The sequence below is a fragment of the Nelumbo lutea genome, chromosome 1, assembly GCF_056320005.1.
Source record: "Nelumbo lutea isolate HS-2025 chromosome 1, American lotus-T2T, whole genome shotgun sequence".
In the NCBI taxonomy this organism is placed as follows: Eukaryota; Viridiplantae; Streptophyta; class Magnoliopsida; order Proteales; family Nelumbonaceae; genus Nelumbo; species Nelumbo lutea.
Genome location: NC_142684.1, coordinates 183937153 through 184009241, shown reverse-complemented (window position 1 = coordinate 184009241; position 72089 = coordinate 183937153). Strand labels below are relative to the sequence as shown.

Here is a 72089-nt window from a genome sequence, read left to right as displayed (position 1 = left end):
TGCAACTGTAGCTGGTCAAATGCCGACTTGAAGAGGATGTCTGCCGAACTGCCTGAATCCACAAGTACGCGCCTGACTTCGAAGTCGCTGATCCTTAGTTTTCTTACAAGCGCATCATCGTGGGGGTAGTGGACATCTCGCGCATCGTCTTCCATGAAGAAGATCGGTTCTTCTATCTTCTGCCTCTTTGAAGGGGTCTGTTCTTCTCGGGCTGCCTCGCGAACTGACGTCTGGGCTGCTGCCGAAGTACACCCTGCTACTACCGAACCTCCCACTATCACATGGATGGTTCCCCAAACTGGCATCTCTTCTAGAGGCTATCGTTGCAACGCTTTGACTAGTCTGCTGCTAGACTCAGGGGCATCCTTTCTGTGCTCCCTTTGCCGGCCTGCCTTATTATTATTATTATTATGCTGTACAAAATTTCTCAAGTATCCGCGATGGATGAGTCCCTCTATCTCATCCCGGAGATTATTACACTATTAGGTACTATGACTGTGATATCTATGAAAACTACAGTACATATTTTTATTTCTCTCGTTTGGATTCCCCTTTAGGTGAGGTGGCCACTTTACATATGGGGTGTCTTTGATCGTCATCAAGATATCGGTCCGCCTCGTGTTTAACGGTGTGTAATCTGTCTGAACTGCTAAGGGAGCTTGGGATGGCTGGCTTGGCTTTGCCTCCTGGGCCGAGTTTCTTCTGTCGCCTGGGTTGGAGGGCTCACCTTTTCTTTTCCTTTTCTTGACCCCGCCTTCGGTCCTTTGGTTGATCTCTTCCTCTGTTCTCATGAAATTGTCCACAAGCTTGAGGAATTCGGCCATGTGCCATTTGAACTCGCTAGCACGGTTGCGGGCTGGCTGGCTACCATGTGCCATTTGAACTCCTTGTGCGTTACTCCTCTCTTGGCTGCCGCGAGCTGTACCGCGGGGTCTAATCATGGTATCTGCATGCACGCTTCATTGAACCGCTTGATGTAGCCCCGAATGGAATCTCCTTCTCTCTGGACTACTCTGAAGATGCTTTCCTTGGTTCTAGGGCACCGCTTGCTGGTAACGAAGTGTGCAGTGAAGACCTGCACGAACTGGGTCCAACTTCTTATTGATCTGGAGGCTAGGTTCTTGTACCAAGTGCCGGCCACCCCCTTAAAGGTGGTGGTGAAGGCCATGCACATGCATGATTCACTAGCCCTAACAAGGTGCATTTGGGACTAGAAAGCATCGATGTGATCGTTAGGGTCAAAGGACCCATCATACTTGTCCAAAGGTGGGAGCTTGAAGTCTCTGGGCATGGGGACTGCCAGGAGTTCTAATGCGAAGGGGGAGGGAACTGAGAGAATTGGGGTAGCTTTTACCTCGTCCGAGCTCGTCTCTTCCTCACCTCTAAGCTCAGGCAGGACATGGGTGGCAGTTCGGCGACTTCGTCGGCGCCTTCGTTGTTGAGTGGGCCTGGTACTGGTGCTGCTGGCTTCTGTGTTGCCGAACTCGATGGGCCCATAATGTTGGTAGTTTGCTGCTAGGGCATTGAATCGGTTCTCTGTGAGAGGGAACTCAGGCTTGAAACGCCGAGGTGCTGACTTTGCGGACGAGGTTCCCGACCCGCCTGCAAGCTATGAGGCGGGGGCGATTTTTCTTTCCCTTCGGCCTGGGGATGAGGCCTAGCTATTAGGGGGGTTCAGGAGTTAGGAGGCTTCTCCTTGGCGAGGGCGTCCACCCTGAGGGGAGGCCTTAACCGGCTTCAGAGCAGGGTGCCAAGGTGGAAGCAGTGACTGGTTCAGGGGTAGTTGGGGGAACTGCTGCTGATAGTGATGTTGAGAGAGATGGTGTAGTACTTGGTGCTGCTAGAGTTGATGATGCTGGAATTGTTGCAATTGGGTTTGCATTTCCTGCATGCATTACATCAAATCGTCAAACTGGTTCTGGTGGGTCACCAAGGGGACAGTAGTTGGTTCAGCAAAAGTTATTTCGATAGGCAGTGGAAGAGAGACGTTCATGGCAGGAAGGTTTACGGGCGCCACTGTTTGTGGCACATTCAAGCTGGGGATCCCATCCACCGGAAGGGGGATGGTGAACTATCCAATGCACACCACGGGGACTTGGAGTTGTTCCCCGGTGGTGTTCATCTCTATGCCACGTCCGGCATTGCTAGAAGCCATGAGTGTTGGAGTTTTTGAAAGAAGAGGAGGTTATGAGAGTTTTAGAGGGAGGCTTTTAGAAGTGTTTCCCACAGGCGGTGCCAATTAATGGTGCGTAATCTGGCTGGTCTTAGCTATCAACGACCTTGCCTTCGATTGGAGTGACAGGGAGCCTAAAACGGAGAAGATGAGGAATCTCTGGGGAGGAACCCAGTGAGATTGCTCCGAAGCTCAAGTTAGTATTCTCTTGAAGGCAAGATAAAACCAGATGGCACAAAGTTCGCATACCTTGTTCTTGGGGGGTTGGGAGCCTTTTATAACCACTTTGCGCACTCACTCCGAGGCTTCTATCAGATCGGATATGATTACTTCTGTGCTTATGCCAGTTCGGGTGTCATCCCCTCTGCTGGGACAAAACCGCCACTACTCCTTATCGGAGCCGTCTCTATAACTGGAGACGGCGGGGTCAGGTGGCGGTGGCAGGTGGCCATTGGAATGCGGCTGTCAAGCATCAGATCCCAAGTCAGTCAGGTGCACTGCCCCTAGATACGGACTCCTTCGGTGTCAGGTACAGTTTGTTCACTTCAGTGTCTTGGGCGAAATGCTGGAGTGGTGTGTGAGGTGAAGTCTTGAGTTCTGAGAGAGGTGTGGCCCGAACTGCCATGGGGCAGGCCAATTCGGGTTGTTGCCCTTTGTGTTCATAAGGCTCGGGGCCTAAGGGAGAGCTCGGGCTCCGTACTGGGAGTTCGGGCTCCTTGTGGAGAGTTCGGACTACTGGTTCCTCCCTTCGGAGCTCGCACCTTTGCGAGCTGTTCTACCAAGCTGTTGCTTTTTCCACGTGTTGAGTGATTACAAGGTCGGGCCAAATCTTCCTTCATCAGGGTGCATGGAGCCAACTGTTTCAGCTGCATAACCCCACTACCTTTCTATGAAGGATCATATCCACTCATCATATGAGCTTTCCCTTTGGCCTCTGCTAGACAAAGTTCATTGCCATTTTAGGTTAAACCTTTCTGTCCAGTGAGTGCTCACCCATCATATTCATGAACGACAAGGTACCATGAGAGAGTCTTCCATTTTAGAATAGGCCCCTCCCACATCAGTCTATGACGCACCTATCATCTTATGAAACATTCCAACAGATCTAGCAGCAAATGGATAGTCCAATTTTATGGTGCGTTTGCTTGTTACTGAAGGACCCATCTTCATGCTAATGATGGAAGGCCTTTAAAGAGTTCATCATATGAATCTCCCTATCACATGCACTCATATTTCAGGAGGGGACAAAGTTATTACGCCCTAGTTTCATTTAGGTCAAACCAAAGTGGCTCCCACTGACTTTCATAAAGTCATATTTTGGTGGGCCCTAAATGGCTAGGGTTACGCATGGATCCTCTTTAGGAGAGGTGTGGGGCCCACCATGAAGGGAGGATCATCCAATGATCTTAAGGACACCATGGCAATGATGTGCATTCAGCCATGGTGTGCATAAGATCCACTATCGTATCAGCATGTGCCAAGTGCTTATGGTGCATGAACGTTGCACATCACACATCCATACATCACATGTAGGGATAGAATTGATCTAATCAATTAATATCTGTAATGCCCATCATTAAATCCCAATTTAATCCATAATATTACTGATTAATATTATCTAAGTATATGGGCTGAATAGAATTAAGCAGTTCAACCCATATAGCTTTTCTGTAGTTAGTGGGCTTAAGCAATTTTAACATTTAAAACTGGGCCTTACAGGTGTGGACTGAATTAAGTCTTACAATTAAATATCAATCCCTTGACCCAAGATTGGGAAATTATGGCTGAGATCATCCCCCATCGAACCACAGATTCGGCCCAACCAGTTTGGTCCAATCTGGTTCGAATGGGTCTAGGGTTTGATTTTGAATTCAAGAAATAATTCAAGAATTGATCTGAAAAATTAAATTTCTGATTCAGGACAATCAAAAATCAGAACTACCGTTGTCCGTACATCTGTAACCTGCAAAACATATGTTAGATCATAGTTCGCAATTTCACAAACTGCAAATCGTAGATAGCGATTTCTCTATCTGCGAAATCTCCTTCTCCTGCGCATCCAGCTTTGATCTTGAAATAAAATAGAAAAAACCCTAATTTTCTATTAATATTACATCATATCGAATTCCTATACATTCAGTCTAGAAATTAAAAAAAATAATTACAGACCAAAATTTAAAGAACTGCAAATTGTAGTTTTTCTACATCATTAAAGAATCCGATCTCCACCATACGAACAACCCATAAATCAAGATAATTATAAAGAAGAATTCCAAATAAATATCAGATTTAAAAAGATTTAATTTTAGATCATTCGTCCTTAATTTGGGAACCAATTTCCTAGAAAAACAATTATTTGTGCAAATCGAGTAGAATGCCTTCTGCCCATTTCCGCAGGTTCAAATCTGATCTATTTTAGTTCAAGATTTGAACCTGGCTCTGATACCACTGAAGAGATGAGAGATCCATCATATGGATGACCGAACCCTGCAGGTAGGTTGGGCAAAATTTCAAAAAATTTCTCTCTCCCATGTGGGAATCACATTCCCTGTTTTAGAAAATCTGCATTTTCAATGATCAATCTTGAACCTAAATTGAACCAGATCTGAAACCAAAAGGTATGAGAGCGATATACCTGATACGGAGTAGCAGTAACTCCCAACGAAAGTGTTCACACCCAAGGAAAGCTCCAAAGACTGCTCCCACTAAAGATGACATAGCGTAGGGTGGAGTAGAATCAGCAGGTGGTTCTTCACAAAATCTGAATCCTTCAACAAGAATTCGATGGAGGGTATGTGATCATGATTTCATATCAGTTTTTCTCCAAAAATTGATATTTAGAACCCTTCTTGATCTCTCCTACAATGGAGAACGAACTGGCAATGGCGGTAGTAGGAGGAGGGCACAAGAGCAGAAGATGGCACAGTCTTACTATTGTTGTCTTCTCTCTTTCTATGATCTGAGATCTGATTGAGTTGTTGTGTCTGGAGGTTCGCCCTCCTCCTCTCTTTATAGCCTTAAAGAGATCAGCTCCTAATCCCATTAGGAGTTTCCTAATTCAAATCCTTATTTGAATTTGGACTCTCTTTAAGAGATAATGATAAGCCCTTATCTTATCTGTAGATTAGATCAACCCTCCTAATCTCATTAGGAGTTTCCTGATCCAAATTCTTATTTGGATCTGGACTCTCTAAGTGGATAGGGATAACTCCCTATTCTATCTGTTGATCCAAAACCCAGATCCACCATTCTTTATTTAATCTAATTAACCAGTTCAAATTGGGATTTAGGCCCATTAAGTCCATCTGCTCACTAACCTTCCAAACTGCTGCCCAGTTGGGTTTCCTTGTATGATGTGGAACCGAAACGTTGATCTACACATCAGCCACATGGGTTCAACCTAACCTCTATTACAAGGCCTGGCCGAATTCACTATTAAGGACAGTGAACCCCTCAACCCATCACCATGGGCTCTTAATGGGCCCAACACTTACACTAAGTGGTCCCTGGGCCAAGCCACCTTAGAAAAACTCAGGGACTGTGGGCAGATGCAAGATTAACCCATCAGGTATTACCCTCAATGGTCTTACACTTAACCTCTCAGCCCATAATGATCAAACAATGCCCGACAAGAGAGGATCTCTCCCTCGGCTTCAAGAAACAGTGCTGCACTCTCTACTCACATGGATCCTGAGAATTAAAACATTTTGAAACCATAATATATATATATATATATATATATCTATATAAATATATTTTGCAAAAAAAAATTCAACGATTGAAATCAACTATCGGCAGTTTAGGTTTCCATCAGAGAGAGTGCATCCCCAATCATTACCTTTGTCTAACAAAGGGGCTAATCCTGTCACTATGATCACCCACTCGGATGAATTCTCGGACTGTCCCAACATACCCAAGTTTTGACCCCCTCTGAGGATCTCACTGATTGACATATCAAAGACAATTCAATCTGACACCTAGTGCAGTATCATAATCAAGTCTAGGGGCCAGGTGTAACATTACAGTTTTGCCCACCAATCACCAAGGTCCAGGGCAATACTGAAATTCTGGTATGGTTCAAGGTTTCAAGTAAACCTACACTGCATGTACATCGGGTCTCACCCTAGCAGCTAAGACAAGCCACCCCAACCAACTTGGTGGCAGATCAGTGTCAGCCTTGGTAGGATAAATCTCCCTAGACTTACCCAACGGCTGTGAACATTTTAAACTAACACGAGTCTCATATTTGTCCAGTTTAAGGGTATTACATAGAAACACACCACAATAACATGAATCAAATATGTACTTTATTCATTTACAATAAATGTCATATTGTACATCATTCTGATTGGAGCTAAGGGCATACACTATCTAATAGATACAACAGATACTTGGGTGAGAATCTGCAACTAGCAAAGTTGAAGAATCTCCGAAGAAACCTTCTGTGAGACTGTAGTAGACCGGATTGAGAGAGAAAGGGAGAAAAAGTGGATTTCGAAAATGTGTGTTTTTGAAGTCTGATTCATGCTCCTTAAATAGTTTATGAAGAGGTATGAAGAAAAGGTAGGTGCTGGTTCAGAGAAGGCACATTGAACAGTCACAATTTCAAACATTGTGACTGTTTAAAAAGTAGTTAACAGTTAATGACTATTAACTTGGAATTGTGCCTCTTGATCACACCCGATCGAATCGTTACCGCTGATCTCATCAGCGGTGATCAACGGTCAACATCGCACTAAAACCAAAGCCACCTTTCGCGAGTCACGCGAGTGCAAGCAAAATGCGTCTCTAAAGCTTCTCATTGCACACACGCGTGCACGCGCGTTGCGCGGTATTAAACCTCCATACTCTCCTCTATTATTTATAAGGAGTGTAAATCAGCTCCTATTAAAATACTGAAAACAAAGCTTATAATTTTCTAATGTGGGACAAGTTCAAAACTGGGTTTTGTAAGAGAAAAAAACTAATTTTTCAAACAAGTGTGCAGATGCAACTTCTCATGTAATTGACTAATCAAACCCATTGGATTTAATCTCTTATGAGATTAAAATCCCACAATCCCCACATTGATTGATCAATTACATTGTTCTTTCTCAATCCAAACTACTACGACACAATTATGTATACAAAAGGTGTTTATCAACTTAAACTTTTTGTTAGTATAGATATCTCAGAGCCTTGTTAAAGTTATTGGTGATAAGACCTTAAACCAATTACTCTCAAAACAAACCAGAGACACCCATACACACAAAAATGTCTAATCTCTACAAGAGTTTCAAATTTTGCTCAACACTGTTATGGCCATGTGCTTCTTTCCTGATTTCATTAACAATCCCGAGAGCAAGGCCAAACTCTCATGAGAAGCGGCACCACTTCTATGTTCACATAGGTGAAGTTTCACTATTTGTTTCGTTATTTGACACATTTCAGAACTTCATTAAGAGTTTAGCTCAACCTCTCATCATAACAGACAACACTATTTATGTTGTGATGGGAAATTTCTCAATATCAGTGCTAACAATCACATTGTTGTAACTTGTTGTTACCCATTAAACCCAATACTTATGGTTTTTCAGTTCAGGTCGGGTCATCATTACAGGTGGCTAAGTAAAGGGTTTTAAGCCCATCTCTTTGGTTGCATTCTTACCAATTCTCTGGCCAAATCCTTGGTAAGAGGATCAACCAAGTTTTTACTTGACCTCACATAGGTTATAGTGATGACTCCTTCTTGAATCAGTTGCCTTACAAATTCATGTCTCAGACTTATATGTCCGAACTTACCATTATAGGTACCACTATACGCTCTTGACAGAATTGTCTCACTATCATAGTAAATGAAAAATGGAGGCATAGGACTAGTCTAAAGTTTTATATCCAATAATAAATTCCTAATCTATTCAGCCTCTTTTCCAGTGGCCGCCAAGGCTATGAATTCAGATTCCATGGTCAAGTGAGATATACAAGTTTGTCTCTTTGATGCCCAAGAAATTGCACTCCCACCAAGGACGAAAATCCATCAAGAGGTGGAGTTGTTATCTTCATTACCGGTAATCCAACTTGCATTAGTGTACCCTTCTAGTACATCTGGATAATCAAAGTAAAACAAGTCAAGTTCCAAGGTTCTCTTGAAATACCCAAGAACTCTCCCAATTGCCTTCCAGTGCTCTGCACCGGGACTACTTGTAAATCGATTGAGTTTACTTACTACAAATGCAATATCATGTCTAGTACAAAGCATAGCATACATCAAGTTTCCTATTGCGCTAGGATACTCAAGTTGTGCAATTGCTCAATCAGTATTTTTTATTAGCTTTATACTAGAATCATATGGCGTGTTATATTCTTTAAACCCTAAATGCCTAAATTTCTCAAGTACTTTCTCAATATAATGTAATTGGTTTAATGCATAACCCCTACTATGTTTTTTAACTTTTATTCCCAATATGGCATCAACTTCTCCTAAATCTTTCATCTTGAAGACAGAGGATAAATAGTTTTTAGTTTCATTTATGTCAATCATATTTGTACCCACAATAAGCATATCATCAACATAAAGACATACAATTACTCCATAATTTTCAGTGAATTTTGAATAGATGCATCTATCAGCACTATTATGTTTAAAACCAAAAGCTAGAATGCAAGAATCAAATTTCGCATGCCACTGTTTAGGTGTTTGTTTTAATCCATATATTGATTTAACCAATTTACAAACTTTCTCCTCATTTCCAAGAAAAACAAACCCTTCTAGTTGTTCCATATAAACCTTTTCATTTAAATCACCATTTAAGAAAGTAGATTTTACATCCATTTGGTGAACAGATAAGTGATAAATGGATGCTAATGCTATGAGTGTTCTAATAGAAGTGTTCTAGCCATTGGTGCATAGGTGTCAAAGTAATCAATCCCTTCCTTTTGATTAAATCCTTTGACTACCAATCTAGCCTTAAAAGTTTGTACAGTTCAATCAGTGTTGTATTTTCTTCTAAACACCTATTTACATTTTATTGGTTTTGATCCTGGAGGCAGGTTTACTAGTACTCATGTGTTATTTGACATTATTGAATCAATTTCATCATTTATAGCTTCCTTCCAAAATGTAGCATCTCTAGAGGTTATGGCCTCATTAAAGGTTTTTGGATCATTTTCAATGTTCAGGACAATGGGTATTTTATTTAAAATCTTCCCTCTATCAGCCTCAACCAAAAATACAATTGACTGAGTAGAGATAAAATCTGAACCTAAGTGTTTATCTTTTCTTTGTCTTTGACCTCTTCTAGGTTCTATTGTAGGTGTTACAGTTGTGTCATTTCTTCTTTCAGCCTCATTATTATCAACAGGTATTGAGATATGAGTTTCTCTTTTAGGTTCTCTGTCATTTTCTGTAGATTCAGAACACAATTTATTTTCAAAGAATTCAACATTTCTAGTTTCACTTATTAAGTTGGACTCCTTTAAGTCTAGAAGCCTATAGGCCTTGTTATGTTCTGCATATCCAACAAACATACTTCTCTTAGCTTTGAGTCCTAACTTGGTTCTTTTAGGATCTGAAACTCTATAATATGCTAAGCACCACCACACTTTTAGATATGCTAAATTAAGCTTTCTTCCTGTCCATAATTCATATGGGCATTTGTTATTAAGTCTAGAAACAATTCTGTTATGTAAATGGTAGGCTGTTAGGAGTGCTTCACCCATAGGTTTGAGGGTGCATTAGCTTTTAACAATATGGGGTTTATCATTTTTGTAAGTGTTATATTTTTCCTTTCAGCCAAGCCAATTTGTTGAGGGGTATAGGGAGAAGAACGCTGATGTATTATTCCAAATTCTTCACAAAAAGAATTAAACTCATTTTTAAAGTATTCAGCACCCCTATCACTTCTAAAGATTTTAATTTTTTTTTCTAATTGATTTTCAACTTTAGTCTTATACAGTTTAAACATATCAAACGCTTCATCATTAGTTCTCATAAGGTAGACATAGGTATACCTAGAAAAGTCGTCTATAAATGTTATGAAGTATCTCTTACCTCCTCTAGTTAATACACCATTGAGTTCACAGATATCAAAATGAATTAGTTGTAGAAGTTGAGAATTTCTCTCAACACTAGGGAAAGGTTTCTTAGCCATTTTAGATTTTACACATATCTTACATGTTTTAGTTGATTCATTACTGTAAGCAATTATACTAAGTTTCCTAATGTTCTTTATGGATTTAAAATTAAAGTGTGTCAATCTATAATGCCATAAAGAGAAAGAATCAACAATATAAGCAGAAACTTTTCCTTCATTAATACTTAATTTGAACATACCATTACAACCATATCCCTTTCCAACAAACATCCAATTCTTGGATAGGATTAGTTTTTCAGATTCAAAAACAACTTTGAATCCCCTTTTACGGACAAGATTTATTGAGACCAAGTTCTTTCTAATGTCAGGAACATGGAGAACATTCAAGAGAGTCAGTGTCTTTCCGGAGGTGAAATTCAACTCTACGCTGCCTCTTCCAACAACTTTGACACATGTTTGGTTTCTCATCTGTACCTCATGGCCATCAGTCACTTGTTCATATATCTTGAACAATGACTTGTCCTTGCAAACATGGACTATGGCACCTGAATCAAACAACCATGCAGAAGACGATTCTGCCATGTTGGCTTTAGTAATCATGGCCAATAGATTGCCTTCTACCATGTTTATAGACTTAGTTTTGCCTTTCCAATATCGGCAGACTCGGGCATAATGCCCCTTCTTTCCACAAATATAGTAGGATCCTTTTTTAGTGTTGCTCTTCTTGAATTTCCCATCCTTTTTCTTTATTTGTGATGTAGGATTAGTCTTCTTCAATCCGTTTTTTACAAAATTGACCTTAGAGTTCAACATACCGGCTAGGGTCTTATCCCTATTGTCTCTAATCCGAGACTCTTCTTCAATATGAAGGTGTTGCTGAATTTGCTCCAAGGTAAGTTCTTCAACCTTATGCAAAAGCTTCTTCTTATAATTCTTCCAAGAGGGTGGAAATTTGGCAATGATTGCTCTCATTTGGAAAGATTAATAAAGGATAATGTCAAGGGATCGAATTTTGTTGACTATCACCTGTAGTTCATGAACTTGCTCCAATATGGGTTTATGGCCGTTCATGGTGAAGTCAAAGTACTCTGCAATAAGATACTTATTCGTATCTGCTTCTTGCACCTTGTATTTGAATTACAGGGCCAAATTTCTTTTGGAGATGTAATTTCTTTGTAGAAGTTGTAGAGTCAGTCAGATAAGGCATTTAGTATGTGTCATCGGCACAGAAGTGAGTCATCTTCTCATTTTACTCTTTCCTTCTTTAGGTTTTTTGAGTCTTTGTTAGTGGGTTCAGGAAGTGATTGTAGATTCAGGTCTAGCAAATAGTATAGTTTTAGTGTGGGTAGAAAGAAGATCATCTTGTCTTGCCATCGGCTGAAGTTTGCTCCATCAAACTGGTCCAGTCGAACAAGATCTTGGTTCATCATCTTGATCGAAGTCATGCTTGCTTCCGCCTCCATTGCAGAATAACGTTTTAAAATTGCTGGGAAATGGGGTCATTGTATCTTTGGAGAAGAAGTTCTGAGGCGCGTCTGAAGACACTGTATTTAGAACATTATTTTCCCCCACTCAGTTTCACTGAGTTTGTTGTTGGGTTACAAGCAAATCTGTTCCCAGGATACAACAGAGCCTTGGGCGAGAATCTGCAACCAGCAAAGTTGAAGAATCTTCGAAGAAACCTTCTGTGAAACTGTAGCAGACCGAACTGAGAGAGAGAGAGAGAAAGTGGATTTCGAAAATGTGTGTTTTTGAAGTCTGATTCATGCTCCTTAAATAGTTTATGAAGAGGTATGAAGAAAAGGTAGGTGCTGGTTCAGAGAAGACACCTTGAACAGTCACAATTTCAAACATTGTGACTGTTTAAAAAGTAGTTGACAGTTAATGACTGTTAACTTTGAATTGTGCCTATTTATCACACCCGATCAAATCGTAACCGTTTATCTCATCAACGGTGATCAACGGTCAGCATTGCACCAAAACCAAAGCCACCCTTTGCGAGCCACGTAGGTGTGAGCAAAGTGCACCTCTAAAGCTTCTCATTACACACACCCGTGCGCTCGCATTGTGCAGTATCAAACCTCCATACTCTCCTCTACTATTTCTAAGGATTGTAAATCAACTCCTATTAAAATACTAAAAACAAAACTTATAAATTTTCAATGTGGGACAAGTTCAAAACTGGGTTTTATAAGAAAAAAATCTAATTTTCCAAACAAGTGTACAGGTACAGTCTCTCATACGATCTCTCATGTAATTGACCAATCAAACCCATTGGATTTAATCTCTTATGAAATTAAAATCCAACACCACCTAACCTCCATTCTTCATTCTCCCTCATCTCTCATTCTCTTGGCACCCTCAGAGAAAATTTCTCGCTTCGCCACCGGCTGAAGTGGCATTAATCAGCAATGCTGTTCTCACCATTGTAAATGTAGTAAAAGTCTAAAACCAGCTCTTTCCATGATTTGTGTTGATTCATCTTCTTATCAACCACTGTCGGTCACAAGAGAGACAAAATACATACAAAAAGAAAAGTAGGATAACAGGGAGAGTGAATTTTCTTGTTCCCATTTTTCTTATTTTTCTCTTGTTTCTTTTAAACAACTTTCGTTCCCACATTTTTTAATAGAAGCCAATTTTATAGCAGGGCTTGTAGTTTCCCCGGCCCTTGTATTTCACCCGAAATACTGAAAAGACTGTTTCAATTAATTGCAGTTCAGAATTCTAATACTGTGTTTGGTTTGATAGACAATAAAGTTGTGTTTGATATCATTATTGTTTCTATCTAAAATTTGTTGGGTTGATTAATATAAATTTGACATATATATAGATTGTTATTTGAGATTATTTATAGTTAAAATAGGGTACCTTAAAAATGCATGTTGGAATTCTAGATAAAAACAAGTATCAAACACACAGCCTAAAATCCAGGCTTTGTGCTTTTGGGATTCCAAAGCACAAATTGTAAAAATATGGGTTATGGTTTTGGGTGAAAGAACAAATTGTGAAGCTTTTAATTTAACTCAATTTTGTGAAATTCTTTAAGATCTCTCTCTCTCTCTCATTTTCTGTCAAACAAAACATAGAAAGAGCTGCTGACCAAGGTCACTATTCTACTGCCACTCATGGGAAATTAATGGGAAGCATGTAACACAATTGAATAAAAGGCTGATAAATTAAGAATTCATTTGGTTTGCAGTCAGAATCAGAATCAGAAACAGAATCAAAATTGTCCATAAATGGGATTAGAAAGGCCTATTCCCATAGTTTGTTTGGTTCAGATAAGAATGAGAATGAGAATTAAAATCAGTAGAAATGAGATTTCATTTCCAAGTGAAGGACAAGAAATGATCATTCCTTCAAATGGGGAAATGCCATTTCAACATGAATAAGAATAAAATTCCAATTCTACCCAACTAAACAATTAGAATCGGAATAGCTCATTTAAATTTCTATTCCTGCAAACCAAACATGGCTTAAATACTTTTAGCACCAGGAACTGATTTATACTACTAGCTTTCCTTTCAAGTATTTGTTAAAATCTTTCTCAAATTATTATGGGATCCGAATCTTGAGACTACATATGTGACATATGCGCTTGTATGTGTTGTGGGGTTATGTTGTTGGTACCAAATTGTGATATTATTGTTGGTAGCATTGTTTCTTAGTTGCAGATCCAGCTATGAGATTCTAATTCATTGAATTGACAAGAATCCTTGCATTGAATTGACAGGGAATCCTTTGGATTAAACAGATAATGTTATGATATTCTCAAGTAGTTAAGAAACTGTATTTTTAAATTTGAATGAAAGGTACAAGTATAACTAATGCTATTTGTTTATAGCATCGAGCTTCCTTTCGTTTTCTTGAAGGAAAGCTGCAGGAAGAATATTGATAGGCCGTAGGTGTTGAATATTCTGATTATATAAAATAAAGGGAAAATTAGGGAGACACACGATGCAGAATTCTGAATTCCAGCACTCTCTACAAGTAGCCCTGTCCCCCTATAAATCACATCCTGCCCGTGAATTTGGCATCAATTCAATTCATGCATTCCCCCTTTGGGCCTAGTAAATTCTGAATTGGGCTGATTTGTACTTCTCCCTAAAATAAATCGTTTCACCTGTTTTTGTTCAGTGGTATATCTTGGGGATGAGTGACGTCCAATTCACAAATGAAGAAAGAATATAGAATTTAAAATGGTGAAACATGGAATCTGAACATTTTCCACCACATGGTATTATGGCTCTCTATTTGAATTATAAAAAAGGTAGTAATTGTTGGGAATGGGGGTTATGGAAATTTGGAGAGAAGAGTTTTGATATGTCGTCGGAAGTGTGTTGTTAATCACTTCGAAATATCAGTTTAGAGATTTATAATTTTTCCAATCCTTACGTAATCTTAAACAACATAGTACGTGGTGAGGAAAGGGCTGAACCTACAGAGAAGCGAGAGAAAAATTATTATTTTTCTTTATTCCGGACAAATAAAAAGAAAATGGAAATGCGAATTGTAGAAAATCAAAAAATAAAATTTATTAATGCTCAAATTGAAGGAATTAAACTAGACAATAATTAAGATTCATAAAATAAAAGAGTATTGAAATTAACAAAAGAAATAAACAAAAGTGATCTAAAATTCGGATCCTGTGGCTGTAGCTGTAGATTGGCTGGACAACTTGCAAGAGCCCCTCCTGACAAGAATTGGGCGTCCTTCGCCTCTTCAACCCTCGAACCCCTCGAGACAACTTAGCCTTAAACCGGACGAATTCAAATTTGCAAAACAGAGGAATGAACAGGAATTAAATCTAAAAGAGTGCTGAAATAAAAATAACGAAAAAGAACATGAAGAAAAGAAAAGAATGGTTTATTAGATCCAGTGGTGGTAGTTGTAGATTGGTTGAATAACTAGCAGGAACCCTTCCTGACAAGAACTAGGCATCCTCCCCTTCTATAACCCTTGAACTCCTCAAGAAACCTCAGCCTTGTGAACTGGGTGAATTGACCAACCCCTTCTCCAGGGCCCTTGGGGTCCTTTTTATAGTGAATGGTGGATAAAACTGAGATTAGAGAGAAAGGGGGGGCGGCAATTGGGTTTTTGCATAAATATGGGCATCCTAGGGTTTAGAATGGAGGGTTAGGATTGTTCTAAGGTGATCCTAAGGCTGAAAATAAAAGGAGAGGGAACCCAATATTATGTAGGGCTTAGATTTAATGGCTAAAGGCTAAATGGTGAAAATTAGAAGTTAGGTGGCTCCCTTGGGTTAGAATGCTAAAAAGAGAGTGTCTTAGAATGGATGGTAGAGATTAGAAGGGATGGAAGGTGGGGATTTAGTAGTTAGGGGCGGGTAGGGTTTGTTAAGGATGAAAAGAATGAGTGGAGAGGCGCCCTAGGGTTTTCTAAGGAGAATGGAGTATGCTAATATACATTATGGGTTTAGCAGATAGGAGGCACCCTCCTATGCTCAATTTTTCACAAAAACACCCTCTCTCAGTTGGAATTTACACCAACTTCCCAAAAATTGTATTTTCAGCCTTGAAACTCCTCAGTTTTTCCCAAGATTTGCACAGAGACCTTCAGAGGTCACAATATTGAATTAAACTAGGAAAATGGGACATTTTGACTATTCTAAAGCCAAAAATACCCCTGAAATGATGCCCTTAAGGCATCAAACTATAGAGTTATCAGGTTATAGGAAAATTTGTTTACAGGATACGACAAAGCCTTGGGTGAGAATCTGCAACCAATAAAGTTGAAAGTCTCCGAAGAAACCTCCTGTGAAACAATAACAAATCGAAGTGAGAGAGACAAGAGTGTTTTTCAAAAACTTGTATTCAATTGTTTGATTCACATTCCTTAAATAGTTTTTGAAGAGTCATGGAGAAGAGGAATTTGCTGGTTCAGTAAAGGCTCTTTGAATAGTCACAATTTCAAATATTGTGACTATTAAAAGATAGTTAACAATTAATGATTGTTAACTTTGAATAGTGTCTCTTAATCACACCTGATCGAATCATGACCATTGAAATCATCAACGGTCAGCCTCATACCAAAAGTCAAATTCACCTTATGCAAACCATGCAGGTGCCCTCAAAGTGTGAGCAAAGTGCCCCTCTAAAACATCTCACACACGTGCACATGTGTGCATGCATTGCACAGTAGAAAGCCTCCATACTCTACTCTTTATATTTCTAAGGAGTGTAAATAAGCTCCTATTTAAAAATTTAAAATAAGTTTAGTAATTTTCCAATGTGAGACAAGTTGAAAATTGGTTTTAATAAGAGAAAACACTATTTTCCAAGATATGTGTATTGGTGTGTTTCTTCATGTAATTGATCAATTAAAATAAATTGGATTTAATCTCTAATGAGATTAAAATCCAACATGAACATTTGCCAAATTTATGTGAGTTGATAATCTATCTCTTATCAAGTAAAATTGTTGATTATTGTCTAATGATTCCCAACGAGACACACCTTCTCCAATATTTTTCGCTTGTATGTTGTATAATGTATTTGTCTATAAAATTAATGCTATTTTAAGTATTTATTTTTCATCTGCCCAGTTATACTAGAGAATGTTTGGAATAAAACATTTAAGTCACGTAGTGACAGAGTCAGGAATTTTTATAGTGTATCCATTACGGGTGAGCAAATGGGTATGTTCTACCTAAAACCGACTAGAGTCGACCCTACTCAATCTATTACAAGGTAGGGTCTGATTCCAAATTCTTGGAGCCAATCCCCACCTAGGCTGGTTCCAAGGTTTAGGGGTTGACCCTACCTAAACTAACCCGATGAATCAACTTTAGTTAGCCTTGGTAAAACTGACCTTGGTGGAACCTGCTTTGAAACTAAACTTGCCTTAAAATTAACCCCAAAATACTCTTGGGGATGTGAAGATCTGAACCCAAACACTCATGGTTACAAAGGCCATGGTCTCATTGACAATAACCAACCTTCAGAAGGTAGGTTCAGGTTCCAAAAACCTGGAACCAACCCCTATAAGGTAGGTTCTAGGTTCTACCATGGAACTAAACTAAACCAAACTGACCCATGCTCACCCCTAGTACATATGGGATGTATTCTCCATTTCAAATCCAACCAAAAAGTATGGTTTGAAGTTTTGGTCAATGTTATCATCAAAAAATAGAAAGTCTATTTAACTTTGGAATGGTTACTCTACAAAATAAAAATAAAGTAAAATAATTCACTCCAATTCAAGCCCAATATAAAAACCCATGGACTGGAATAAGATAAAATAATGAATTATGTTAACGTTAGAATTAGACATTCAATGAATCAAATTGGGTCAGAATTAATTGAGATCAAGAAGTATTAATGTAACTCCACTCCAACCCAATAACATTTTCTTTGAAAAGTTTGAACGGGCAAAGTATTTGTCCTGATTGTGGGTGGAGGGGATGTGGAAAAGTGGAATCTAAGGTTGGATTATAGTGGAAAACAGAAAAAAAAAAAAAAAAAAAAAAGATATATAAGTTGAATGTGGAACAAGCAACTTTGCTTCCTTACAAGCAGAAGACCGTAGATCTTCGAGACAACAAAGGTTTCAACATTCAATATAATTGGTATATTTGGCTTTGTTTTAAGCTTGTTTGCTCTATGTATCCTTCGAGGGGTCAGGTCATATCCCCACCCACCACTCATTTGGACTGAATTATGGTGAGGAAGAAGAATTAGTTATATCCAGTAAATCTCATTAAAAAGTTAAATGAATTTAGTAGATTATATAATTTTATTATTTTTATATACATTTAAATTATCAAAATTTAATAATACTTATCTAACAATAACTACTAAAAACATACCATTATTATTAAAAGTTAAGATTCATTTAATTTAATTTAAGGGTAAATTTTTTAAACTACCCTTCTAATTTAGTAAATTGATTAAATGTATTCTTACTGTTTGAAAATTGCCTAAGGCTATTTGTTTCTAACAATTAACTAATTCTACATTTACTTTTAGCATCTATTAACTTTCCCTTACATGTCACAAATATATTTATCAAAAATCTCAAAAATACCCTTCTCACCTCCAATCCTAAAAAACCCTTTGAACTCTGCAACTGCAAGTGCTACAGGGGAGGCGGCTCCGACGCTGTCGACAGCAAGCATCCTTGCTCTTCTCTGCTTTTCGCTTGGCTGCCTTCCCCCTTGTCCGCCATCTCCGCCACTTCGAAATGATCCATTGCTTTGCAGGTTGGACAGCCTTCGGTCTCCTCTGGACATTCGTCATCCCCACCTTCTTCTACGAACCAGAATCTAAAATCTACAATCACGCTTCTAATTATCGTTCCATGGGTTACTGTAAGATGAGTTCCAGTCAACGTCCCAGCTCCTTCTTGTCCACGCCTTGATTAAAAAGTTCCTGGGTGGAATTTACAGGTGACTGAAACCCAGGCAAAGATGCTGGAGACGGTTTCTGCCGTGCCAGGAATGGTCAGAGGGATGCTCTTGCACTGCAAGTCCCTGAGGCGATTCGAGCACAGTGGGGTTGGATTAAGGCTATGTTGGAAGAAGCAAAGAACTAGCAGAAATTTGATCGTCGCTGTACAAGTGGTGGTATGAGCGAAATTTGGTCGTCGCCTTACAAGGAGTCTTCTTCAATGCCTACTTTATGGGTTACTTGATCTCTCCCATATTTGCTCACCGTGTAGTGGGGTACCTGGAAATGGGGATCGAAGGAGCTAACCATTGTCCATCAGAGCTTGGAATTGCTTGATCCATCTTGAGAGGCGGTACCCATTTTCTATTTTCGCCAAAATTTCTGTTTTGTGTAGTTATTCGAGGACCCTTTTTTCTGAAATATTAGTTTTCTCCGTCTCCCTTGAACGATGGAAAAGAAGTCCATTAAAGAGAAAGAAGGATGGCATAGAAGCTGATCCCAACCAAAAGAAAAAGAAAACAGGGGAGCGTCAATAAATGCGGGCCTCCTTAGACTCCTCCCCTCTCTCTCCCTACAATTCAATTCCCACCTTCGCTTTGCTTCTCTTTAATTAAAAAGAAAAAAGAAAAAAAAGTAATTAGACCCAATCTGAGCAGAGTCAATCTTTTAACATGTTTATAGAAAATTTGCATTGTTGGTATACCCAATCTGAGTATAGTCAACCTAAATACAAAAACGCTGAAGGCAGAGATGATGGAGTGGAGCAAGGAACGAGAGAAGGGGAGAGGGAATGACGTCAGTAAATTATGGCCTGGATCTGGTAATTGTTACCGTTGTGTTGTGAGGAAGACGTGAATGAACTATGGCTGCAATATTATTATTTTTTTAATTATTAATGAAAATCGGATAAGATTAGCTTGAATGGGAGAGGCCATGGAGTGGATTTGGGGACCTCCAACCCTCGATTTGTGCTGTTGAGGAAATCAATCAAAGATTTTTTCAAGTTAAAAATTTCATTGTCGCTGGGATGAGAGGTTTTTTCATCTCGGAAACATCGTTGTTGGAACTACCATCCGCTTTTGATGCAGTGTGGAAGCAATGAAAACAGGGCTGGCTATGCAAATATTGGGCAAACACCAGCTTCTAGCGAAGCTAATTGTAAATCTCTAGAGGAGAGAGAAAAGGTGGCAAAAAACTGAAATTGTCTATTAGCTTGGAAAATAACAATATTAATAATACATTTAGAAATTGTAGAATAACTAGGAAAGAAGAATAGTGATAGATCTCAAACATCTAATCTTCTAGCTAGGTTCCAACTCTTCTTTGATCTTGTCTTGATCTCCACCGTCCGATCTCCCTAGATGCATGAGCTATCCTGTCTTCTTGGAATTACCTTAGATCTTGAACTTCCTTGAATCATGGATCTTGATGTATCTTGAATTCTTGAACTTCCTTGAATCTTGGATCTTGATGTATCTTGAATTTTTGAATTATCTTGGATTCTTAAATTTTTGATTTATCTTGAATTCTTGAATTTATCTTGCTTCATATGAACTGCCACCCATATGGTGATATGGGCCTCCATGATGGGATGGGCCTTCATCACCTTTCTCTTCCTGATTTTCTTTTTTTTTTTTCATCATTTGGATTTTATTTTGAAAATTTGAGAAATAGTGGAGGGAAAATTAGACATTTTATTTCTTTTTGGAAGAATTAGTCAATTACCAGAATCAATAAAGATAGTATTAGTCAATTTTTAAACAGTAAAAATACACTTAATCAATTAACTAAACCATAAGGGTAGTTTAAAAAATTTACCCTTAATCTAATTAGAATTAATAAAAATAAATTATTTTTTATTAATAATGCTTTGATTGGACTTGCACCATCTTCAGCTCAATTAGAAATGCCATGAGACTTTATTTATTTTTATTTTATCTAATAAAGCTCATGCATCACACAAGTCCCTGCTCGTTACTAATAAAATTTACATTTTTTTTTAAATATTTATTTTTCAGAAAACATCCATAAACCCTTTCCCGGTCATGTTGTTATTCTATTCTTTTATATTTAGCATAATGTTCTAGTTAATTAATTACTTGAGCCTTTAAAAAAATAGTTTGATGAAAACAGTGGGCTGGGTCCATCCATGTTAAAACCCCCACTCTATCGTACTTTGGTTTTAGGTGTTATTGGGCATTGGCCCAAATTTGACAAAGGTGGATCCAGACCAGATCCACCAACGACCAGAACTAATTGGGTATGTAAAAATTGACAATATCTTTTTTCACCCATTAATAAAATAAAAATGGTTCAATGTTATCGTGAAAGGACCTTGATTTCATTCTTCTATTTACACGCCTGTCGTTAAAATATATTTTCATCTTATATATATATATATATATATTCTATTAAACAGATAGGGATGGTTTCCCCTTTTGCCATTGGTTTCAAGTCGACGGTTCGACCATTCGGTTCAAATAAATGGCCTGTTCTGATAACAAAAGATACAAGCAAAAAATTATAAAACCATTTTGGCCACCGGTTTCGGGTCGATGGTTCGAAAGGATAGCCCATTCTGATAACAAAACTTATAGGGAAAAATTGAGTGTGTAACATCTAGTAAACAATATCATATGTATTATGTCATTTGAGTGTGTGACTCGTATGACCCAAAAACGTAGCCGTTTTGGGTTGACGGTTCAACAGTCCGGTTCAAATGGATGGCCCATTTTGACAACATAAATTAAAAAAGATAAATAAATGACCAAAACCATTGAACGGGCCGATGGTTCGACCACTCGGGTCAATGGGTCATTGACCGATTCAACGATTTTTGGCCAGGGACCAGGATTGATGTAAAACGAAACTAGTTGCTTGGATGATTCCTAATTAAAAAATAAAAAAAAATGGCAGTTCGACCATCTGGTTCGAACGCACGACTCGTTCTGGCAACAAAAATTACAGGAAAAAATTGAGTGTGTGATGTCCATTAAGTAGTACCATACGTGTTATGTCATTCGAGCATGTGACTCATACGACCCAAAAACGGAACCGTTCTGGCCACCGGTTTTTGGGCTAACGATTCGACCCTCGAGTTTGAATGGATGGCCCGTTCTAACAACAAAAATTAAAAAATAAAAGAAAAACAACAAAAAGCCATTGAACAAGTCAACAGGTCGATGGTTTGACTGCCCGAGTCAATGGGTCATTAATCAATTCAATAGGTTTTGGCCAGGGACTGGGGTTAGGATAAAATGGAACCAGTTGCCTAGACGGTTCCCAATTAAAAAAAATGGTCAAAACCATTGAATGGGTCAATGGGTCGATAGTTCGATCGCCCAAGTCAGTGGGTTGTTGATCGATTCAATGGTTTTTGGCCAAGGACTGGGATTGGGGTAAAATAAAACCAGTTGCCTGGACGGTTCCTGGGCCGAAATGTTTAATTCCATCTCAAAGCGGAACTTTGGAGTCGATTTTCTGATTTTTTTCCTTGGCTTTTCCAATCTGGTAGATTTACCACCATTTTTTTTTTGTGTGTGTGTGTTTAAGGTCACTTTGGATTTATCTTTCAAGGTTTTGGAATCCCTTACAATGTCCAGCCTCCCCATGGCTATGACTACAAAGTTATTTCATCTAATTATTGACATATAGAAAAAATGACCTAAAAACGGAACCGTTCTGGCCACTAGTTTCTAGGTTGACGGTTCGACCATCCGGTCCGAACGATTGGTTTGTTCTAACATCAAAAATTAAAAAAATTAAAAATTAAAAAATAAAAATGGCCAAAACTGTTGAACAGACTGACGGTTTGATCACCCAGGTCAACGGGTTGTTGAATGATTCAATGATTTTTTGCCAAGGACTAGGTTTGAGGTAAAATGGAACCAATTGCTTGGACGGTTCTCGGACCGAACAGTCCTATTGTTAGGGTCAACTGGGAGTTCTCGATGTGAAATAAATGACAGCTATGAAGTAGAATTCAGAACTATCACTGTATGATCGTATTCTTTTATATGAGATACTTTGCTAAAGCAATATTTAAAAAATGAGCATATGTTGATTTCTTTTAAGTCTTTATATGAGTTTCAAGACTTGAGTACTTATAATTACAAGTTTCGTATTAAGAAACCATTATCTTTTATAATGTAGCAAATAAAAATTTTGCAATTTCATTACAGCCCCTGCGAACACCTCAGCTAATATTGATAAAAAATACACACTTTATTGCACGAATAATGGATTTAACTTTTTGGCACCAAAAATAATGAAAAACAAAACCTAGGCATACATTTGGTTGAAATAATTCTATAAATTCCCAAACTAGAAATACAAGGAGATTTTATCAATCTAAAACGATTATAAATACTACAAGCTATTTTATAAGTCACCTGTCTATTATCTTACTATTAAGATCCATTAGTTTTAGGTCCGGGTGACACATCTCGGACCAATCAGGTGCGCTTAGGATACAAAACATGAAAAACCTTCTTTAGATGACTTACATAAAAATTAGTTATGCCATGCAATTCTAATTTAGCCCAAGTATTGGACTAAGTACATGTTTGGGAGTGCTTAAAAATAAGTGTTTATTCAAAATAAATGTTTATTTGGGCTATTAAGTACTTATTGGTATTTAGGAAATAAGCCCAAAATAAGTGCTTAATTTAAAAATAAGAGCTTATTTTTAAGCTTAAATTTTCAGTCTTTTTAAATGCATATACTATAAGCATTTATTCAATTTTTTTCTTCCAAAATTATCCCTAGGTGAATTTTATAAAAATGCTTTTATGAAAGCACTTTTACAAAAACACTTGTGTAAAAGCACTTTTATGAAATCACTTCTAAGAAAGTACTTTTATGAAAGCATTTTTACAAAAGCACTTTTATAAAGTACTTTTATGGAGACTTAAGTACTTTCATAAGTCTTTTTGTAAAAGTACTTTCATAAAAGTGCTTTTGTAAAAATGATTTTCATAAAAGTACATTTATAAAAGTGCTTTCATAAAAGTGTTTTTATAAAAATAATTTATTAAAAGTGTTTTCAAATGGTATATTTTGAAAATTTGAAAGAAAATGAATGACAATAGTCACAAATACTTAATATAGAAAATACTACCAAACGCCCAATATAAAATAAGTGCTTATTTTAAAAAATAAACACTTGAAAAAGTTAGATGCCAGATGCAAATAAGTATTTATTTGAATAAACACTTATTTTTAACTTACACACTCCCAAACATGACCTAAATTTATATTTTTGCTGATAAATGATCATGGCATACGGATAACCATAGGCAAGTACTAGGTTCCTTATTGTTATTTGGTCCAACGTGGACGTGGCATGTTTTCTATGGGTATGGTTTGTATGGATACAACTTGGGCTGGTTTGGGTGGAGAATTTGTTAAGATTTGAATGGAACCAACTCAAAAGACCAGGCTCAATTTGTTAAAAGTTGGGCTGGTTTAGCTGAACGTTATGACTGTGTAGTAAGTTGTGGAACTAATAATAATGTCTCACACCAGTCATCAATGTTAAGTGAGAGATTCATTGGTTGTGGGTCATATAAATTTATGACTGGCGTGGGGTGTTGTCATTGATTCCAATTTGCTATACAGTCATTGCGTGATCTGCATAGAGACTGGTTAGGTTTATGGTGGGAATTTGGGTTGGCCATAAAGCTATATCCACAAATTCCCATCCTGCCTACATTAGATTGCAGTTCCTCTGTCAACTTATGCCTCCCAAAACAGTACAAGAATCTACACTACTGGGCCTAGTATTTTGGGCTAAGCTCAATTTGAGCATCCCAAGACAAGGCCAGATAGGAATGAACTGTCTGATTATTTGGACTAAAAGCCAAATGCGTTCTTCAACCATAGAAACTAAATTGTAGATGTGGTATCAATGTGGTACCATTCTAACTCCGAAAACGCAACGCCATAATCCATGTTGGTTACAAGAGTTTGAGTGATGAGTGATGAAGACATAAAAAGACTGCCAAGGTGCAACTCAGTCTTCTTGGGTTGCGTTTAAGCCCAACCCAAGCCCAACATAATTCACAGAAGAATTAGTGGAATCGAAATTTGCTACTACAGCTCCATCCCACCATATATAGGAAGACGTTATGAAGTTGATGTGAGAAGCAATTCAGACTCAGACTCGAATAAGAGTGGTTGGATATCAAAAAGCAGCTATTTTCTGTGGAGAAGCGCAAGGTTAAAATTGTGAATCAAACAATGAGAGCAAATTTTGGCAAATCTTGGGCAGCAAGCTCCTAACGGACCTAACCCAATGAGAGCAAATTTTCCGAGGGTATTACCATTCCTATTTACAAATTTAAAAGAGACAATAAGATGGTGTTTGGAAGTGTGAGTGTTTTTTGGACCAATTTTCAAAGAAAAAAATGCCCATGCTTGTTAGACCCGTTTTACGCAATAAAAAAAAAAAAAAAAACCTTGATTTTGTTTGTGAGTGTTTCTGCCACGTAGGCAATGAGCAATACTATGCTGTTTGGTAAGGTGACTTTCATTACCATTTTTCATGTATGTGCACACATTACCCCGTAAGATGATATGCGCAAATATTATACCAAATTATATAATGATGCTTATCAAATGGTCTAGATTAATTGGATGATTGTTTTATAATATCTGGCCTAAAATTTTAAATCCAACAGTTGAAAATGTTGTTGGAATAGATTAACATCAACATGAATAATGGCATCATATCCAACGGCTGTGCGTGATCCAATCACCTATTAGTACAAACAATAGTTAAATGCTTCAAGAAAATCAGTTAAAATGTCTAACAGTATCTCCATTTGTCCACCAATTTGATAATAATATATTTATCCTATATAATGAGCTTTAAGACTAATAAGATAATTATTAGCCAAACCCAAATTAGAAGACAAACCAAGTTACAACCACAGCAAGCGATGAGTCCTTTGTTTTGCTGTGGTTGTCTGGTAGATGAAATATGCTGAATAACTTCAGCCCTAAGTGCTCTATGATGGATTCCACCATATTCATCTACCCATACAAATGAACCCCTGTGGTTACCCCTTACTGGGCAACATAAAAACCATCGCCCATAATTAGTTTCTATCCTTGCCATATGTAGTGTCATTTCCCCTTTACCGCAAGAACAGTTTCCTAAGAACATTCCATCAGCCATTTCTACATGAATAACTTGTATAGTAAACATCCAATGATGATCAACAAGTGAGCATAAAAATACATAAATTTATCATAGTTTAAAATATATGAAGCAATAAAGAAGTTCAATTCATAACAAACATAAAACTCATCACAGTTTGAATTCCAACACTTTCTTGGTCTAAAACATAACATCATGTTTCACATGTTTCGACATAAGCCACAAATCTATGTAACCCACTAGGTAGATCTTTGGTACTTCTTCCATAGCTCAGAAGTAATTCAATCTCTAACCATGTCCATCTCTCTGCTCGAACTCAGTGTAGATGCAGTGTGCTCTTCACCATCATCATCGCCACTTGAAGCATCATCATCTGAGTCATTTTCATAACCCTTTGCACACACCTATGTGTTTATCCTCAAACACCTCTTTTTTTATGAAGTTGTATATTATAAAACATGACATTACAAGAAGTTGTTGGAACTCTAACTGGTAGCATGACATGTTTTTCAAGATAAGGAATTTACCCTTCAAGATTCCAAAGCAATTTTTGATGACATTACACAGTGAATAATGAGTGTAGTTGAAAAGGTCTTCCTTAGATCTAAATCTACTGGACTATCTCCTGAATTCACTACCGTTCACCAGAGTATGGGGCTAGGAAATCAGGAGCATTAGCATATCTAGAATCAACAAGATAGTACTTTCTTGCATTGAATTCCAGATGTGAGGACACACAAATGACGAAGAGAACTGATAAAGGGCAATTCTAAGGAATGTCTACTAAACCTGGTGGTGGTTTGGGAAACCTTACATTGGGCCTACTAAGTGCTTCTACCAATATCCTTGAATCATGTGTTGTTCCTTCCCATCCCGTGTATACAAATGTAAAGAACATATCAAAATCATAAACAATCAAAACATTTGTCATACAAACTTTTTTCCTTCCTCTATACGGTATTTGTTTAGCAACTAGGACAATAGCTAATACGTGTGTACAATCTATAACATCTACACAATCCTAATCACAATTATGAACATAGTTAGAACAACAATTGTGAAGAGAGTTACTACAGACTATGAATTGTAATTACTTTGAACATTGGGTAATATCTCTTAGATTTCTTAATAAATGGTTGCACTTCAGTGAATGCAGGTGGCCTTATGAGTTCCTTCCCTATTTTGTAAATTGCACACACAACTTTTCATACATGTGTATTGATGGTCCATGAAGAATGCTAGAATTGTTCACCCATCAAGCAGTTCCTCATTATGACCAATTGTGAGGAGGAAGAATGCAAGTGACTCTTCGACGGTGGCATTCCTAGTGTTTTTCAAAACTCCTCTCACCATAAGTAGGGATGCCAGGTTTTTGAAGACATGTGTTCTGATGATGCACGATCCGGCCGGTCTTAGCTGTCAACGACCTTGCTTTTGAACTGAATAGTAGGGAACCTGAAACGGAGGAGATGAGGAAGCTCCGGGGGGAACCCGGTGTAACGGCTCCGAAGCTTAAGTTAGAATCCTTCAAAAGCAAGATAAAACCAGATAACGCAAAGTTTGCATACCTTGTTTGTTGGGGGCAGGGGGCTCTTATAATCACTTCGTGCACTCGCTCCGAGGCCCTTGTCAAGTCGGGTATGATTACCCTTATGCTTGTCAATTCAGCTGTCGTCCTTTTTGCTGGGACAGAACCGTCACTGCCTAACTGTCTCTCTAACTGGAGATGGCGGTGTCAATGGCGGTGGCAGGTGGCCGTTTAGAGTGCGGCCGCCAAGCGTCAAATCCCAAGTTAGTCAGGTGCAGCACCCTCGGGCACGGACTTCCTCAGTGTCAGGCATGGTACGACTTGTTTGGTTTTGGTGCCCAGAAGGTGATGCGGAGTGGTGAGTGAGGTGAAGGCTTGAGTTCGGAGGTATCTATAGGGCAGGTCAATTCGGTGAGGTATACCCCGAGCTGTTACAAGGTTGGCCAGTTCGGCGAGGTATACCCCGAGCTGTTACAAGGTTGGCCAGTTCGGCGAGGTATATCCCAAACTGAAGGTAGGCCAGTTTGGAATACTTTCTGGTTTTGGGCCAAGGGTGAGTTTGGGCCCCTAGTAGGGAGTTCGATCCGCTGGTGTCTCCTTGGTGTTCACGCCTTAGACTTGCTTTTTTGTCGAACTATTGTTTTTGCCACATGTCGCATAACTGTGAGGTCGGGCCAAATCTTCCTTCATCAATTGCCCCCCACTCCTTGCGCCAAGGGTCTTGCCCTGGTGCGGGGAGTTTCGCGAGGTGGTAGGTGGATTTGTCCCGTCCTTTGAATCTTGACTGCGCGAGTTGCTTTTGCCAGGGTTCTTCGGTTTTCGAGAAGGCGGGAAATGTGCCTACTACTCATAAATGTTGATAGTTGTGACCGTGCATTTTGAATTTCAAAAATTCACGCCGCTGGGACGTGACAACGGGTCATTCAAACTTGAAAAAAGTGTGCCACTGCTGTACGTGCGCGGGCGGCTGTCAGGGAGACATGCGGCGCAGTCGACGTGACGTCGGTTTCAAGAAGACGTGCGCTGACGTTTTGCTCTTTTCGGAAAGACGTGCGCCAATCACGTCTCGACCTCATGGGACATGCGATCAGCGCAAATGTGGGCCGTCGGATCGTCTTTGATCTGCACGGTCGGTTCTTGGTTACTATAGCTATAAATAGTGGGGGAACCCAGTCGATTTGACACTTGCGGTTTGCCTACTGAGCTCGCGTCCAACTTTTCATCTCGCATCCATGTTTTTTCAGCTCGCGTCTAGGCTGGTTACATAGCCTCCAAGGTTTTTTTGCTTGTTCCCGTCTCCGGAGCCTTCAAAACTTTATTCCGGTGAGTACTTTCTTGAATCCACTTCTTTTCCTCAATGTCTAGCTTTGATAGCTCAGACGACTCTTCAAGTAGGACTGACACAGGTTCTACAAACTGAGCCGTATCCCCCGACTGCCTCAGTGATCCTGAGGTGGAACTCGAGGACTATGAACCAGTAGGCCGAGCCGCTTCGGGCAGTTTGGCGTCTACCTCTCGCCGAGGTCGGATGCTAGACAGGTTTGGTCCCTCGACCATGACGCCTGAGGGGCTTCAATCTATACTTATGTCTTACAATCTTCCTGGGGGGTATACATATTTTATTCCTTCGGGTAGTTTTCCTTGGGAACACGATTCTGATGAGATCGTGATTTTTTGAGAGCAACTCGCTACGGGGTTGCGACTTCCTTTCCACCCCCTTCTCGTCGAAGTGATAAACCACTTCGGTGTCACCATTGGCCAAATTCATCCGAACTCTATTCGGAACCTGGTGGGGACAGTTTCCCTTTTTTGCGAGCAGAATTTCCCTAGACTTAGAGATATTCTCCTCCATCTTGATGCTCAAGAGACAGGCGGGTTCTCTTCTTGGGGGAAGGCGGGCGTATTACCTTTCTCTTCGCCCGGGTTTTAAGCTTCTGCATGATTTTCCTAATAAGGTCTAGGCATTGAAGCGGGACTACTTCTTTGTGCGAAGTGCACAAGGATGGCCCTTTCAGACCGGGTGGGGTGAGGCCGCTCCTGATTCAAGTGTTACCCTCAATAAAGAGACGGTGAAGGGCCTTCGACAATGGGCATGGCAAGGTCTAAAGTGCCATCACTACTTAATGGAGGCCAAGCTTATTGCGGTCGGCCTGAGTTCGGGTAGGTTTCTAGTTATGCGGTTTCTTGCTTGCTTTGTTCCTTCATTTTTTTTTCTGATGTCGAACTCGTTTCTACAGGTGTGATGGACGCAGAGAGAACTCGCGGGGGCGTCTGTTCCAAGGTATGAAGAGGAGGAAGCGGGTCGCCAAGCGAACTCGTACCGAGCTGCCCCTGGATGAGGAGCCTCAAGTTCCAGATCACACGCTGGAGGATCTGCCCAGGGAGCCCGAGGTGACTCCACCGATGCATGAAGCTGCCGGGGTGCCTTACGTTGAGACCACTCATACGGGCGCTCCTGCATACTCAAGTGCTCCTGCTCACTCTGGGTCCGCTCATACGCGGGCTGGGCCCTCGGGTTCGGGAGCTCAAGGGGAGTTCAGGAGCGTGTTGATGCCGAACTACGCTCTTCAGAAGAGCAGGGAGGCTACTTTCCCTGAAGAGATCGCGGCGTGGACCGATCTTCCTTTGAATCAGGTCGCCTGCCGCGCCGTAACACATGCTATGTTGGTAAGTCAGATTCCGTTTGCCTTTTTCGTACTCCTGTTTCTTGCAACGGAATAGATAATCTTTTTGCCCGTGTTCCTTTTCCAAGAACTGATTCTTTGTCGAACTGAATACGCCACTTTCTTGTCCGGGTTATTATACTTCCGCGACTTGTTTTGCCACGAAGGCTTTTGTAGCGAATTGATTTTTTGCCGAGCTGATAATATGCCTGACTTTTCTTTGCTTGTTTACGCTGAGGTTCCTCTTGGCTCTGCATCGTGGCCCATAGGACCTGATTTCGTCCACTTCGCTTGGTGGTTTATAGGTAGTATCGCCTTAAGTTCACAATGTTCCACGCTCGAGGTACTTGTTTGCCTTCCAAGGTTTCGAGTTCGTATGCCCCCCCGAGCGCTCTCTTTACTTTATAGGGCCCTTCCCAGTTTGGTCCAAGTTTGCCCACGCCGGGTTCGGGCACCATAATCTTACGAAGGACCAGGTCGCCAACTCAGAAGCTTCGTTGCTTTACTCTGGCATTGTAGTAGCGAGCTACCTGCTGCTGGTATGCCGTTGTCCGGATGTGCGCGAGGTCCCTTACCTCGTCCAATAGGTCAAGGTTGGTACGTAACTCATCTCCGTTTGTCCGATCGTCATATGTTTCTAGTCGCAATGTTGGTACTTCGATTTCCGTCGGGATCACTGCTTCAGTTCCGTAGGTGAGGTTGAAGGGGGTTTCTCCCGTGGCGGTTTTTTCTGTAGTTCGGTGAGCCCACAAAACACTTGGTAGCTCTTCGGCCCACAATCCCTTAGCTCGATCCAGACGTGCTTTTTAGTCCGCGCAGGATGACTTTGTTCATTACTTCCGTCTGACCATTTGCCTGCGGGTGCGCGACTGATGTGAAGTTTTGCCGAATCCCCATGTTCTGGCACCACTCTTGGAACTTGATATCCTCGAACTGCTTGTCGTTGTTGGAAATTAGTACCCGAGGTAACCGAAGCGACATACTATGTTCTTCCAAAAGAAGGTCTGTATGTTTCGGGCCGTAACAGTTGCTAGAGGTTCGGCTTCTATCCACTTCGTAAAGTAATCTACTGCAACTTCTAGGAATTTTCTTCCAGCTATTGCTGGTGGAAATGGCCCCAGGAGGTCGATGCCCCATTGTGTAAAGGGCCATGGGCTGACGGGGTATTTGAGGTCGGAGGCAGGTTGATGGTGGATATTGGCGTGCTTCTGACACTTGTCGCATTTTTTGACGAGCTCGACAGCTTCTGCCTTCATCGTTGGCCAGTAGTATCCTTGTCGAAGTGCTTTTTGGGCGAGTGCTCTGCCCCCCAAGTTTCCGTCGCATAGGCCTTCATGAGTGTCGTGGAGTACGAACTCGGCTTTGGCAGGTCGCAGGCAACGCAAGTAGGGGAGCGTGTAGGACCGTCGGTATAACCGTTCGTCTATTATGACGTATTTGGCTACCTAGCGCTGCACCCTCTTGGCCGCATTGCGTTCTGCAGGGAGGGTTATGTCTATCAAGAAGATCGCGAGTGGGTCGATCCAGCTCGGCTCTTCTTCCAGGACGGGAGCAACCTCCTCTGTCCCCCCGAGAATACTAGGCCGAGGTAAGTCCTCTATGTAAACGATTCTCAGGTTGTTGTGACTTGTGTTGGCTAACCGGGACAGAGCGTCGGCCTCAGTGTTCTCTAACCTTGGGATTCTCCTGATGAAGTGTGACTGGAAGTTGAGCAGGGCCTCTTTTACTTTCGCCAAATATGCGATCATGGAGAGCTCGCGTGCTTCATACTCGCCCGTAACTTGGTTGACCACGAGCTGGGAATCGCTGCAGATGGCCAAGTGCTTTGCCTTTACCTTTCGCGCTAGGTCCAGCCCAGCTATCAGTGCTTCGTACTATGCCTCGTTGTTGGATGCTGCGAACTCAAAGCGTAGTGCGTATTCTAATTTTGTGCCACCCGGGCCGCATAAGACTATTCCAGCCCCGCTGCCTTGCTAGTTCGAGGAACCATCAATGGGAAGGATCCAGGGCTCCTCATCCCAGTTCGCGTTTTGCTTGACCAGGAGAGATGCTACACTGGCTACTACTTCACGGGGTTCAGACTCTATTGGCTCGGGAGCTCTGAGTTCACCCAAACTGGGGACCTCGTGCTCGACCTGTAGGGCTTCATGGCTGAAAGTGCACTCGGCGATAAAATCTGCCAAAGCTTGGGCCTTAATAACAGTTCTTGGCTTGTACTGAAGGTCGTACTCGCTGAGTTCGATGGCCCATTTCGTCAGTCGACCGGAAACCTCGAGTTTGAGTAAAACTTGTCTCAGATGTTTATCAGTCAGGACGATGACGGTGTGAGCCTGGAAATATGGGCGGAGTTTCCGACCTGCCTTATTGTTATTATTGTTGTGTTGTACAAAGTTTCTCAAGTATCCGCGATGGATGAGCCCCTCTATCTCGTCCTGGAGGTTATTACACTGTTCGGTACTATGACCATGGTCTCTATGGAAACTACAATACAAATTCTTATTTCTCTCGTTCGGATTTTCCTTTAGGCGAGGTGGCCACTTCACGTATGGGCGTGTAATCCGGTCCGCCTTGTGTTTAACGGCGTGTAATCCATCCGAACTGCTAGGGGAGCTCAGAACGACTGGTTCGGCTTTGGCTCCCGGGCCGGGTTTTTCCTATCGACTGGATTGGGGAGCTCGCCTTCCCTCTTTCTTTTCTCGTTCCCGCCTTTGGTTCGTTGGTTAATTTCTTCCTCTGTCCTCATGAACTTGTCCGCGAGCTTGAGGAATTCGGCCACGGTTGCGGGCTGGTTAGCTACCATGTGCCATTTGAATTCTTTGTGTGTTACCCCTCTTTTGGCCGCTGCGAGCTGCACCGTAGGGTCCAACCGCGATATCTGCAAGCATGCTTCATTGAATCGCTTGATGTAGCCCCAGATGGATTCTCCTTCCCTTTTGACTACTCCGAAGATGCTTTCCTCTGTTCTGGGGCACCGTTTGCTAGTGACAAAGTGTGCGGTGAAGACCTGCACGAACTGGGCCCAACACTTTATTGACCCAGGGGCCAGGTTCCTATACCAAGTGCGGGCTACCCCCCTGAGGGTGGTGGTGAAGGCCACGCACATGCACGATTCGCTGGCCCTGGCGGAGTGCATTTGGGACTGGAAAGCGTCAACGTGGTCATTGGGGTCGAAGGACCCGTCGTACTTGTCTAGAGGTGGGAGCTTGAAATTTCTGGGTAAGGGGACCGCTAGGAGTTCTGACGTGAGGGGGGAAGGGACCGAGAGAATTGGGGCAGCTCTTACCTCGTCCGAGCTCGTCTCTTCTTTGCCTCTGAGCTCTGACAAGACACGGGTGGCAGTTCGGCGACTTCGCCGACGCCTTCGTTGTTGAGTGGGCCTTGTACTGGCGCTGCTGACCTCTGTGTTGCCGAGCTCGATGGGCCCGGAATGCTGGTAGTCTGCTGCCAGGGCACCGAATCGGTTTTCCGTGAGCGGGAACTCGGGCTTGGAGTGCCGAGGTGCCAATCTCGTGGGCGAGGTTCCCGACCCGCCTGCGAGCTGCGAGGCGGGGATGATTTTTTTCTCTCTTTGGCCTAGGGATGAGGCCTGACTGTTAGGGGGGTTCTAGGGCCGGGAGGCCTTTCCTTGGTGGGGGCGTCCATCCTGCGGGGAGGCCTTGACCGGCCTCGAAGCGGGGTGGCGAGGTGGAAGTAGTGGTTGGTTCAGTGGCAATTGGGGGAACTGCTGTTGATAGTGATATTGGGAGATGTTGTGCAACACTTGGTGCTGGTGAAGCTGGTGCTGCTGGAACTGTTGCATTTGGGATTGCATTGCCCGCATGCACTGCATCAGGTCATCCAACCGGTTTTGGCTGGCTGCAAGGGGGATGGCAGTCGGTTCAGTAAAGGTTGTCTCAATAGGGGGAGGAAAGGGAATGCTTGTGGCAGGAAGGTTTATGGGCACCACTGCTTGTGGCGCGTTCAAGCTGGGGATCCCATCCACCGAAAGAGGGATGGTGAACTGTCCAACGCACACCACGGGGACTTGAAGTTGTTCCCCGGTGGTGTTTGTCTCCGTGCCACGTCCGGCGTTGCTGGAGGAGGCCATGAGCGTTGGGTTTTTTTTTTTTTGAAGAAAAGGGGGTATGAAAGTTTGGAGGGAGGCTCTTCGAAGCGGATCCCACAGACGGCGCCAATTGATGATGCGCGATCCGGCCGGTCTTAGCTGTCAACGACCTTGCTTCTGAACTGAATAGTAGGGAACTTGAAACGGAGGAGATGAGGAAGCTCCGGGGGGAACCCGATGTAACGGCTCCGAAGCTTAAGTTAGAATCCTTCAAAAGCAAGATAAAACCAGATAGCGCAAAGTTTGCATACCTTGTTTGTTGGGGGTAGGGGGCTCTTATAATCACTTCACGCACTCGCTCCAAGGCCCTTGTCAGGTCGGGTATGATTACCCTTGCGCTTGTCAATTCGGTCGTCGTCCTTTCTACTGGGACAGAACCGTCACTGCCTAACCGTCTCTCTAACTGGAGATGGTGGTGTCAGTGGCGGTGGCAGGTGGCCGTTTAGAGTGCGGCTGCCAAGCGTCAGATCCCAAGTCAATCAGGTGCGGCGCCCTCGGGCACAGACTTCCTCAGTGTCAGGCATGGTACGACTTGTTTGGTTTTGGTGCCCAGAAGGTGATGTGGAGTGGTGAGCGAGGCGAAGTCTTGAGTTTGGAGGTATCTATAGGGCAGGTCAGTTCGGCGAGGTGTATCCCGAACTGTTACTAGGCAGGCCAGTTCGGCGAGGTATACCTCGAGCTGTTACAAGGTTGGCCAGTTCGGCGAGGTATATCCCGAACTGAAGGTAGGCCAGTTCGGATTACTTTCTGGTTTTGGGCCAATGGTGAGTTTGGGCCCCCAGTATGGAGTTCGGTCCGCTAGTGTCCCCTTGGTGTTCACGCCTTAGACTTGCTTTTTTGCCGAGCTGTTGTTTTTGCCACGTGTCACATAACTGTGAGGTCGGGCCAAATCTCCCTTCATCATGTTCCATCTTAAATGAATTGTAGCATTTATATGCATGTTCTAAGTCATTAAGGATTTATGTTCACACATAAGTATGTCCGGTCAAAAAAGAAGTCATGTAATGATGCCTTCTTGTTTGTGGACAATACAAGTGTAGTATGCAGGAAGTCAGAATGAAATTTATCATTTCCTCATCATCATCATCATCTAAATCAATGGATTGTTTTTTTTTTGCTGATATTGATGAGGATCCATAGAATATTGTTGTATGACAAACTAGACCATTATAATGAAATCAAAATAAACATCAGATACCATAGTTATAACTAGCATATAATCATGTAAATACCAGCATGTAACAAAAAAATTCATCAGTCCAAAGTAAACATCAAACATCATTGTTAGGCATGCTCATCTATTTTAATCAACCCCTTGAAGATTAAGGGACCATTTTTGATAACAACAGAAGTTGTTCAATGATCTATGATCTATCCTAGGTTCAGCCATTAACAATTCCACAACCTCCTTTTAAATCTATTTCACCAAAAGACAAGGGAACAAAGCATTTTCAATTTAGCCTCTTCAGCGAGAGAGAGAGAGAGGGAGAGATTATAGCAAAACTAGATCATGTAATTTGCTTTCTATATGACATTAACCTAAAGGCTATATTCAATACTATCCATGATTATGGAACAGAACAGTTCTCATTTATCACATAGAAGGACTAGTCTATATTCAATACTATCCAAGCAATGCCAGTAGAAGTGAAAGGAAAAAAAACGAGTTTACAAAGGCTGTATGTGAGAAAACGAGTTTACAATATATTCAATACCACTTCACAAAAAGAAAATGAGTTTACAGAGAGGAGAAAAAAAGTCTAGAAATAAACCTCTTCCGGCAATGACCAACTTCCTTCGGCGATGACCAACCTCTTCCGGCGACGGCAGTGACGAAGAAATGAGTAGAGGTTACAGAGGCTATCTGTGAGAGAAGAGAACTTTCGGCGGCATGAAGAAAGAGTTAGAATGTTCAAGTGACATTCTAACCCTACCACTCGTTAGGTTAATGTTCTTGTGGGCGAGAAGCACTAGAACATTCCCACTAGTGCTAATTCATCTTATAGGTAAGCGCCATATAGGATACATGTATTTGCCATCTTAGTGAACCGTTGGGGGCAGTAGTTCAAAGATGCATGAAATGCTAAATTTGACGTTTTAGGCATCGGTGGGGTCCCGATTTATAAGGCATGCGCATGGTTAAAGTGGTTTTTCAAAAAACACCTAAACCAAACAATCATGTATACGGGCGTTTGTTGAAATGCCTATGTGGATCCAATGTGGCATCGTTTTTTAGAAAAATGACCATGCTTCCAAACATCCCCTAAATAAGTGTTTGGCATCGATGCATTGCTTCAGAGTCATTTTTTGAGAAAACAGTGCTGTATCTATTGCACCATTTTCTGAGAGAATGACTTCTTTTTATTGTTTTGCACCGATGCTGTCATATAGGATATTTTATGGGAAAAGGCACGGATTTTATTTGGTACCAATGCTCTATAATTGTTTTCAGCATTGGTCCATATATCCAATGGTTTACATGATGACCCATTGATGCCACATCATGGTATAGTTGGCAACAACGGTTACAAAAACAAAAAAAAAAATTGATATTTTCTTGAGCCACACTTTCTCAAATTTCAATGCATGGCTGTTTTCTGGAACAATGGTTTCAAACAAGGCTATATTTCTTGGCGCACCATTTTTTCTGATGTGGCATAGACGTGGAACTATTTTTTTGAAGCAACAACATTGATATCAAACACCGCTTAAGAGAGATGGAAGCCAAAGTTCAAAATAATCACTTTGGCTGTTTGGAAAAAACAGCCTAAGCTGTTTGGGAGCCTCTACACATGTTACGTTAACTAATTCAGGTCCTCATTTTTCTTTTCAACTAAAAATGTATTGTGTAAATCCCATTTTACCCCCACTCATTATTAAATATCGTTCATAACAGAGCCAAAGTTTTTTCAACCAATCAGGTGGTATTAATCAAAATTCACTGGGGGATTTTGATTGGTCCAACCTTCTTTAGATTTTTTCTTATATATTGTTCAATTTGGTTGATAGCCTCTTTTACTTATAAATTAATTGAAATCCAAAGGGGCGTTTCTTAGGTTTTAAAATTACCAAACCAAACGGTCTTAACCAATTGGTTCAGTTTTTTAGTTTTCATTTTTATATGAGCAACCAAACATTGCCTAAGTTTGAGTAGAAAATCTGGATTCACACGTGTAAGTTTTGTAAAGGATTAATAATACTTACACGTGGAAGTTTTGCATTACACGTAACAAGAAAAATCCAGAGATTTCAAGAACAGCGAGAGCGCGAAAACGAGAAAAGTCTGGAACATGAGAGAAGGTTTGATTTTCTTTCCCAACGGCCAACGGTTCGCCTGAGAATATTTCCAACCACTTTCGTTAACATATATATAAAGATGAAAGAGCTGTCTTCTTTCATTCCTCATCGATACACAAAGTCTGATCGTCGCACCTCGCCAGAGAGAAGTAACAAGGCGCTAATACTTTCTTCTACGTTTGGGTTTGTGGACTGATTTTAGCCGATAACTAAGTCATTTGGATTGCGGAACAGTTCGGGAGGATTTCATTTCAATTAAAAAGAACGGTGAGTAATCTTTTCTTCTTGATTTCTGATTATCTGTTTCATGATCGTCAAGGTTCCCGTTGTTCTTCGAGATGTAGGGCCTTCTTCTTTCCTGTAAATGAAGTAGTGGTATATTTATCTTAGTTCATTCATTAAAATTATTGAACAACTGTACGTCTTTCTACTGGGGATAATTACGTTTATTCAAATATCAAATGGTTTCATTCCTGTTGGTGTTGTTGCTTATATTGTCTTGCCTGTAGTATTTGATTTCAGCTGAAGTTCTATGACTTTTGTTTATTCCAGTGTTTGTTCATTTTGGTTTTAATCAAATTCTTAATCCACTGAAAGTTACTGTTTTCTTGTTGTTCATTGAAAATCTCTCTCTGTTCCCTTTCTATTGTTTGTCGAGATGCCAGAGTGCTGTAATTGTAGCTTGTAGGACATGTTATTTCTCCGTTGTCTTCTCTTAATGTTTTGTTTCTCTTTTTTTTTTTTTTTCCCTGCAGTTCTTAATAGTTAATACAAACTATTAGTATACTGTGATCGAAGTCTCAAGATCTCTACCTGCTTGATTGCTTGTGCGAAGATCTCAGATTCGGCAGGGCTTCTAGTGTGGACTCTAATTCTCAATCTATTCCTCAACGGAATCAAATTATGTACCCCTACTATTATTTACCGAACTGGGAAGGAGTCCCATCTCAAATGAAAGTCGAACCAGTTAAATCTCCTGTAGCATTTGCACAGTGGCCACATGGCAGTAGTTATGGCTACACATCTCCAATGGAATGCCATGGTTGCTGCAACCATAGCTACTGTCCTGTTTACTACAATTTCAGACCTTCACAACCTCCTCTTCCACCTCCACCCCCATTTTATTACCATGGAATTTACCCGCCATATTATCCCGAATCCTACCCTGCTTACTACTTCCCTTTGCATTATCCAATGGAACAACCTCGATATGAGTACGACAAGAACATGCCTACCCACCATTGTTGTGGGTGTCCAAATCATAAATGCAGTCCAAAGGTGGAAAATAATGTAAAGATTGAAGAGCAAGCGTCAGAAGTTGAGAAGATGGAGCCTGAGCTTTCTGAACCATTAAAATTAGAAGACTATCCGTATCCAGTTGTGTGGATTCCACCTAGTTATGCAAAGGAGAGTAGCAAGAGTTCTGGACTAGAAGCAAAAGCATGGAATGGTTTGTTTCCACTTGACTTGAACAATATCAAATATTGGAAACATGGTGAAGATGAAAGGAGAGGACGGAATCAGCAAGATGACGATAGAAAGGCGAAGATTCAATTTCCAATGTTCAGGTTTCCAGTTTGTGAAAAGCCAAAAGAAACTGAAAAGAAAGACCTAAAGGAAACGACTACTGGTCCAAAATCTGCTGAAGAAACGCCTTCCAAGTTCAAGGTTATTCCTGTCAGGCTTTTTGAGAGTGATGAGGATCGTGGGGATAAACCAGAAGTTTCTCGAGTCTCAACTAACGAGAATCAGTCGAAGAAGGGGGAGGACAAGAGCAAAAGCATCGATGTGCAAAAGATGGAAGGGGAGAATAAATCCTCAGAAGTCACAGAAAGGGAACCGAAAGACATTCCTGTGGAGCAAATAGAGAAGAATGGACAGAAAACCTCCTCGGGTACTGACAAAAATAAAGGTTCTTCATCACCACCAAAAGCATCTAAGTTGCCTCCTGTTTGCTTGAGGGTTGATCCTCTGCCACGGAGAAAGAGTTCAAATGGTGCCTCAAGGTCTCCCAGTCCTCCTGGTCTGAAAGAAGCACTGCACAAGGATTCTAATGGAACTTCTACTCCTAATACATTAGATGTGAAAGACAGACTGCGCCATGATTTCATACCTCAGGACACAAGTCCAAATAAAATTCCAGAAGAACAGCCTAAGAAAAATGACATAAGGACCATTGAAGTGAAGAAGGATGAAAGCAAAAAGGAAGAACTAACAAAACAGGATAAAGTTCAGGTTTCAGTAAGTGTGCCTCCCATACATAATGAAGAGGTTCAAGAAAAACCAGTCATTGAGAAAGATCATTTCAGTCAGAAGAAACCCATGAATGAGGAATGCAAGAGAGAAATTGAGGGGGGAAATGAGAAAATTGAGGAAGCAAGGAAAGAGAAGAAGAAAACTTTGTCAATCACGGAGGCAGCTGTTCTTGTTCAGTCAGCTTATCGTGGGTATGAAGTGAGGAAGTGGGAACCACTGAAAAAACTAAAGCAGATTGCAAGAATCAATGACCAGGTGAAAGATCTAAGAGACCGTATTAGTGGTCTTGAGTCTTCTGCTGGACTGCAGAAAGATGAGAAGCAAAGGGCAGTTGTTGGTGAAACCATAATGGGTCTACTTCTACAATTGGACACTATCCAGGTATGCATACAGCATGACATGCATTTAATGTTTTTCTTTCTCCTTGGTCTTCCTAGCAAGAAGAAACAATTAATCACTTAGTTTGTCAATTGAACTTTTATTTTTTTGACTGAACGGTGATACATCAGTAATAGCAACAGTAGGATTGGATTGGAAAAATATGCACACATATAGTATGTAGTACATGTTTTTTCTGATATTAGAATATATTATATTATCCTTAGTAATCAATAGAATTTTAAGTCTATAGAATTGGTATTTTTAATCTTTTAGCTTATTGTTTATTTGATATGGTTCTGCATTTGTCAGGGTTTGCATCCAAGTGTCAGAGATATCAGAAAATCTGTGGCTAAGGAACTTGTTTGCTTGCAAGAGAGACTCGACTCTATGACCACTCAGAAGCATGCAGGTATCAAATTGGGAACTACCGAAACTGTGTACACTGACAAATCTTCCATGGAGAGCGCTTATGACTCTGCCTGTGGTAATAGATCAAACGAAGGACGTGAAAAATCAGAACTTGCTGATGATATTCCTAAGCCTACGCATGAAGATATATCTGACCAAATGAAGCCATGCCATGGGTTACCAGGAGATGAACGATCTCTTGCTGAAAATCCAGTTCCAACAGACTTCAATAGGGAGTTCAAGGAAATTGTTGACTCCCGATTGGCTAATAAAAGCCCTTTGTTAGCTGATGGAGAAGCTCAGGCAGACTCTGATAGCAAATCTCCAAGAGAGACATGTGAAGGGCCGGAGTCAATTGTAGCAATATTTGCAGAGAACAAAGGTAAGGGATGGGATAAGAATCCTGATTGTGATAGTAGAATCGAGGTACTGAATCATGTGCAAGAAAGTATGACAGATGCTCTACCCTCAATGGTGGATGAGGAGATTGACCCCAAGGATGAATCTGCTCGATTACCATTATTGGAAGATAAGGAAAATGATCCCAAGGGAGACTTCATGGAGTCTTCAGTAGAGGTCCAACATATCGATTCAGATGTTGAGACAGTGGCTAAATCCATTGAACCTGAAGCTAATCAGCTGTCAGCACGGGCATCTGGAGAAATGAATGGACAGCCATCCAAGGGTTACATAGATCTGGCGTCAAGCAAGGATGGAGAGTGTCTACAACAAGACAAACATTGTGCTCTTAATTCAGCAGAGTTTTTCTGTAGGCCACTAGAAATGAAGGAAAATCAAGAAGAGAAGCTTGTAGAAGCTGAGACATTGATGCAACCAGTAATGGATGGGCAGAATTATCTAGAGAAGATTGCAGAAGGCCGAGATGTATCTAATGAGAGTGCTGCAGATTTTGTTTCACCTCATTCTGTGAATTACACAGCTATATTCAAGGATGACAAAGTAGAGGCAGAGATCAATGGGGAATCACTAGAAATGAAGGAAAATCAAGAAAAGATTGTGGAAGCTGAGCTATTGATGCAACCAGTAATGGAGGGGCAGGATTATCTAGAGGAGATTGCAAAAGGTCTGGATATGTCTAACATCCCTGAGAGTGCTACAGATTTTGTTTCGCCTCATTCTGCAGATTATACAGCTATACCCAAGGAGGATAACAAAGTAGGGGCAGATGGGGAAATGACAGTGACCAAGATGCCCAAATCTGATGAACTGGAGAAGATTGATAAGAAGCCTTTGCCATGGAATGAAGATTCTATCTGCAACTCAGAAAAGCTCATATTCTGGCCATCGAAGAAAGAATTTCAGAGAGAGGATGTTGTGGAATCCCCAAACCTAGAGGTCTCACTTCATCCACATATAGTGCAGGAAAAGAGTCAAGAGATCATAGAAGGCCAAAGCGTTTCTAGTTCAGATACCCTAGACACTATAACGTCATTTTATTCCACAGGTTACATGGTTGCAGCTAGCGACATAGAAACAACTACCAAACAGGGCAAAGAAGAAACAATGGATGATCAGGAAAGGGCATTGTCTGGGCTGCCAAAAGTTGAGATGGAGGAGCAATACACACCTTCGATGAGTTTGGAAGATTCAAATGATGTGCAAAAGGAAATGGAAGCATCCGAGGAATTAGAAGCCAATGGTAGCTGTTGCTGTGATCTTGAAAAGTCTGAGGTGGCTGATGAATATATCATGAACAGAGAAGACTGTGGAAAAGAAAAAATCCACCTGGTCCCCACATCTGAAGACAAAACTCACCTCCTCCATGGTACAGAACTAGCTGAAAGTAATAAAAAACTAAGGGAGATGCTAAACAAGCTGATCCAAGCAGGCCAGGAGCAGATGACAATTATATCAAGCCTGAATGGGAGAGTGAGAGACTTGGAGAGGAAATTGACAAGGAAGAAGAGACTGAGAAGGAGACGTGGGGTGGCTGCTGCATCTTCCTCTGTTGATAATCTAAATTGTGTGGTGAAAGACAAAGCTGTGGATTGCAGCTTGTAATTCAAGTGCTTCTACAGCGTTTTCTCTCCAATGTACACGCAGGAGTTACGTTAGTTTTCATGTAAAGAGAGAGTCTGTTGTGTCGTTTTATAGTTGTATTTTGTGTTACTACGTTTTTTTTTAAGTTGACTGGTATCACATATGCCTCTGTATTTGCAAGGGCGCCAATACCAATTGGTATTGGTATTAATCCCACTCTATGTTGACTCCTTGGATATCTTCTCCGTTTCAACATTCTCTAGTTTCAGGTTCTTCTTCTGCATTCTTCTCAGTTTCTAAGGGCGCCAATACCAATTGGTACTGGTGAATATAGAAACAAACAGATGATAATAATATTCAGTTGAATATGTTGAGAGTTATAAGCAACTTGAAGCCATTAGTCTTGTAAAATGCTAAGTGGACTCTAATGTTATTTATCATTCAAAAGAATTGTTTTCTATCTCCACTTTCTATCTAATTATGGTTACAATTATTAATTATAGAAGTGATCAAACCTCTGATTGTTAAATTGTAGCTGTAGTATTTTAATGAGAAGATACAGAGGTTATTTATACTCTATAGGCCAGAATATGCTACATCTCCATGCTCATCAGGCTACTCATTTCCAGAAGATAAACAGGAAATAGGGAATGGCATAACATTCTTTTCTTCTGGTTCCTGAAAGAGAGATTACTGAACTAGATGTCTATATCATTGTATACAGCCACAACGAAAACGATAAATTAGGCAGAGGTTTAGTGAATTCACCAAGGAAAATGACACTGCTCTAGTGCTCAAAACAATCTCTTTCTCTCTCTCTCTCTCTCTCTCTCTCTCTCTCTCTCTCTCTCTCTTATATTGAAGGTGATACAACAGCAGATGGAAGACTTGTATTTTCCTTGTTGCTGTATTGGTGTGGCTGGTGTTTGTAAGTCCATCAACATAGTTTTATTTATTCTCCATGTTCTCTTCCAAACAGTATATTCAGTTAAACCAAGGCAGTTTAACCTCTCCCCCTCTCATCTCAGGAAATGAAAATTCTATTAGGAAGAAAAAAACTGTATTACTAAAGAGGAAAAAGAAACAAGTAAAATAGAAAATTAGGAAGAAGTCTATGTTACTCTTTGTGATCTACTAGTCTAAATATTAAACAACTGCTGCTCAAATATGTTACAATTGATATCTGAGCTCTTATTGACTCGCTTCATCCATTTGCTGAGAAGGCTTGATTGAGCTGTCTTGTGAATCTGAGAACTTTCTAAACATCTTGAATCAGAGACTGACTTGACATTTGGTATGAATCTTGGTGAAGCTACCATATTGTCTGAATTCTAACATCTTTATATCATAGTCCCCAGAATCAGTTCACAAAACTGAACAACCTTTGTAGGGGGTTTGCATTGCTTGAGAGAAAGTATCTGACATGGAATCGTCCCTACCATATATATAGGTGATACCTGGCAATTGGGTTGGGTGGGTTGGGTTCGGGTTGGGTCAAGACACTGTGGATTGATTTCGGGTCGGGTTGAATTTCAGGTTGGGTCAGCAAATGCTAAACCCTAACCCACAGGTCAATTCGGGTCATTCTTAAAAATAACAGAACTTTTATAAAATAAAGAAAAAATACATGAAAAATGTCAAAATTAAAGGAATTAACCTTAAAATTTCAAACATAAAATAAAAAAATTGAACATTCAACAATTCAAAGAGTAAACGGTTAAAAGTAAAGACTAAATAGTAAAGATGAAAGGGAAAAAGCTTCTAAGAATATATAAATAGTCCTAATTAAACCTTACAATTGGGTCAGCACATTGACCCATGACCCAACCCAACTCAACCCAGTTTTTTTCTGGGTTGGGTCAAGTCGGGTCATTCTCAAATTCAGGTAGCTAAATACGAGATCCTAATCTATTTTTTTGGGTTGGGTCAAATTTTTGCCAGGTCTGATTGCATCGAAAAGGAATTATAACCTTCAGGGGCCTATAGAATTGAAAATACTCTGCTACATCTCTTATATTCATCAAAAAAATTGTTAGGTGCAAAATTTTAATCTGAGTTTAGTTTAATTAAGTTTATTACCTAGAAAAAGCTAAGTAAGATTCGGCTAAGGTTTTCATTCCCCCTCTTAGTCCTTTTATTGGGTTAATGAGCTTGCATATGGAGCGAGCCTAGGCTAGACATTTTTTTATTCACCTAATGAGATTTTCTTTTTTTTTTTTATTTCTACAGTTTTTTTCTTATTCCTTTATTTTGTTCCTAAATGCTCAATTTGGAAGGGTTACAAATAGAAGTGCAAAACTTTGTATTTTGTATGTATTTGCATTGTACATATTTGTATTTATACTTCTTCCAAACTGAACCTAAGATCTCAATGGCATAATTATAATAATAATGTTGAAAATTTTACATATGAGTGCAGTTTCTTCATGTTTTAAATATCATAAATTTGATGTTATCTTGATTGAAATGACTGACAATTGGTTTTTGAATAATGTTTTTTTTTCCAAGATTAACTGGTTTGTTGGATTCCAAAATTAAAGTATATTTTAGTTGAGTATGTTGCTTTAATATATGTAGTTGATAATTTGGCCGCTTGATAATATCATGCCAGAGAGGCAGAGAGAAGTAAAGAACTCGCATCATGTTCTTAAGAACTTCCTTCATCACCCACGAATCATATTAGTCATTGTCGCTGCATTTTGCTTGTCTATTAACAGCTGTTTCTGCTCAACTTATTTTTGAGATGAATTGATTATGGACTTATTTTCACTTCCAAGGTGTAGAGGATCTAAATCTGGTTTGCGAGGGGAGAAGCCGAAATCAATTGCTCTAATCAACGGGGGAACAATTTGAATATGAGAATAAAATATTACTGCACTGCAAGCTCTTTGTTACATGAAAAACTTACTCATGTTGTTCCATCAGAAGGAGAAGTCTTTCTCTCTCTCTTGCATTTTTTCTTCCCAAATTATGAAGGGAAAACATCAGAAGCTCTTCTTCTTTTTCTTTTCTGTTGCAAAACTAAGTCCTCGCGAGCTGGGAACACGCAGATTGTGAAATCATCATGCTTTACTTCTAAGTGTTCATAAAGTTTAAAAAAAAAATCTCTTAACAAGAAATTAATTATTGCATAGTGTCGTGAATCGTGATTGAAGAGTACAATTCAAAAGATAAAACAAAATAAAATAAAGTGAACGAAAAGCAAATCCATAAAATACGCATGATCATAAAAAAAATCTCTTTCTTCGGTTAAGTTGGGAAACAGAAAACATTTTTTCCTTGCTTTTTATCCTTTAATTTTAAACAGAGGAGTGGTGAATAAGATGGAATTAGGTTAATTACTTAAAGTACGCTAAACTATTTGACAATTAATTAAAATACTTTTAAAGTTTAAAACCCTATTTAAAGTACGCGAGTTTTCAGACTATTTAAGCATACTTGGTTATAAGGGTTATACCCTGATATTCGGCTCATAATATCCACACAATTCTCAATATAACAGCTTTTTCTGCAACCATCACCAAAACCCGTAGTGTTGATGATTAAAGAGGTTTTGAGAAGGAATCATGGCCATTAAAGCCACCAAAGATTTTGTGTTTTATCTTCAACAAGATTCAAAATATGGATACAGTCTGATATGCCAATAGGGGCGTATTGAACTGTATCATGTGTCACACTCATTTTTTCTGGTTCAGATGGGTTGTTTTAAGGCTCGTTTATCCCCTGAATTAGATTAGACCCCAAAACACCCCTTAGAGAGGTGTATCAGAAAGCTCCCGATATGATATATGTCAATGGATACATATAAAAATTTGGAACTCTGTCTTCAGTCTGATCAATGGGAACTTTCAGGAAAGATTTTTCAAATGGAAAAGGGAATTTCTTGTTGCCATGGTTATAATGTGCAGATTGTAGGTTTGAATACTTAAGATTATGACTACTTCTATCGTCAAATCCAGAGAGGTTGGATGGCAAAACTTCTTTTAAATGGTAAGGAACAAGTCTCCAAATTCGGTAAATTACAAAGACCCCCTTTTCCTTTGTACTAGGGGTCAATGAGAAAGACCTTTTGTACTTTAATTTGCGACATAGACCCCCCTGAACTTTTACCATGAAACAAATACCCCTTTAATCGTCAAGTTGAAAGATATAATATGTTCAATTATCAAAATGACCACATGAACTTCTTTATTTTCTTTTCATTGCCTTTTTCTATTAAACTTCTTAACTTAATCTAATCTTTGTTATCCCTTCCCCAGTCTCACCACTCACCCTCAACATTCACCACCCAAAGAATGGCACAACAGCAAGATCACCAGTCATGTGGATTTCCAATATAGAACCCATCAATTGAAGAAGGTTGAACAAATCAATCGTCCCCGTAGTCACGGGAATCCATGATGATTTGGTCGGTGATGTTTTTTCACCTTTCAAATAAATAAGAGAGGGTAGTTTGGTAATTTAAAATTTTTTAAACAGCTGAATAATTTTTTTTTTCAAAATTAACTTACAGAACACTAACAAGGGGGGGGGTCTTTGTCTAATGGCTAAAGTTCAGGGAGATTTTCATCACAAATTAAAGTACAGGAGATATTTGTTGCAAATTAAAGTTGGGGATCAGGATATCATTCGTCTAAAAACCCAAATTATTGATGAAAATGGTAGATGCCAAATTCTTGTTTTTCAAAAGTAAGAAAAAGTGAAGATTTTTCAAATCTATAGAGGTGTTTCTAATTAAAGTTATAATTTTATAAAACTAGAATTAAACTAATGTAGTTAGATCCGAAAGCCTCTTATTCAAATACGTTGCATCTTAAAATTTCAGTAGATAAAATCTTAGAAGAGGTTAAATTCTCATTCTTATAAAAGGTCTATCCACTCACAAAAAAAGTGATAACTTCATTCTTAAAAGAAATAATAAAATTCATACATGTAGCATCATGATCACATCAAATTTTATTATTGTAGTAACACAACCATTTCAAAAGTAACCATTAAACAATTAATACAAATGTTGGAAATCAAAATTTCAATATACATAATATGGCATCGAACCTTGCTTGCATGTGTTCAACCAATCACCTTGAACTTGAATCCGTCCACCATAATTAAAATTTGGTTGTCGCTTCCACTACCACAAGTAAAACTCTCATTTTTGTTGTTTCTGCATCTAGCGCTTCAATTGAAGAATCTCTTGGAATGAGAAATTTTCCTTGATTATCAGTGGACTGGCTATACTGTCTGTTGCTCGAACTCCCGGCTGAAATCCACCTGATGTAGTTCGATCTGCTCGGGTCGTAGTGCGATAGTAAGATGTGACATGAATTTTATTTAGAGGCCTGTAAGAGAGAGAATGTTAGAGAGTCTGGGTTATAAGGCCAAGAAAAAGAGCTCCAACGGTTAAATTAGTGTCAAGCTAGACGATCTGAAATTAAGAATACTCCAAGCAGAGAGAGCAAAATAAGCCAATTCTTCTTCTTCAAAGAATGTGCCCTGTGAGGGGCTGAGGGCTAATGTCTCCCCCTTTTATAAAGGTGAGGGATGATCAAGGTTCCCTCGAGATTCTTGGAGGTAATGAACCTTAATGGCTGAGCTCTTAGGGATTCTCGGGAGAATTCACCAAACAGGATGCTCGCTGTTTCCCTAGGGGGTGGGGAGATTCCTGCTATTATTGCTGATCGCGTGACACGCATCTGAGGATCTCCGGGGTATTAATGCTATGTTTGGTTTGAAGGAAAAGATAGGGAAAGAAAGGGAAAAGTAGGGAAACATATACAAGCTTTGTGAAGGCTGGTTTCCTTACCTTTTCCTTTCTTTCCCTACTTTTTCCTTCAAACCAAACACATTGTAAATGTTTCAAAGTGTATTCCCTGTGCTGACGCGGTAGGTCGGCCTTATGAGGCTGGAGAACCAATCTAGTGCCCGGGCTGTTTAGGTGTCTCAAGCTGTTTGGGGTGAAACCAAGATCTTGGTCAGTCAAGACGGATCGCCTCGATGACCTCCTAGGATCTCTTGATGAAAACAAACCCACCCTGATGGTGGATGAGTCCTGACTGGCCTGTTGTTTCTATTGATTCTGGGGTTCCCGAGGTGATACATGGCATCAGGTGATTTGTGTGCCACTTTTGCCCATCATCAGCACCATTGAACTAGATATAGATATCCACCCCATGATTTGCCATTGGTGGAAGAGCACTGCAGCAACATGGTTTATGCTGATAGGATCGCCCAAAATGCACAGTTAGGAAGGAGTACAAATAAAAATATGTAAAGTACAAAACCTTGTATTTTGTATGTATTTAGACTTTAGACATTTGTATTTCTATTCCTCCAAACTGAGCAAAAAGTGTAAATCTTTCATGCATGGATCTCCGAATTCGTTCAACAATCTGCATTGGTTGAAACCTTTTTCCTTGGGAATTGCCAACCAAATTGCCCATGGCACTAGACACTAGTGCACTTACCTCCAGTTCATTTTTTGTAGATAAGATCAAATTTTTCTTCTTCCTCCATATACAATCGGCATGACCATTCTCATAACTGTAGTGAATTATTTTCGATTGATTTTTATTCTTCTCATCAACTGCAGGTATAGGTTCTTCGTTGTGTCATTTTGTTCTCCATCAATCATTTTTTTTAATTAAAAAACCTGCACGTGAAACTTAAAATCATGTAACATCCACCATTCTCGGTTTCTATGAGTGTCTTTGTTTCAAGTACTTGAAATTATGATTTTTTAGAGGAAATTGGAGAAACTGCTGGTTTTCTAGCAATGCTGCTGAAGTAAAATAGGTTGTCGAACAAGTGACCTACATATGCCATAAAAGAAAGCTGTTATGGAGTTATACAGAGTAGACTGTGTATCTTATATTTGAAAGCCCTACACACTAAGACCCGTTTTGGCAATGTCGGGTGAAGGAGATAAATACGACCATTGTGGATTTCGTTTATATACTCATAGTTTTTTTGGTAGATTAAGTTTCTATCATTTCATTAAAGATTTATAACTATTTCTTCTTCTAGATGCAGAGCAAAATTCCCCTATATATATATATATATATATATATATATATATTATATATCAAACAACTGTTATGAAATGATCTCTATTGCTACGTAGTTTGGTTGAGGGACTCTATTATAGTCCTTGCCTCATTTACTATCCTCGGCTTTGGTCAACCTCTTCCGAAGCCTTGAGGTCCTCGCACAACGCTTGAAATTTGAAGAGTAAATTTACTTCGTTGCCCTCGACCAAACCGTGCGGCAACAATTGGTGCTGTCTGTGGAATCCATTGCTAAGACGACCCCCACTTCAATAAAAACAATAATAACACTTTAAGATCCAAAATCCCTGTAAGCTCAGAAGCCATGGTGAGGAGAACCAGGAACACCCCAAACCTGATTACCTACGAACAGTTTCAGGTCGTTCTTGATCATTTGGGTCGCTTCACCCAATGAATGGAAGAAGTCTACTCCCGATTAGGAGGTCCCTCCCAAGGCAACTGCCCCGCTGGGGTGTCAGAGGATCAAGGTCAGCACCAGAACATCGAGATACTGGTCCTCGACCACGGTAATCTGCTAGCCGAACCATTCGAATCGGGAAATAACCGACTCCTGGTCTCACCTCGAAGGAATGTCTGTCCTCTGAGCCAAAGGGAGAGTGCGCTAGCTCAGTCTGAAGATAGTCATCAATCTTCGGAGCAGCACCACCACCATCGTAGGGAGGTCCACCTGGATGATGGCAGGTAGTTCAGCTGCCCTGGGGTTCGCTCCCAAGGCAAGAGCCGACACCATCCCACTCCACCTCCCATCTCAAACCTCAGGGACATTCTGAATGATTGTTGCACCCGCAGAGGAGCGAGCGACCCTGCCTTGGAATATTTGAGAGTCTGAGCCGACAGCCATCGGGTCCGCAAAGACAAGAGCAGGGCCCACGCCCGTGCCGAGCTAGGGATCGCCGAGTTGTGAGCTGAGATTGGGGCCGTCAAGGACGAGCTCCGCCAGGTTAAGGAGAGTCAAGCGATGCCTCAACCAGTCACGGCTGCTCCTCCGGTCGCATGGACACATTCACCCAGGAAATCATCTTGGAGTCTCTCCTCCCACACTAGAGATGTACGACGGAAGCACTGGCCCCAAAGACCACCTGGAGGGTCTCAGAGCGTTCATGATACTGTACGGCTATTCTGATGCCTTGACGTGCCAGACCTTCTAGGCTACCTTCAGGGGAGCCACTCGCTGTTGGTTCTCCATCCTTCCTCCTTGATCAATCAGCTCATGGGAGTAATTTACAACCCTGTTGCTCACCCACTTCATCAACAGTAGGTGATGCTAGAAGAGCGTAGTCTCTCTCATGTCGCTCAAACAGGAGACGGGCGAAAGCTTGCAGTCTTACATCGACCGCTTTAAGAAAGAAGAGTTCGAAGTTTGAGACCTCAACCCTATGGTTTCCATGCACGCGGCCATCAACGGACTCTACCCCCGCTTGGCTCTCAAGTGCTCGGTTGCTAAGACCCCATTGAAGACCAAACTCGAATTCCTCAAGAAGGCCCAGAAATACATCATGGCCAAAGCCTCTTCGGCCGGAGACAACCAAGCAAGGGCAACCAAGCGCCACAATGGAACCAGCGCCACCCTAGCAACAATGGTGGCAAAGACAAAAAGAAGCTCGCCACCCTGGCCTACAGGGACTATACACCTCTCAACTCAACCCGCACCCAGATTCCGATGCAGATAGGGGAAGAGGAAGTTCGTGAAGTGGCCAACGAAGTTGAAGCGGAACCCTACGAAGCACTGCAAGTACCACCGCGACATCGGACACAACACCAGGACTGCCACGATCTAAAGAATGAAATAGAGTCCCTCATTTGCCGGGGACACCTCAAGCAGTTCGTTGAAGGAGAGGCCGACGCCTTGTCATCCCAACAACAGCAGCAGCAGCAGCACCAGCATGTGGCAAGCATCATCGACATCATCGCCGGGGGCATGGCCTCAGGTGGAGCCTCGACTTCGGCTCGAAAAGCCTACGCCAGGCAGCCCAATATCCAGGAGCCTGCTCCGAAGAAGCAAAAATACTCGGACACTTTGCAGAGGCCGAGATGTTCACATGCCCTCGTCTTCACTGACGAGGACCTAGAGGGGGTTACTGTTCATCACGACGAAAGAATGAAGCTCGCGACAGATTTTAGTGGATAGTGGCTCGTCAGCCAACATCATTTTCTATGACACCTACGAAAGAATGAAGCTCGCGACAGAGAGGCTCCAGCCAGCTGATACTCCTCTCATCGGCTTCTCCAGCAGCGTCACTAGGCCGGAAAGAAAGATTGCCCTGCCCATCACGGTGGGGACAGCGAGCGCCACACCAGATGACTTGGATGCATGAGTTCCTAGTGGTGAGCGTTGCCTCTCCCTACAACGCAATAATGGGAAGACTAACCCTTCATGCAGTAGGGGCAGCCATGTCTTCTTATCACCAGGCCCTTAAATTTTCCACCGAGCACGGCGTCGAAGCCTCTACCTTGGGTATCCACCTCAAGGACTCTGACACTCTCTGTCTTGCAGTGCCTCAGGTCACCAGTGATCTCGCCTCAGCCAGTCCTTGGCTACCGTAGTCCTCGACTACCATAGTCCTCGACTATCATAATCCTCGCCTCGGTTGCTTCGATCAATCTCTTCTAAAGCCTCAGGTCCTCGTACAATGCTTGAAACTTGAAAAGTAAATTTACCTTCTCATTCTCCTCAAGAGTGAGAAAGAAGCAAACTCCATTTCCTCTACTTTTCCTTTTTGACTCGAGACAAATAATGATTGATCGGGTACTATATTCGACCCCTCCTATACATTTGCTTTTTTCTATTTTTTGGTAAATACTTTCTTTGAATTTCGTTTTTACTTTTTGTCTAGAGTGATTAAAAATTAATTAAATGAATGGGTTTACAATTTTAAAAATTATTAATTAAATAAATAGAAAAAATGTTTAAATAATCAAAAACATAAATATTTAAAAGTAAAAGATAATTAAATAAAATTGTTAAAATAATAAATGCTAATGATAAATAACAATTAAAATAGATTTAAAGGGCAAAAGCTAATTCAACGATATAAAATAATTAAATAGTTACTAAAATACTAAAATGATTAAATAGTAATAAATAATTAAGATCAATATCATAACTTAGCTTATAATTAGTTAAATTCTTTTTTGGCTAGAGAAGCTTAATTCACTAACAAATTTAATGTAGTCTGTTATAAGTCAATTACAAAACAAACGTGATTTAATTTCTTTAAAATTAATTAAGGAACTCAAATCAGATATTACTGATAAATAGTCAGTCTCAAACAAAATGATGTGGATCCCATTCTTAATTCAAATAAAAAATTATTAATTATAAAGACTTCTAATGGTGTGAGTTTCATTCTTTTAGATGAAATAGTTTATTAATTGCAAACTTGATTTAATTGTTTTGGGAAGCATAACCTAATTATCTTTTAAAAATAAATAACTCCAAATAAATTTATCAAATAAATAGTAAATACCAATTAAAGTGGGTTATTATTTACAAATAAGACATCATTTAATATTTTAAATCATATTAAAAACAATATAAATTAATAGTGATTTTCGAACAAAGTAGGTCAAAATAGATGCTTCCCAAAACTATGCATTTTCTGTAATTACCCCTAAGTTTTAAGAAATTGATTAAAATACAAACACTTAAATCCCATACAAATAGATGCGAGGCGAATATAAATCCACATGTCTCAGAGGGCAAAAAAATTACCCGTACAACCAACTAATAAAAGATGTAAAAGTAGGGTTGGCAATCTTGACCCCAACCCATTTGACCCACCCACCTTGGAACTCCACACATTCCATTGGTTGGTTGGGTTGGGTTGCACGGGCCAGGATGTGTTGGGTTTATACTCGCCAAATCTAAAAAATATATTAGTTGAAGTGATTGGAACTCAAGTATCTCATCATGCACACACCTCATTACAAATCCAAACCACCATGTCACATTTTATTTTGTGATTAAAAATGAAATAAAATAGATTTTATTAATTTTCGTGTTCAAATGCAATCTTACACAAAAACACTTTTACAAAAGCAATTTTATAAAGTAATTTTATAAAAAGTGCTTTTATGAAATTACTTTTACAAAAGCATTTTTACACGAAAGTACTTTATAAAACTACAAAAGCATAAAAGCACTTATATAAAAGTACTTTTACAAAAGAACTTTTATAAAAATTATGCATTTTCTGTAATTTTTGGTATTTTTTGCAATTTTTTGGTATTTTCTACATTTTTTAAATTTATGGTATTTTTCTACATTTTCTATAATTTTTTTGTGCTTTTCTGCATTTTTCTGGTGTTTTCATGCATTTCTTACAATTTTTTAGTATTTTTCTGCATATTTCGTAATTTTTTGGTATTTTTTGCATTTTCTTCTATTTTGTGTATTTATTTACAATGTTTTCATTTCCAGGCATACAGGTTGACCTAACCCGTTTTTTGTCACGTGGAAATCTTGAGAGAGATGATTCTCTCAAAAATGTTTTTTCGGATATAAGGGTCAACCCAACCCGTTTTTGTCACATGGCAGTCTTAAAAGAGATGACTTTATCAAAATGCTTTTTTTTCAAGTACACATGTCAACCCGACCTAGTTCTTTCACGTAGTATCCTTGAGAGATATTATTCTCTCAAAATTTGTTATTTTCGAGTATATGGGTTGCCCCGACCCATTTTTGCCATGTAGTAGTCTTGAGAGATGTTCCTCTCAAAAATTTGTTATTTTCGGTATACAAGTCAACACAACCCGTTTCTGCCATGTGACAACCTTGAGAGAGATGTTCATCTTAAAAATTATTATTTCGGGTATGTAAGCCCTCCCAACCCATTTTTGTATTTATAGGTGGGGTAAGTAGGTTAGTATGGGTGAAAGTAGTTGAGGGTCAATATGGATAGGTCAGTGTTGAGGTAGATTTGGATGGGTTATGACCATTTAACAATGACTGATGATGGATGGGTTATGGTGGATTGGTGGGTCAATATGAATGAATTGGTATTCGACCCTTACCCAATCCAACCGAACCCACCCATTTGCCAAGTTAATCCAAAAGCTAACGAACAATCAAAAATCTATCAAAGAAATTTTCATTGGAAATAGAACAAATTCCCCTGAAATGGAACAGGGGAGGACAACCAATCAATGAATACTCTAGAGAGGGAGAATAAATTTGCCTTTCTTCAAGATTGTTCTGCGTTGTATAATTGTATGAAGATCTCCATTAAATCTCTTTAGATTTAAAAGCCCCATCAGTTGCCATAAGAGAAAAAGGAGAATAAATTCTTGAAGACCTCAATACATTGCCATAATTCGCCTGAGAAGCAATCTTCTTGTGTCTAGGTTTTCATTAAGGATAGTCCAAGTTCTGACGAGAAAAGGGTAAAATTGAGTTTTACAAATTTTAAACAAATCAGGTTACCTTACATGTAGGCGGAATGTACAGTCAAATAACTAAAGGATGATATATATCATGTTCCTCATAGTTCAGGGGTATTTAAGTAGGTTTTAAACTTTAGGGGTACTTAAATAATTGTCAGATAGTTTAGGGGTATTTTTAATAATTAACCTGATGAGATTTATGTGAATCAACTAGCCACATGAACATAGCAGCACATCAGGAACATGTCTTGTATTTTATATTGTCTTTCATGCAAAATGTTCTTGATGTGTGGCTACTTTGATGTGGCCAATTTGGAAAGAATGCAAATGTATATATTTACAGTACATATATACAAAATATAAGATTTTAGACTACATCTTTTAAATTACCCCTAAGTTTTAAGAAATTGATTAAAAAATCCCTTAAAAGTGTCCCTAGAATTTTTGACAATTATATCACCACTAAATATTAATTAAGATATTGAAATATCTATTTTGTCCTTTATTATTCATCAAATTTTCAAATATGTACAACGCCTTTTAGGAGTTGATCCATTGCTCTGTGAAGCACTACCAGAAGTTCAGAAGCTTGAGCTTCAAACTAGTTGATCATGTTACCAACAACATTCATGTTTCCCACCTATGAGAAACAGTGTAGCTTCTCTAGAAAAGCTAAATTATATTGACTGTATACACTGTATGGTGAATACAGTTCAAGAGAACTTAGAAAGAACTCATGTTCTTTTCTTTCAAATCAATGATTTTAGCTTTTACCAAAAAAAGTAGTCCACTATAAATTATGTTCTTTCATATCAATGAATTTAGGTTTTACCCAAAAAAAGTAGCCCGCTATAAATTATGTTCTTTCATATCAATGAATTTAGCTTTTACCAAAAAAACAAATCAAACTCTATTTGTTATTGGTTGAAGCATAAAAAAATTACCAAATCTACAATTGTGTTCTTTGGTGTTCATATTTTTAATACTGTATTTTTTTTTTCTTTTTTAGGTAATATAATGCCGCATTCCTTGAGCTGTTCAATAAGAATTTTTCTTGCATTTCTTTTCTCTTTCTCATTTAAATAGATTTAAATGAAATTGATTGAATTAATTATGAGATTGAGATAATTAAAGTGATGTGAAATAAGGAATTGGGAGCATTAAATAGAATTAGTGATGAATTTAATTGGCACTAACTTAGGCGATTGAATTTGAATTTGAAATTTGAAAAATGATAGTATGACAACTCATGGATCATGATGGATTTGAAATACAAGGGGTTTGAAAATTTGGGTAGAAAAGTTAAACAGGTTTTAGAGGATTTTGGGGCAAGGGAACTTGGGTGGGTGAATTCAGGAATAGACAGGGCAATTTTGATGGATACCCTACTCATTACAAAGTTGCAATCCCTATTTCAACCATTTTGATTTTTGACCACTACAATTTACAATAAGTGCGAATTCTACGGTACGTCTATCATTCACAATCAGTTGATTCGTCAACAAGCCAATCCAGCATGGATGAGAATTCCATCCTAATCTAATATTCTTATTATCAAGGGCTTCAATGTTGTAACACTTATATCTGGTTATTTCGATTAAAACACAGTCGCAATGGACACATTCATACTAGAAGATGATTGGGTAGACCTCTACTACGTGCTCTAAGCCCGCTTGCTCATTTGGCTTATCAAAGGCTTTTTGATACGATATGAGATGCCCCAAGTTGGGCATATCGTACAGGAATTTTCAACCTAGGGCTTTAAAGCAAGGTTTTTAAAATTAAACCGGATAATAAACCGTTGAGGTGTCTAGTTCCTAAGTCAAACAGTCTGACTGTTCAATTCAAATGGACAGCCCGTTCTGATAAAAAAAAAAAATTAAAAATTAAAAAAAAAAAGCAGCCGAAACCATTGTCTGAGTTGATGGTTCAAACAGTTTGATCACTTGGGTCAATGGTTCACTGATTTTGGCCAAAAGACGGTTCTGGGTGAAATAGAACCGGTTAGGTGACCGGTTCCCAGTTTTCTGGTCCGACCGTCCGTCCGGTTTTGAAAACATTGCTTTAAAGCACTCAAGTTTAAAGATGGTTATCATTTTAAAAACAGTTCTCACTAAAATGCTTAGACACTTCTTGTGCTCAATTTTGTTTCCATCGCACAGATCAAAAGCAAAATGTTAATCCAAATGAATCACTTATTGGCTCAATTTCGTTTCCACCACACAAAGATCAAAAGCAAAATACCTGTCCAAAGTAAGCCTAAGATTCCTTGCTAAAACATTCAAACTGCGAAGTACACCGTACACGGGCAACATTCACGGACAATATTCGTTTGGATTTCTATGTGATTGTTTCATAAATTCTTTGTTTGGAGTTAGTTAACCATGAACGGGTTACCAACCGCAACCGTCCATTTTGATTTTTGAGCAATTCCCACACCCACAACCGGAAATTACAAGGTAAAACAGAGAAATAGAATAGCAATTAGTTGGTTTGGAATTGGATTTCTGTATGTGAATGTTTTATAAACTCTTTATTTGGTGTAACCATGAACGGGTTACCAACGGCCAACCATCCGTTTTGATTTTTTTATTTTTGATTACTCCCACATCCCCACACGCACACGAAAAAAAAGCAAAGTAAAAACAGAAAATTAGAATGGCAATCAGTCAGAACTTGAATACTTTCCGGGCTCCTCTAATGCAACAGAAACAGAATGTGGTGTGAACTGTTGCACAATCAAAACTGATGCCGTTGCCAAAGTATCTGAGCATTTCAACAGACTCCCCATCGGTCCTAGCTCAGGGCATTCACTTATTCTATTCAATACTGCTGCAACACTATCCTCAGTCCTTCGACCCACTAGAAACAGATTGCAACGACTAAAGTCTCGAACAGCAGCAATGATTTCTGCAGTATCACCAATTGTACGCTCATCATACTTAATAGAACCGTCTTTCTGGACTTTCTGCCGGAATACAGCAAGGCATTCGTCATCAATTGCCTTCTCTTTGTTGTCTGATCTGGCATTCATATCAATTTCGATTACCTCTTCAACTGGATTAAGCCTCAATAAAAGACGGATCACAGTGAGACTGATACCGGGGTGCTCAGCCATGCGTGATCCATAAGCCAGTGCTTCACGGTCATCACGTCCTCCACAAAAGAGAACAGTGATTGAATAAGAAACATTACTTGCTGATACATGGGTTGTTCCACCAAAGCCACGGTCAACAAGGATCCCAACAGAGCATGGAGCTTGATCAAGAACCCTTTGGTTGACCCACCTGAAGTCCGTTCGTGTTGTCTCCATTGCACCATCGAGCCTCTGATGCTTGTGGAATGGAAGAATCACCATTGCCACTCTCTTTGTTTCTGCGCTGGTGCAGATGTCTTCGTGTATGTTGGACAATGCCGAGATGGCTGTCATTGGCCGCACAGAGACATGACTCAATCGCTGGAAAGTTTCAAATGCAACAACCACATGATCAGAGCCTGACTGTTGCCCTTTATTCCAGAAGGGCATCCCATTCTTTCTTGCCTTATGCACCATGAGAATTGCCGACGATCTCTCAGAGAGCTCCATGAGGTGCATGGCATAGACGCACAGTCCTTCCCGCCTCTCTGTCCCGCGGGAGGCCTCAATAAGATTTATCAATGTTGGGATGTTCCTTGTACTGTGGAAGCAAGCTAGAATCCGAAGCTGCGTACTTGAATCTTTTCTCTCTATTGTTCTATGTTTGTAATCAGCCCTGCCCACCTTTCTTGCAGGCTTGTATATGGCCATGACAAGTGGTGTGGTAAGGAATGTAGTGAAGAGAGCCATCAGAACCATGATAGCAAATGTTTGATCATTCAAAACCTGCAACAAGTGTGTATAATTTAGATGATATCAAATATAACATCATTATAAACATGAATAATAACATACTACATCTTTCTTGGATGAATAAGATGGAACGATCCTTTAAAGGCTAAAGCTCGCCTACTGTTAAAGAAGAAGTCAATACCATTGAATATGCAAGAAACCTCTAAGATGAGTTCTAGCAAGTAATAACATGAACTTGGGTTTGGTCAATAGAGACAGACAGTATTGGTTGGATGTCTTACAGAAAATCATATTTTAACTGGTACTTCGTCAGTTGTTGAATTTACTCGCAAGAAGATGAAACTTACTTTTCTATCTTTGCCGATGTTGAGGACGATAAGTTCCACCAAGCCTTTGGTGTTCATGAGGAAACCAAGTGTAATAGCCTCACGGAAAGGCAGTTCGCAAGCAAGGGAGACTACAATAGTCCCAACAATCTTCCCAAAACATGCAGTAATTATAACCAAGACCAATAGGCCCCAAGACTGGGCCCCTTGAATGGTGGCTATATTAGTTTTTAATCCACTTGAAACGAAATATAGAGGAAGAAAAAGGCCGGATACAAGATCCTCCACCTTTTCCACAAGAGCATCAGCAAAAGTCCCGTCTTTTGGCACTAGAACTCCGAGCACGAAAGCACCAAACAGGGCATGAATTCCGATAGAGTCTGTAACAAATCCGGCTGCCAGAACGGCAGCTAAGGTACCACAAATATTAACCTCGTCTTGGGAACGTTGGGCCATCCACTTGAAAATGGGGGGGAATACGAGTATGGAAGCAATTACAAAAGCACAGCCGGATAGAAGGACCCAGAGGGTGATAACAGGAGAGTGGCCACTACTTGAGAGAGCAATGGCGAGGGCGAGTAGGATCCACGCAACCACATCATTGACTGCGGCAGCCGACATGGCCATTTGGCCTATGTCAGTGGTGAGGAGCTTAAGTTCAGCCAGTATACGCGCTAAGACAGGGAAGGCAGTAATGGAGAAGGCTACGCCCATGAAGACAAGAAAAGGAGGTCCATTCACGGATTTGGAGATTGTGTGCCGAAGGATGAAGGATGAACCGATCCCTAAGACAAAGGGGACGCTGATTCCAGCAATAGCAATACCGAGGGCTTTCTTTCCAGTCCGACGAAGGCTCTTTGGGTCCAATTCCACACCTACAAGAAACAAAAAGAAGAGGAGACCAAGGTTGGCCAGGGTGTCTAACACCGTAAGGCTCTTTGCTGGGAAGACTGCATTTAGATAGCTTTTGTTACGACCCAGTGCCGATGGACCAAGCAATATTCCTCCCTGCCAAGAAGTGCCAACAGAGCAGAGAAAAACTAAAGTTGGGTGAATGCTCTGTTTCTTATTCCACTGGATTGATAAAGTTAATCAAACATCGATCGAATTACATCGTAATCGTAGCAACGAAAGCAAGGGGAATAATATGAAAGAAAAAAGAAGAAGAGGAAATTGGGACTTACGATGATCTCTGCAATGACGCGAGGCTGTCTCAGAGGACGGAGAAGAAAAGCAAGCGTCCGTGTAACCACAAGGACAAGGCATATCTGTAAGATGACAAGAGGGAGTGCGAAATCGAGGGGATTATCTCCCTGGAAGGCTCCATTGGAGGTAGGCTTCATTGGAGATGGACATAGGTGTGCCGCTGTAGTATTGTTGGAAGCCATTGCTGCAACTCAATTCCGGAAAACAAATTCACAAACCTATTCTTATAAGTTTAGTTCCAACATTTTAGTCGAACACCATCAACCAACGCGTTTTTTCTTTTTTTTTTTTTAACTCGGGAAAATTGCAACATGTTTGATTTATTTCGCAATGTACACGTCAGCTACACTCGGACCCGAAGGTTCACTTGTGCGAAGTTGTTAGATTAGATACTGTGCGTTTGGACTCGGAGGGATTTTGACTTAGTCCATTAAGGTATGTTTGATTTGAAGACAAAATAGGAAAAGAAAGAAAAGAGAGGAAAACTTTTACAAACGTTGATAAATTTTCTTATCTTTTCTTTTCTTTTCCTACCTTTTTCTTTAAACCAAACATCGCCTAAAATTTTGACACGTCAATCCCTACTCAACTGGTCACCTGCAAGCTTGCAACAACCTATTAAATTTTATAAAATATGGTAAAATATAAAACCCTCCTAAAATTTTTGACAATCATAAAAACCTCTCCACAAATAACTTCCCCGAAATTTTAACAAACTAACAAAAACCTTACTTCTGTCATAGTCTCAAACGGAAAGCATTGGACTGATACACCAGTTTTTTTAAATACCCATTCTACCCTTTTATAAATTATTTTATATATAAAATTATTAAAATAATCCCATTTTAATTCAACAAAAACTTTCTTTAACGATCATCTAAGTAATTTTATATACAAAATTACTGAAATATATATTTTTTAAAATTAAAATAAGATTATTTCAATAATTTTATATATAAAATAATTTAAAAGATAAAATGAATATTTTGAAAAACCTGATGCTCTAAAAGTTTCCATCCATGATAGTGGCGGTAGAGAGGCTTTTGTCGAATACGTGAAAAGTTCAGGAAAGGTATTTGTTAAAATGAAACAGCGAGGCTTTTATGATTGTGAGAAACATAGGGGAGCGAAATATATTTTACCCTATAAATTATTTGTAAACTGAACCGATAGAAAAATTCTAAACCCCTCGCAAATCTCGATCGCGGGACAAAATAAAGAAAAGTCAAAAGAGGGAAAAAAAAATTGTAGGCAAACCCTCGTCCTGTCTTCCTCAGTGAAGTGCGGTAGCCATTAATGAGCTTCTCGTGCAGAACCCTAACCCCTCGGTCAGAATCCAAAACCAATTGCAAGAAATGGAAACAGAGGAGATTTTATATTTTGATTAGCTGAGAAATTCTCAAGTTGAGTTTCTTTAAAGGTGTTTTCTTCGATTAGGGGCATTGCAAGCAAGAATGGTTGGGTGGATCGTGGATGGCAGATGTGAAACTAAACTAATCTCTCTCTTTATTAAATAAAAACAGCATACCGAGTACCGATTTTCAATGTGAAAAGGAGCTTCGTCGGCTGAGACACCGTCTTTGCTTTTCTTTCCGATGAGATGAGAAACCACTAAGCCGTATGAAATGTTGTTCAACCGCCGTTGCTTAGACGCAGTATGACGTTTAATGTGGATTGAAGATTTGCAGTGAAAGCAAATTTCCTTCAAGCTTAGCAGATGGACGCCATGAGCTTTCCAGCTTCTTAATCAAAGAGCGTAATTTTTTGGTAATAGTGTATTATATGGATGGATTTTAAGATGATCACTGCAATGCTTCCTCCTCTTCTCTGCAGAGTAGCCTCTGTTTTCTTTCTATAGTTTGCTTTCTTCTCCAAATCCTTTGTTTTCTCGGGAAAAACAGCATTGGGAAGATCAGATCGCAGCCACTGATGATCTGGTGTGGCTTTTCGATGGGCATAAAGGGAATATTTTCCTGAACAAGTGGATTCTACACTGGAATCTAAGGTATGTTCGTTCGTGAGAAGGGGCCCATTCCCTTAATAGGCGACAAAATCGTGGACCTACACCTACTTCTGAGATTCTTTGTTCAAGTCAAACCATCTGGGGCCTGGCCTAGGGCTCATCTTTCAACAGACCGACTAATAACTATGGAAGTCGACGAACTCCATGAGTAAAATAACACTGTCATTATTTTCCATTTGAAGATGGAAAAAAAAAAAAAACAGATCAATGACTGAATAAGAAACGAAAAACAGCACACAGAAGTCTAACATATGGAGAAAGACGAAAGAATTAAAAATTTTCGTTGGCATCTATATATATCAGCGAATCAATAATTTCAACTTTCGTTTGCTTGAAGTTTGAACCCTAATCAATTCCATTCGGCGTGAAAAGAAAGAGTGAAAACAGAGAAGCGGATGGAGGGAGATAGAGATTTCTTACCTTCCGTTGAATCTCCGGAATCAGTGTTTCTGAATACTAGCAATCCTTCGCTGAAAATAACTTCGCCCGATGCATCGCAATTTGTTTTTAGAGCAACGCTGATACATCACAATTAAGACTGGCTCTAAGGCTGTTGATAACAAGATCTAAACCGATCAAACCGACCAATCCAGTCTGATCCAATTTGAATTGGCTGGTTTTTCTTCAGCATCGATCGGTTTTGGATTAAAAAAAATATAAATCGATGGTTTAGTTCGGTTTTCGGTTTTAATGTGTGAAAATCGAAGTCGAACCGACTTAGATATAATATATATATATATATATATATATATATTTTTTTTTTTATTTCAGAAATATACATATTATATATAAAATTTCTGATATATAAAATATCAGTTTTAATCCATTAAATCATTTTTAAATTTCAGGCATTCAGCCTTTGCTTTCTTAGACTTGAATCCTTTACCATTCACACAGAGAGAATAATTCACAAAACCAACCCAAACCGATTCAAACCGACCAGGTTGGTTTTACTTAGTACTGGGTCGGTTTCGGTTTTATTTCTATGTAAACCGACCAAGTTGGGTCAATTGGAAAAACGCCAATAAACTGACCCAACCCGACTCGTGAATAGCCCTAACTGGCTCAAATATATATAGAAAGAGAATAGCAGAGCAAGCAATTGGAGAGAAGAAGAAATACGATTCTGTATATGCCCAATTGCCCATTACGCGATTCCAGATCTCCAACCCACGCCTACTCAAAATACACCACCCCCCATGAATTAGGAATATCTCCCCCTACATAATCTATGCAGAGAATGGGATGTTCTCCATGTGTAGCTGCAATAAACGTGTGCAGGGTTTTTATGGGCAAGAGATTCGGGCTCCCATTATGCCCCCTTGTCGTGTTGGGCGTTCATTGACCCATTATTACACATGCGCCCACAGAAGGATAGATGGGAATGAATTAGGAATTGAAAATCCTCTCAACTCTCAAGTCTCAATGCAATAGGAGTTGACTAATGAGGGCTAATATTGTCTTTTACACACTTTCCTTTTCAAGTAGATTTTTGACCCCCAAGTCCTATTCCTAGGGGTGATCAAGAGATGGGTCAGGCCTGGCCTGATCCAGACTTTGCACTTATTATAAGGGCTATAATTTAGGCTTGGGCCCAGGTCCGTGTCGGCCCAGGGTTTTGGGCTGGGCTGGGTCTGATTTCGGGCCAATGTCACTCATATATAAAAAACATTATATATCTATATATTAAATGACATCACATACATATAAACTTATTTTATATATTATATATAATATAAATTATACATGTCATGTCATAATATTTATATATAAAATATATAATACAATGTAAAATAACATGTATATATATATATATATATATGAATACATTATACAGTAAGTTTAAATATATGCGGGCTAGGCCGGGCCGGGCTCGAAGTATTAAGCCCAAGCCCGGCCCTAAAATTTGCAAGCCTGATGTGGGCTCAAGCCCCGAATTTTTAAACTGGGCTGAAATGATCACCCCTACCTATTCTAATCAAGGTTTAAAGTATCGATATCGGGTATCATATCGAAGGTATTTAAAGACTTGGTAACATCTTATGTTCTTTTTTTCTAGTATTTTCAATAACATTTTGGGTATATCGGTTCCTTCTTTCTTGCAATAGTCTTTCAATACCTTCTTTTTCCATATTCATTTTTTGTTAAACGCATCTCTTTTGAAAATTACTTTTAATGAGTTATTTTATTTTGGGTATGTAGTAACATAGTTGTAGCAAAGAATTCATATAATATAAATGCAATAATCTACATGTAAGCAATACATATTAAAAAAATATATAATTGTGATTGTATAATTTTTGGAAGTTTATAGAGAAAGACTTGTAATACTTACCTGGACTATTTTTGTATAGAGTAACTTATGTGCTGATTATGTTGGTTCTTATTGGTAAGAGCCTGAAATATTTGTCCCTACTTATGACAAATAAGAGTGTGATGGTTATTTATAGTGTTCTATAAATTTTAAAACAATTTAATTTTGTCATATTCTGGAAAACTTTTAAAGATCATTTTTTCAAACTTTTTAAGATCAATTTTTCCATTCAACAAATCATAACAAGCATAGACAAATTTTGTTCAACAAAATTGATTTCAGAACTTTTCTACCGAAAAACATGAACTATGTTACCTATAGTAGTTGTTGAATTCTTATATGGTAAGGAATTCTAATCATTATCTGCTAAGATTTGAGGGGTACTATAATCCATTAGAGATAGATGACTAATTCCTTCAATAAGTTGAATCAGTCTAGAGATTGATTTATTAAAATTTGATTGAGGTTGCTTGTCCAGAATTTCAATAGGTTCAATCAATTTCATTTCATGTCCAGATATTTATTTCGGGTGTAGAGAGAGAGAGAAAGAGAGGGAGGGAGAAAGAGTAAGAGAGAAGATTCTTGATGAGGGGTAACTTGGTCTTCCCAATCGCACAGCAACATGCGGCTTCCATATGACACCTCGACATTGAGTCAATGGACCATCTCGGTAAGTTAGCTTGGAGCACCTCGCTCAGGCCGACCTCCACCTCAACAAAGGCAGAACTAGCAGACCCCATAAGGTTACGGCGATCTGCTCTAAGAGCTGGCTGAGTTGAGAGGACCTAAGGCAACCTGCAAGGAAGAGCTCACTAATCGTCCCCAGCAGTTCACTACTGAAGGTGTCGATAGCGTGATCGTTAGAACGGTTCACCTGTTACATGCCTCAACTTCACTAGGACAGATCGTAACCTTGCGTGGATCTCGTAACTAACACATTAACACACCAGGAAAAGTGGAAAATGGCTCCACAAGGGGCTCAAGATCGTTACTCAGGATCCCTTGAGCCCAGGGACCTATAAAAGGCACCCAATCCCACTCAAAAGGTATGCACACTAAACTTTCTAAAGCTCTCTCAATCTTCCTAAGAACTTTCGAGAGTCTACTAACTTGAGCATCGAAGTGCCCTCTCCAGGTAAAAGACACCTGAGCACTCTTACCTTCTATTTCTCGTAGCACATATCAGCTCAATTATCTGAATATCAACTCGGCCCAACAAAATAGACATCCAATTGGAGTCCGAGTCACTATACATGAGAGAGCGTCCACATTGCGCGACATCAATTGGCGCCGTCTCTAGAAACACGCTACAAAAGCTAAGTTCTCTATTATTGTCTTTAAAAGTGAAGAAATGGCCTCCTCAAGCAATCAGCTTGCTAGTGGCAACAATAACAACAATGATAATGGTCGAATCCCCACTGTTACTATTGGACAAATCGACGTTCTCTGCACCCCGTTATCATACTAGAAAATGTAAACGCACCTCCTCCTGTAGTAGAGCACGCAACGACTCCTATAGTAGTTGATGCACGCTAGTTCTATGATCTAGTGCAATGCATGTAGGGAAGGAGTGAGCAACTTAAATCCTAGGAAAACAAGTTTGCCTCTGTAGCAAGGCAACAACAACAACAACAACAACAGCAAGTGTCTTTGGGGCAAGTACGCCAACACAACCATTGGGTACCTCTCCACCAGGTACCCCGACAGAACACCGGCCTGAATCAGGTCGGCCATGACAAATTGACTCCATCTCGGATCCATAGCCATGCCCAGGTCTCCAACAGGGTACCAGGAAAAACCAACAATCGGCCTTGCGTGGATGACGAGGTTCTCGACAACAATCAACTACCGGTGGAAAGCTGATCTACGGCTCCCATTGAAACCGAGGCCGCCAACTTGTCTGTAGGAACTAAGAAAAAGCACGGGAGGTGTATTCACCGTGCCAGTAAAAAAAGCCAGCTTGCTCCAACCAAAGAAGCATAAGGAAGAAAAGAAAACAATAAGGAAGTAAGGTAAGTAGCAGAGTAGTTTTCAAGCTCTAATATTAGGGCGCCAAGACCTAAAAACTTCAAGGCACCACCCTTTGAGACATACAAGGGAACCACAAATCCAAATGAACATGTAGACAATTTTCAAGCTCTAATGTTACTCCATAGAGCTAAAGATGCGAGTATGTGTATCGCTTACCCAACCACATTAAAAGAAGAGGCCTGGCTCTAGTACTCAAGGTTGGCCCTAGGCTTCATAAAAAATTGGGACCAATTCGCCAATATGTTCACCAGCCAGTTTGCCACCAACAGAAGACACTTGAAGTCCGCAACTTACCTACTCAATGTAGTCCAAAAACTGAACAGACACTTTTGATATGTAGTCCAAAATATACATATAAAAACATTTTTTATATGTATATTTTTTATTTTTATATGTATAATAATAAATAATTTTTCTAATTCTTAATTTTTTTATATAAAATAAAAATATGTTACATTTATAATTTGTATTTTTTAAAAAAAAATTTGGCTTATAGTCGGCCAAGCTAAAATTTGTGAGCTTTGAACCGAGCCGAGCTCAAAGCTAACACAAATTCAGTAAGCCGAGCTCGAATAACCCGATATTCGGTTTAACTTGGCTCGAAACCACCTCTAGTCCCACTCCCACCCCTTAATTCCCCTGTATGTATGGAACAGGATTCTCCGTTTTCTAATCTGTTCCCCTATCAGATTCATACATGAGCGTCAATCCCTCATGATAAATTTGAAATGGAGAGTTAATAAAAATAAATCAAAAGTAAATTTCTCTCCCTCTCTTGTATCATTGAATCATTGAATCAATCTTCTCATCCGCCAACTACTTTTCCTCCATCTCTAATGTTAGTACTCTTTCCCCGCCTTTCCTCCTCCCCTAACAACAACTTCTTTCCTGTAGAACTTGGGTTTATGCAAGCTCGTTGCCAAAACTAAAATAGTCAATGAAGATCATTTTGAACACTCGTGAATCTCGAAAAAATCTGGAATGAATTAGGCAATCGTGCTGTGTTGGATATGGCATATATTTTTCCATTTGCCCCCAGCTTTGTCAATCTAAGAATCTTTGTGATTAATGATCCCTGCAGACAATGTCAAAGCATAATCAAAGGAGGAACAAAAAGTAAGACAATTACTCTACGATTACTAAACCATTACCCCATTAGTCTCAGTCAATTGCATCAGAGATGGGTTTTGGAAGAAGAGTATCAAGGATGAATTGTTTTTGGAGCTAGAAAAAGAAAGGTGTTAGTAGGGGTGCAAATGGATACAATTCAATCCGATATCAGATCCTATTTGGTGAAATTCGGATCACCTTTGGTGAGATCTTTGGATCGGATCCTATGAACTGGTTAGAAATTAGTTCGGATTCAAATCACCCCTTTTTCGATCCGAGAAAATCTGATCCAATGTGTTATATATTTATAAATATAAATATATATAATACATATATATGTTATTTATTTGTTTATAAATATATTATTTTTATTATATTTTTATAAAATTGTTATATTATTTACTTTTTTATAAAAAGCATGTATATGTATAATGAAAATAATTAAAAAATACTTGTATTTTTTGTTTTTATTTAAATTGATGTATTTTATTTTATTTTTTTAATAATTATTAATTTTTTTAAAAAATAAGAAGGATCAAATCAAATCCGAAAATCCAAAAATTCAATAGAATAATTCAGATCGAATCCTATAAAATTTAATTAAATCTTTGGATCGGTTTGAGTCCAAGATGAATAGTATCGGATCGGATCCAAATCCGTTTACATCCGTAAGCGGCGGAGGACAGCGCGACAATGGTTTTGTAATGGAGAGAACGGTGTTGTGAGCAATAGTAAAGTCGATGAAAAGAGATTTCGAGGGAGAAAGATAGAAGGAGAGAGAGAACTCAAGAGAGAGAGCGCGTGTCACCTAAATATCACCGTATCATTAAATCAATCGGTGTCATAAAAGTGGTAACAGCTGGCAATAGTTTACTGAAGATTATAAATTTATAATTGAACAAAGTTCTTCCGGCCGGTACCTTATACTTTCAGCATCATAGAAGCAAGGGCAAACTGTTATAGATCCAGGCCCAATCCAACACCTGAAGATATAAGCCCCAACTGTGCAAAACTCATGTTGGAAGATATAATGCTCTTTGTCATTAAAATATAACAATTTAGTAATTGAATTTTTAAAATGTGTTAATTTAATTAGTATTTGTTATTAATTAATCGTTAAGTGATATTTATAAAGATATAATGCTCTTTGAGTGTTATCTAATTTTTTTTATCAATCATTTACATGATAAAAATGAATAGTCTCAAATCTTTGCATTTTCTATTCAAAAAAGTTGGAATTACGTCTTAGTGGGCATTGAAACTGTTTATTTTTTGTCAATACTTGGGTGGTTGATAAAGAGAAATAGATGAACTTGAAAGGTATTTGTGTCTTTTCAAATGGAATTTAATGACTAATTAATAGTAGATATTAAATTGACACATTTTAAAAATTCAAATACTAAATTCTCGTAGTTTATAGTTCAGAGACCAAAACAACATTAAACCCAAAATACAGCGTAATAATATGAAATTCCCCCCCTTTTTTAATACTAAAACCTCTCTTTTACTTTCAAAATAGACTGACACCTCCTCTATTGGGTGACTTTATGGGACAAATGCCACCCTTCAGTTAGCCATTTGTTAAGAATTATTTGCATGTGAATTCGCGGTTAAATTTTATTAGATTTTTTCAAAAACCCAAGAGAGAAAACAAGCACCAATTCAGGAGGAGTCGTGACTCAGTACTTATTTACAAGCACCGATCGAGAGGAGTTGTGATTCAGTACTTCAATTTTTATTTTACCTAGATTTGATTTTCTTGGAGAATGATGATCCTTTATTGGATAAATGTTAATTAACATCTGAGGCAAGAAATTTTACGAACGCAAGTTATTGTAGAGGTTGTCATCAATCACTCAATGCACGTTGATGTGGTTAAATTAGAAAATGAAGTGCAAGGAAATAATATGGAGCCTGTGTTTTAATTTGTGACTGTTCTACAATGATGAACTTGCTCCTGCTACAATGATCGACATTGGAGTTAAGATTTCAGGGTTTTATGATTGATTAGTTTTAGAAAAAAAGGGAATTTGTCTAAAACCTACCATCACATTTTATGAATTCTCGTAAGCTCATCATAATTTTTCAAAACGTCTAAAACTCGCATGTCAGTGGGATTTTATTTTCTAAAATTCATCATCCGTTGAAACACCATTAAAGTTCATTGATCCAAGTTGATGTAGCACAATCCGATCACTCCTATCTGGCGCTCGAATGGCTCCTGAGGGGTACCTGAAACTGAATGAGAGATAAAGAACTCCCGGGGGGTTTCCCGGCGGGAACGCTCCTATGCTTAAGTTAGTATTGTGTGTAAGAAGCTGAAAGAAAGCGAAAGCTAAGAGTGCAAGTTGTGCTGGTAATTCAAGATACCTTGTTCCTCGAGGGTGAGCTCCTTATAACAGAATTCCGTTGCTCCCAGCCCTCTGACTTCTGACAGGACAGGTATAACCGCCACTGTTAGTCTGCCACAGCCACTACAGGCAGGGCTGATGTGGCACGTGTGGGGCCATCGTGCAGGGTACGTGTCTGTCAAGCGTGGGACACCTTCCTAAAAGTGGCAGGTGCGGCGAAGGGACATGCCTGCAATTCGCAGGCTTGTCAGGTACGGCGGTCGAGCAGGAAGCCATCCTATGGTATGCCGAACTGCCCTCCTGCGGGTTGCCCTGAGCTGGGCTATCCCTTAAGTGACGGGCCGCCTGTTGCCGGCTGTGCCGAGCTAGCCGACCTGAGGTCTTTGTGCCTCAGGGCGTTCGAAGAGGAATCGGTGCATTCCGGCTTGGGGGTGACCCGAAGTCCACTAGGAGGAGCTCAGGTCTCAAAAAGGGGTCAGGGCACCCTGAGCTTGGGACCCCCGAAGTCCCTTGACCCCAGAGAGGAGGTGCGAGCGAGGCAGCTTCCGGAGAGTAGTTTACTCGCCGAGCTGCCACGTCGAGCTCGGTGGGAGTTCCCCACCGAGTTGTGCTCTTGTCCGTTGTGCTGAGTCACCATTTGAGCTAGGTCACATTTACGTGTACTTGAGCTACGAGGTCAGGCCATATCACCCTCCATCAATTGCCCCCCACTCCCTGCGCTGGTGGCGGTGACCCAGTGCGGGGAGGTCATGACGCGATGGGTGGATTTGGCATCGGTGTTTGTGTTGCGTTGCCGTGCGTTCCATTCAGCTGTACCGGTCTAGCGCCTGGCTTGACCGAAAAGAGGTCCGGGTCACGTCCGGGTTACGTGCGGACTTCACGCGACTTGGACTTCGCGAACGTCAAAAACGCGCTAAATCGTTTTCGCCTCGAAGATCCCGCGGTTGCGGCTATAAATAAGGGGTCCCTTGGCCATTTTCTTCACCACAAAGCCTCCATCGCTAGTGTTTGAGCTCGCAACAAGGGTTTCTTAGCTCGAGTCTTCCAGTTCGTCCTGTCCTTCCAGCCCGGTTTGCGTTTCTTAGCTGAGTCCTCCTGAGCCTCCTTTTCCCTTCTAGTTCGGTATGTTGTCTAGTGTAGATGACCTCATCGATGAGCCCGAGGTAGGCACCTCGGCTCGGGATGTCCCCCCTGCTACCCAGCCATCCGAAGTACGGGTGGCTTCGGGTCATCTGGCGTCTACCTCCCACCGAGGTCGGGAACCAGATCAGTTCAGTCCCTCCACCATGACCTCAGAGAGGCGTCAAGACCTCATACAGAGGTTCCGCCTCCCCGGCGAGTACTTGTATAGTCTTCCCACAGGTAACTTCCCATGGGAGCACGGTCCCAATGAGATCGTGATCTTCAGGGAGCAACTGGTAGCCGGGCTCAGACTTCCTCTCCACCCCTTAATCGTTGAGATGTTGGTACACTTTAACATTACCCTGGACCAACTCCACCCGAACTCCATACGAAATGTGGTGGGGTCCATTTCTCTTTGTTTTGATCGTTCCCTTTCCATAGACTTAGATGTCCTTAGTACGATATTGGCCATAAAGAAGAGCACTTCGGGCGCTCTCCCCGGGCATAGGCGGTCTTACTACTTGTCCCCCCACCCAGGTTTTAAGCTTATGCACAAGCTCCCGAGCAAAGTCCCAGCTTGGAAGTGAGACTACTTCATAGTCCGGAGTAGCACAGGGTGGCCCTTCCCCACCGATTGGAGGATAGCGGTTCAAGACCCTGGTGTCATCCTAGACGGGAAGATTAAGAAGGAGCTCCAGTCGTTGGCTAAGCTCGGGTTGCATTATAAGGACTTCACCTCTGAGGAGAAGCTCGCCCGAGCAGGCTTAAGTCCGGGTAGGTTTTTCCCACTTCGGCTTTTCCGCTCGCACATTTGTTTTGAGTTACTGATGTCGTCTTTCACCGCATGTCCTATGGAGGCGGAGAAGATAGATAA

The 72089-nt window shown here is 40.0% G+C and overlaps 2 protein-coding genes and 1 long non-coding RNA gene across 6 annotated transcripts; 1 reads left to right on the top strand and 2 right to left on the bottom strand.

Moving 5' to 3' along the window:
- Positions 1-14758: 14758 nt before the first annotated feature.
- Positions 14759-19160, bottom strand: LOC148879724 (uncharacterized). The gene is made up of 2 exons (XR_016104311.1): positions 18304-19160; positions 14759-15001 (listed from the first exon to the last, which is right to left on the bottom strand). It is a non-coding gene; the product is annotated as an uncharacterized LOC148879724 (long non-coding RNA).
- An 18254-nt stretch (positions 19161-37414) lies between these two features.
- BAG6 (BCL-2-associated athanogene 6) lies at positions 37415-42710 on the top strand. Its single transcript, XM_088961371.1, has 3 exons — positions 37415-37678; positions 38167-40048; positions 40358-42710. Exons 2-3 carry the CDS (start codon positions 38315-38317, stop codon positions 42476-42478), a joined length of 3855 nt encoding a protein of 1284 aa, XP_088817497.1. The 5' UTR covers positions 37415-37678; positions 38167-38314; the 3' UTR covers positions 42479-42710.
- A 14666-nt stretch (positions 42711-57376) lies between these two features.
- On the bottom strand, positions 57377-62935 carry LOC148879722 (cation/H(+) antiporter 18-like). 4 transcript variants are annotated; one of them, XM_088961370.1, is made up of 5 exons: positions 62708-62865; positions 61793-62446; positions 60243-60448; positions 59080-60098; positions 57377-58765 (listed from the first exon to the last, which is right to left on the bottom strand). In XM_088961370.1, the coding sequence occupies exons 3-5, from the start codon at positions 60322-60324 to the stop codon at positions 57569-57571; spliced, it is 2298 nt and encodes a 765-aa protein (XP_088817496.1). In that variant the 5' UTR covers positions 60325-60448; positions 61793-62446; positions 62708-62865; the 3' UTR covers positions 57377-57568. The 4 variants fall into 4 exon arrangements, with proteins under 4 accessions (XP_088817496.1, XP_088817493.1, XP_088817495.1 ...); XM_088961367.1 differs by having other exon boundaries at positions 59080-60066; XM_088961369.1 differs by having other exon boundaries at positions 59080-60066; positions 61800-62446.
- Between the last annotated feature and the right edge of the window lie 9154 nt (positions 62936-72089).

Coding starts and splice junctions, on each gene's coding strand:
- BAG6 (XM_088961371.1), top strand. CDS start 38,315: ATGTACCCCTACTATTATTTACCGAACTGGGAAGGAGTCCCATCTCAA. Junction 40,049..40,357: donor TACAATTGGACACTATCCAG/GTATGCATACAG, acceptor TGCATTTGTCAG/GGTTTGCATCCAAGTGTCAG.
- LOC148879722 (XM_088961368.1), bottom strand. CDS start 60,446: ATGGCTTCCAACAATACTACAGCGGCACACCTATGTCCATCTCCAATG. Junction 60,067..60,242: donor GCGTCATTGCAGAGATCATC/GTAAGTCCCAAT, acceptor ACTTCTTGGCAG/GGAGGAATATTGCTTGGTCC. Junction 58,766..59,079: donor ACATCGGCAAAGATAGAAAA/GTAAGTTTCATC, acceptor CACTTGTTGCAG/GTTTTGAATGATCAAACATT.